Raw genomic sequence first — 72,089 nt, forward strand, 5'->3', positions numbered from 1 at the left:
GAATTTAACTAAAAGAAATGAAACCACATATTGAAACATTACCTATACCACCAGAGTTATAGTAGCTCAAATCACTATAGTTAAGAAATGGAATCAACTCAGATGACCATCGACTCATGACTAGATAATGAAATTGTGAGATTACATATATATATATATATATATAATTTAACCATAAACAAGAACAAAATCTTGTCTTTGACAACAAAATAGATAGAATTGAAGAACATTGTGTTTAGTGAAATAATCCAGTCCCCAAAAGACAAATACCATATATTTTTCCTAATTTGTGTTAACAAATATACAGAGTCCAAAAATACGTAATATATAAGAGCCAAACTGGTATTTTGAGATGGACCAAGTACCTGTGTCTCTGCTACTCATGTGGGAAAGCAGGAAGAAGCCTGGCCCAGTCCTCTCTGTTGCAGCTATTTGAGGATGTGAGTCAGCAGATAGAAGATCTCTGTGTGTGTGTGTGTCTGTGTATGTGTGTGTGTGTGTGTGTGCACATGTGTGTGTGTCTCTCTCCCTTTCTGTAACTCTTTCAAATAAACCAATATTTTTTAAAAAGAGAGAAAAAACCCTGTGGATGTCATTTGTCTAATTTTTTCATTTCATAAATGATAGAGGGTCCAGGACTGATTTGTTCCAAGATCATGTTACTACTTGGCAGCGAGGCTTAAACCTGAATTCTGCACTTCCTAGATATTAACCACACAAGTTTTCATCCTGGACAAAACGGAAATGTTGCAAGAAGGACTTTCCATTGCAATTATCAGTTCAGCAAAAGAATGATTCTGACAGTTGTTCTGTAGTTTAGATCATATCCTACTTTATTTCAATTGTCTATCCTGAATCTGGAGAGTAAATCAGAAAGTATTGAGCTAAAAGTAGAACAGAAGAGCCATAGATAATGTTGCAGAAAGGTCAAAGCAAATGAAGAGTGAGAGAAAACGTTTGAGTTTTCTGGGAGAAGTTCCCTGAGGACATTTACAAGCTCTCTGAGAGCAAACCAGGTGAACATTTTAGAAATAAAATTGGTAGCTGTGGTGGGGAAGCAGAGTAGGTATGGAATATAGACTACTCTTCAGAATATATGTCTATATAAAGCACAATGATCATGAGCAATAGAGAAAAGATAGCAAAATTTACACACCAAACTTTTCCCTGTCTCTGTGCTATAATTCAGACCTTCAAAAGTATTCATAGATTGACTCTTACATTGTAAACATCAGTAAGAAAATGGAGCTATAGAGCGATGGATATTTCTCTCAGCTTCTTCATGTTTATTCTTCCAGAATTCTGTTCCATCAACATATTTTATAGACAACAAGAAGAGTCATAAGAATTTTGTTGAAAATTTCAAGTTGCAGTGCAATCTAGTTTTCCTTTGAGCAACAAGAGGAATTTTGTATGTCATACCTTTTGGCATTCAAGTGAACTATAAGTTTTATCACCCCTGGACTTTTAAGGAATTTTAAAATGGTAATGTGTTACTCCATAAATCTCTGAGAGAGACTGATAGCATACACACTTGCCCAAACCTATTTGATCAGGTGAATGCTTTTAATTAAGACGAACTTAATGCACATTTTGTTCTTAGCACACGCTCCAGAAGCATCTCTCAGTAATATTTACTTTAACTTCACATAAACTTCACATAAACTTATTTTTCTATTTTCTCTCTGGGATTACATTTTCAATGTGATGGATAGTCCTCTTTTTTTTTTTTTTGACAGGCAGAATGGACAGTGTGAGAGAGAGAGAGACAGAGAGAAAGGTCATCCTTTTTCCGTTGTTCACCCTCCAATGGCTGCTGCAGCCGGCGCACCGCGCTGATCCGAAGCCAGAAGCCAGGTGCTTCTCCTGGTCTCCCATGTGGGTGCAGGGCCCAAGCACTTGGGCCATCCTCCACTGCACTCCCAGGCCACAGCAGAGAGCTGGCCTGGAAGAGGGGCAACTGGAACAGAATCCGGTGCCCCGACCAGGAATAGAAACTGATGTGCCGGCACCGCAGGCAGAGAATTAGCCTATTGAGCTGCGGCACCGGCCATCATTTATTTTTGATTTGAACATCTGATAAATAAATTCCACCAGACATTTAAAGATTTGAAGCCAGCATCACTTTAATTCCTAAGCTGGAAAAAGATGCAGCATTGAAAGAGAATTACAGACCAATATCCCTGATGAACATAGATGCAAAAATCCTCAATAAAATTCTCACCAATAGAATGCAACAACACATCAGAAAGATTGTCCACCCAGACAAAGTGGGATTTATCCCTGGTATGCAGGGATGGTTCAATGTGCACAAAACAATCAATGTGATACACCACATTAACAGACTGCAGAAGAAAAACCATATGATTAACTCAATAGACGCCGAGAAAGCATTTGATAAAATACAACACCCTATTATGATGAAAACTCTAAGCAAACTGGGTATGGAAGGGACATTCCTCAATACAATCAAAGCAATCTATGAAAAACTCATGGCCAACATCCTATTGAACAGGGAAAAGTTGGAAGCATTTCCACTGAGATCTGGTACCAGACAGGGATGCCCACTCTCACCACTGCTATTCAATATAGTTCTGGAGATTCTAGCCAGAGCTATTAGGCAAGAAAAAGAAATTAAAGGGATACAAATTGGGAAGGAAGAACTCAAATTATCCCTCTTTGCAGATGATATGATTCTTTATTTAGGGGACCCAAAGAACTCTATTAAGACACTATTGGAAGTCATAGAAGATTTTGGCAAAGTAGCAGGGTATAAAATCAATGCACAAAAATCAACAGCCTTTGTATACACAAGCAATGCCACGGCTGAGGAAGAACTTCTAAGATCAATCCCATTTGCAATAGCTACAAAAACAATCAAATACCTTGGAATAAACTTACCCAAGGATGTTAAAGATCTCTACGATGAAAATTACAAAACCTTAAAGAAAGAAATAGAAGAGGATACCAAAAAATGGAAAAATCTTCCATGCTCATGGATTAGAAGAATCAGCATCATCAAAATGTCCATTCTCCCAAAAGCAATTTATCGATTCAATGCAATCCCAATCAAGATACCGGAGACCTTCTTCTCAGATCTGGAAAAAATGATGCTGAAATTCACATGTAGACACAGGAGACCTAAAATAGCGAAAGCAGTCTTGTACAACAAAAACAAAGCCGGAGGCATCATAATACCAGATTTCAGGACATACTACAGGGCAGTTGATATCAAAACACACGGTACTGGCACAAAAACAGATGGATAGACCAATGGAACAGAATAGAAACACCAGAAATCAATTCAAACATCTACAGCCAACTTATATTTGATCAAGGATCCAAAACAAATCCCTGGAGTAAGGACAGTCTATTCAATAAATGGTGCTGGGAAAATTGGATCTCCACGTGCAGAATCATAAAGAAAGACCCCTACCTTTCACCTTACACAAAAATTCACTCAACATGGATTAAAGACTTAAATCTACGACCTGACACCATCAAATTATTAGAGAGCATTGGAAAAACCCTGCAAGATATAGGTACCAGCAATGACTTCGTGGAAAACACCCCAGAAGCACAGGAAGTCAAAGCCAAAATTAACATTTGGGATTGCATCAAATTGAGAAGTTTCTGTACTGCAAAAGAAACAGTCAGGAGAGTGAAGAGACAACCTACAGAATGGGAAAATAAATTTGCAAACTATGCAACTGATAAAGGGTTGATAACCAGAATCTACAAAGAAATCAAGAAACTCCACAACATCAAAACAAACAACCCACTTAAGAGATGGGCCAAGGACCTCAATAGACATTTTTCAAAAGAGGAAATCCAAATGGCCAACAGACACATGAAAAATTGTTCAAGGTCACTAGCAATCAGGGTGTCTGCAAATACTAGCTGATAGAATAAAAAAGGGAGACAGCGATCCAACATGGGAAGTGAGATACACAGCAGACCCATAGAATGGCAGATGTCCTAAACAGCACTCTGACCTCAGAATCAGCCCTTAAGGCACGCGAATCCAGCTGAAAAGCCCATGAGAGTATTTCAGGCATGGAAAGCCAAGACACTCTGGGGAAAAAATAAGACCTAAATGAAAGATCTCCGCGAGGGAGATCCCAGTGGAAAGAATGGGTCATCAAAGGAGGTACCTTTCTCTGAAGGGAGGAGAGAACTTCCATTTTGACCATGGCCTTGTCTAAACTGATCAGAGTCGGTGAACTCAAAAGGCTTCCATAGCCTTGGCAGCTCATGACAAGAGCCTAGGTTGATTACTGATGCCATAAACAAGGGTGTCAATTTGTTAAGTCAACAACAGGAGTCACTGTGCACTTACTCCTTATGTAGGATCTTTGTCCTTAGTGTGCTGTACATTGAGATTTAATGCTATAACTAGTACTCAAACAGTATTTTTCACTTTATGTTTCTATGTGGGTGCAAACTGTTGAAATCTTTACTTAATATATGCTAAACTGATCTTCTGTATATAAAGAGAATCGAAAATGGATCTTGATGTGAATGGAAGGGGAGAGGGAGCGGGAAAGGGGTGGGTTGCGGGTGGGAGGGATGGTATGGGGGGAAGCCATTGTAATCCATAAGCTGTACTTTGAAAATTTATATTCATTAAATAAGTTAAGAAAAATTTTTTGAAAGACAGAAACCTTGAGATTTGACAGTCTTTCCTGGAAATAAGTCATTCTAATGTTGCCAGTTAGGTATCAAATCAACTTGTTGACCCTAAGTAAATTCTCTGTGCCTATACAGACCATCTCAGACAGGTGTGCAGACATTTAGTTTTTCCTTAGTATACTATCCCGGTCTTCTCTATTAAGTAGAGACATGGAAACAACATATCTTATACAAATTAAGCTGAGGTCAAAGTTCTACAAAGACTGTGAGACTATGCAGGGCATTAACTGAAAGCATAGTCATCACATGTATGGCCGCAGCCTGATTACCACATTGACACAATCTATTTGGTAATGCCCCAGAGGAATGCAAAGGAAACGTTCAGTGAAAGGGGAACCTAAAGGATTGTCCTCAGAGTCTTCCAGCCACAGTAGAGAGCTGGGATAGTCCTCTTTCTAACAATTTGCCATATGTGAACATCCTTCCTGCCTCTTCACTTTTCTTGTTCAATATCCTGAACTAGAAATCATATGCTCTGGGTATTTGCAGTCCAATGATGTTTAACTTTTCTTCTGATTTTTCATCTATGCACCATGCAGACCCTTCTCCATAGTCCATGTGAAAAGCCTATCATACCCTTTCTACTGCTGATTCATGAAGCTAACACTTTCCCTTCTAGTTTCCAATGTTAAGGCAATTCCAGTTCTATTTGTCACATGTTGCACTCTCTGTTAATGATACAGTTTGACAGGTCACTCAGCAGTGGGAAATGCCCATCTTTCACCATTTTGTTGAGTTCTGGTTTATAAAAGTTCCTCTTTCTTCAATTCCCAGCAAGATTGTCAGTGTGACAACCGAATTTCAGCCTTGTTTTCACTCTTAACTTGACTCCAAGGACACACTTTAATTTTTGATTCATTTATTGAGACATTAATTCATCTGGAAATTATTTCCCATGACACAAGCTTACTTGAAAAGGTTCATGGAAAATGGAATTAAAAGATAAGTTTATTTAGGTGAAAGCATTTTTGAAATTAATGCATTTTTTCATAATAAGCATTCTCCCTGAACTTTTGAAGACTTCTAATTATGCATTAATTCAATTTATTTTTTAACTCCAAAATAAGCATACATTTTAATTCTTCTTCCAACTTTCTGAGCATGTTTTTAGGTGTTGTGGTGGATACAGAGATATATTTGGATCTTGCCACCTGAAAACTTTGTATGAGTAGGGGGGGAAATTCATGCATTTAATAAATGTAATATGGTTGATGAGAAATACTATTAATCAGGATGTATGTATCATATTGCTTGAAAGAAAGGCTTCTAGATAGGACTTTGGGGAAGGTTTCAGAAAAGTGGTGACATTTGAGCCAATCCTGAGTCTACAGAAAATTTTGAGCATCTGTGATGACCAGTTTGAGAACACACTTCTGAATAAATTTGATACAAATGAGTGACACCGAATGAGCATCACTCAGCACTTTCCCTGCATTCTCTTTCACAATAATTGTAGAGAGTATGCACTGTTTTATTCTACTTTTATAAATATAGAATCTCAAGCATTTAAGTAACTTATCAATGTCACTCATAAATGGCCATGCCAGGCTCTACATCCAGAAAGTGTACAGTTGGGCCTTATGTCCCTAGACCATGTCTGATCTCTATCCTTCAGGATCACACAGTGTTTGGAGGCTAAAACAAGAGACAGGTTAAGGGCAGAGGTGATTATCATGATAATTTATGTGATAAAGTGTGGAACATGCAACGTATGTAGGAATAAACCTGAACACTTAACCCAGTTACAAAGGATCAAGAAAGTGGGCACATCTTTTTTTTTAACTTTTATTTAATGAATATAAATTTCCAAAGTACAGCTTATGGATTACAATGGCTTCCTCCTCCCCATAACTTCCCTCCCACCCGCAACCCTCCCCTTTCCCGCTCCCTCTCCCCTTCCATTCACATCAAGATTCATTTTCAATTCTCTTTATATACAGAAGATCAGTTTAGCATATATTAAGTAAAGATTTCAACAGTTTGCACCCACATAGAAACACAAAGTGAAAAATACTGTTTGAGTACTAGTTATAGCATTAAATCACAATGTACAGCACATTAAGGACAGAGATCCTACATGAGGAGTAAGTGCACAGTGACTCCTGTTGTTGACTTAACAAATTGACACTCTTGTTTATGCCATCAGTAATCACCCTAGGCTCTAGTCATGAGTTGCCGAGGCTATGGAAGCCTTTTGAGTTTGCCGACTTCGATCTTATTCTGACAGGGTCATAGTCAAAGTGGAAGTTCTCTCCTCCCTTCAGAGAAAGGTACCTCCTTCTTTGATGACCTGTTCTTTCCACTGGGATCTCACTCACGGAGATCTTTCATTTAGGTCTTTTTTTTTTTTTTTTTTTTTTTTTTTTTTTGCCAGAGTGTCTTGGCTTTCCATGGAAAGTGGGCACATCTTGTTTTGAACCTGAATGATAAATGAAAGCGTGCCAGGAAAACAGAGACTAAACAGAAAAGTAAATAGGAAGAGTTAGGGTCAGTCTTTCATCAGAGGTACTGGCATGTAGGAGAGCCAGTGATAAAGGAGCAAGACCAGATTAGAAAGCTATTCGCTCTGTCTTCATGTAGAGCTGACACTACAACAACAACTATGCAAGTTTGAGAATTGAATAAAGAAATGTTTAGAAAATATCTGAGAACTGAAACTTTGATTGATAAAAATGTGTGTTCTTTGACTTGTTCCCTCCATTCTTATTCATCACTCTACCCCTCGTTTTTTGGTTACTATAAAATCCATGCTTAACATTGTGTGTCTTGAGGGTTCCTATGTTCTTGAGTCAGTAAGAGTCACCTGAAACAGTGCTGTCAGTTTTTCTTTAGTCTAAAAGCAAACCACAAAAATATAGAAAATCAAGAAAAAATTTAAGGAAAACATTACTTAGGGGTAATAACTGCATGGATTATTTGGGGCCATAACCTTTGAAGAAGCCAAGCAATGTTGGGGAAAAGGAAAAAAAGAAGGGAGAGGAAGAGAAAGCAGGAGGCAAGAGAGGATTTATAAAACTTGGGTGATTCAATAGGCCTACATGTGGATGTGATATTGAAAAAATTTGGAAGGTGCCATACATGTCATAATCTCTGAATTTGTATAATGCAAAACCTGTACTTCCATATACACAGGCACTATGTCACAGCTAAATATGGAATGGGGGGATGTTAGAGTTCATTTTAGTGAGAAGTGTATTACTATTAATGATGCTGAAAAATAGAACAAGTTAGAATGTAAAGGAACATGATCCCCATCACCAGAACATACCAAATAGAGGTAAAAGTAGATTGTTCTTCTGTTAGGGATAAAGGGGAGAGCTGAGCTAGATTACCTAGGGTTTGTCCTGAGCCGATCTAAAGTTCCATGTTTCTTTGACTGTTGTGAAATTTTTAGTTTTAGTTTTGTTTTGTTTTTGTATGTGTATAATTAAAACTTACAATTTTTAAAATGTTGGATATATTAAAAAGTAGAAAAATAGGAATGAACTCTTAATTAATTGTGTAGTACATTACCTGTACTGAACAAATATTAATCAAAAGACATGCCATTGCTGACTTTTTTGTACTTTTTCTTACAGTTCATCTCCGGTGCTTATTTGCTATTGTTTCCTCCTCATGGAGGAATCTTGCTTTTCCCCCATTAATGCTATTTTAATCTATTAACAATAATAGAAACTATTTTAATGATTTACTATGACTCTATATGAAATTACCTAAATGTCTGTAAAGTGAGAGCTCCTGTGTTGCTTTATAAATCTAAAATTATATAAGTAAGAACTCCAGGATTAAATCTACTTAGGTTTTGTAATTGTTGATAAACAGCATTTTACTCATAAAAGCGAATAGTTGCGGCATCCTATAGTGGATTGAATGTGGGCTTCTAAAAGATAAATCCATGTCTGAACTCCCAAACCTGATAATGTGACTCTATTTGAAAAGGGAGATTTTGCATATATAATTCAGTGGAGAATCTCAAAATGAGATCATTCTAGTTTATTCACGTGGCCCTTAATGCAATTACATGGATCCTTTAAAAGAATGGAAGAGGAGAAAGAGCCACAGAGGAGAAAGTTTTGTGCCAAAGATGACAGAGATGAACATTTTCAGTGACAGTCAAGTAATGCATGGGACCACTAGCAGGTACGATTCTAGGGATTCTTCCTGAAAGCCTCCAGAGACAGTTTGGTATTGCCAGCATCTTGAGGTCAGATTTATGACCTCCAGAATTCTGAGACAAAAAATTTCTGATAAGCCACCAGTTTCCAGGAATTTGTTTAGCAGCCCCTGCTAGCTCAAATACATCTTCATACATATTTTATTGTAATCACAATTGTCAGTTGGTTGTTACCACTTGAGTAAGTAACACAAAAGGAAATTAGAGGGTATATTGAATATGTGGAACTAGCTTTTGTTAATCATAACACTCAGTTTTAAGAAATTGCTTCTAAAATGCCATTGCTCCCAATAAAAGTTATTTTTCTTTGCTCTTGCTATTGAAACTCTTCATATATAGGATTACAAAAAATCAAATCTGAGTCTACAAAAGGGGAAATAGAAAAAGCTAAGGCACACAAAACAAAATACTTGACAAAATGTCTGGATGATTCAATAAAGTGTGGGACTGTCTCCCTCCCTCCCTCCCCAATTTTGAAATTATTACCTACAAAAAAACAACTAACATGATTATCAGCTGCACATTCTTATTATTTTCACTCTTGCAAAGCAGGGTTTCCCATAAATATTCATGGAAAAAGTTTCCTTTTGATGCATTTAAAATCCTTGCTTGGTGTTTTGGAGTTAAATTCCTAGTACTGTTCAATGTCAAGAGCACTGCAGTTTCCTGTGAACCAAAAATTCTAGCTGTCTGCAGAAATGCAGCTATAGGCGCGTGCTTTGCAGTCTCACACCTGTAAGCCCAGCATTTGTAAGAATCCTACAAGTCGATATACAGACAGACACAGATGCACATTTACATATAAAATTAAACTTTAGTACTTATAGCTATGTCATCGGTGCAGTATCAAAAAGCAGAGAAAGTCAGTTTGTGTGAACCCACACTGTTTCTGGCTGCGGAGACAAACAGATATATCTTCAAATAATGTGCAATCCTTTCAAACATAGACAAGTATTAAGTAAGTGACACTTCTATTACACTGATTGGCATTTCATTATCTAAATGCCTAGACTTCTTTTTGCTTCGGGATAATTAGTTGTCAGTTTCCCAAAGCAATTACGTTGTCTGTGTTACTCTAGTTCTTCAAAGGGTAATGGGGGACATTTAAAAAAATTATATTTATATGAAACAAAAGTCTTGAGAAAAACGCTCTGATCTCAAGTTTAGGCCACTGGAAAAAGCTGTAACTTCCAATGTTACCTGCGGGTGAGAAAGAAAATAGTTATTTGAATCAGTGTCTCACCAGTGAAATATAGGCATTAGGCAATACAACTGAGGTTTTTTTCCAAAAGTGAAAGCTGTGATTCTGAGTTAGTGACAAATGTCACTACCCAGAATATGAAGCTTTTATCAAATCAAAGTTACTTTCTCCAGCCTCACATTTTAGGAAAATAGTCTGTTTAGTTTTTGATATTTTTATGTGTAAGATTTCCTCCAAATTTCTAGAATTTTTTGCAGTTAATTTCTCTATTGGTGGGAATATCACAGCATATAAAGAAACTATTATTTTCATTTGGTGGCAGGTATATCATTGAATTTTTTGGTAAGTTCAAATTCACTTTGCAGTGATCTGTATAAAGAGAAATCGCAGGCAGAATGGAAATGAAGATATACACATACACAAATGCGAAAGATGCATGAAGGCACATAGGGTCAGGTTTAGAAGAAGATGGGTTGATATTGGAATTTATTGAATCTGGTAGTGGCCAGAGATAGTAATGAGAAATAAAAATTGGGGGAAAGAGCTGACTCAAACAGGGAAGTGCTTGCCTAAGCTGTCAATGTAGGGCAAAAATTGAGTGGCCTACAACTAGAATCCAAGTGGAAGCAAATGTGTGGCAGAATGAATATACCAATAGAATTCTGGAGCTAACTGGGCCCTGGAGATCATCAGGTTTAGACCCATTCATTAAGCCAAAAAAAGCTAGCTTAGCTTTTACTATGACCTGGATGCTGAGGTGGTGAGCACAAATAATATGGTCCTTGCCCTTGATTATGATGCTTACTCAACCATTGTCAAAACATTGGATAAGAAAGGAATGAAGTATACCTGTTATATATCTCATTTGTATCAGAGTGAATTCTTGAATCTGGTTCTTTGGGATTCTTAAAATGCTACCCTATGACTGTTAGACAATAGCACTTATGGGTCATTGGCAATGACTTGAGATTCAACTGATTTTCTTTTATATCTTAACTAATCTTATAGTCAGGGCTATCCCCTGAAGTTCATTCAGATACCTATATAGCCTCATTTCATGAAATATGTGGTCATAAAAGCCTTTGGAAAAGAGAAAGATTTGGCAGCTAATTGTGCAAGCGTAACTTTCAAAAAGCTATTATAGAATGGAGCTTGACCATTTCTAACCATTTACTATTGAAGAGTCCAACTACTAACTTTGAAATATTTGTTTCTTTCAAAAGACCTGCATCTTGTCAGGAGGTCCCATGTCACTACAATGCAGTAACTAAAATGCAGAGTGTGAGTATTTGTACAAGGGAAAAATGGTGGTTTAAGGAGTGGTGAAAAGGTGTCTTTGTTAAAAATATTTTCTAGGACATACTAATGATAGATTATTATAATCCAAACAGTTTCCCAATTTCTCTCAGTTATATAAGAGGAACATAATATATAGATTTTAGTGAAAGCAACACCAGGTAATTAAGCAGATACTTGGAGTCTGAGTCCAATGTTTGTTCCATGTTCCTTTGCTTTTGGTTATTCATAAAAAATTTCACAGTCTCACTGCCACATAGGGGACAACAGATATTAAGTGTCATTAAGAGATGACTTGGTGCTGTATGTCCTTCAGAAAAACTTGTTGGCAGCTACCAGCCATCTTTGCTTAAGCAAAATCTAGTTCTGCATAGAGAGACCCATTAAATTAAAGACTGAAATGAATAATAAACTTACAATTTTTAATCAGGCAGAAAATCTCTCAGGAGAGGATTCAACATATGTAATGAAGTTACATTACCCAGCCTTTAATAGATGATCAATGAACATTAGTTGAATAAATAGGCCAAAGGGAGACTTTAGAGATACTTGTAGGAATGAGGAGGGAGAATGATTTAATAGAATATCCAGAGAACTTAGAATTTTGTGTGTGTTTGTAACAGTCCAGAATTCATTTTTATTCCCACTTTTATTATGCCATGAATTCACGAGGAATTAGGCTCCAGTAGCTCAGATTCCTTTCCAATGATTCTGACAAAGTGGGCTTTTCTTAGTGGAGCAGGATGATGCCATAGTTGAACCCAGCTACCATTCTCTATGGCTTCTTTGTTTTTCTAATCATTTTCCTTCACACATTTCAGGAAGTTATCTCTGCTCTTACAAATGCTTAATATGCTAAATAATCATATTAATTTTCTTGTTAATAATCTTATTCTTAAACTTGTTTGCTTACAACAAGCATAAACACATGCTGAATAACATTACAGACTCTTACGGTTTTGCCACAGTGACATTTATGGTTCATTCCTTTTTTAACAGTGCCATTGTATCTTGTTTTTTGAAGATTTGCATATATTTTGCCAAAGGAATGACTCCATGTTTTCTAAAAGACTTAGAGAACACACAGAGGGCACTTCACTTCTTTTTAGAGAATTAGTGAAAAATGGCAGTTTGAGTTTGGGATCTTAGACCATTTATTTAGTATCTTTCATTGAGCAAATTCAGATAACAACATCTACCTCTCAGGACTGTTGGGAGAAATTAAATGAAATAATATTTGAAAGTCCTCACTACCAAATTAAGCACATAAAATAAGTTTAATGAGTACTAAATGTAATATTTTGCTATGTGGCTCTCAGGAGCAGTAGAATATTATTTATTTTAAGTATTGCATTCTCAAAGTCTATAATTAACTGCACTAGAGCTAACAATGGAACTGGGAAAATGTAGATTCTTGGGTTTTAGCCTAAACCTGCTGAGTTAGAATCTCCAAATGAGAGGGCCGAGAATCACAGTCTTGTTTGTAGCTCCTTGGGGCATTCTAATAGGCAGCCCCATTTCAGAAAACTGTTTTCTTAGTTAGTGCTTTCTTGAGTTAATTATATCCAGCTACTCTTTCTGGAGCCTCTGTAATTTTTTGCTGCTTTTTTTTTTTTTTACTGTAAATTGTCTTATGGCTAATCTAGTGCTTTTACTTTTTACCTATTGTAAGACCTTTGTAACTATTCCAGCCAAATAACAAGCACCTGATTTTGAAACCATTTTTGGTGAGAAATAAATTGATATTTTTATTGACTTTCTAAGAAATTTTTTAGAGGACACATACATACAGAAACACACATTTTCCCCTGAGAATGTTATTTATATGTTTGATATTGTATACTTGTACCTTAGGCTGACTATGCCACAGGCAGGCACATAAATAGATTTATAGATATACTTGCAAGTGAAAAATTCATCTACTTCCTTATTTTACAAATGATTTCTGAATTCATCTAAAAAGAGCAATGGATGCCATTTGTTGGTCAATTACCACTTAATTATATATGCCTACTTGATTCGAAAACCAATTTTTATTTTCTTCTCACTGGACTCAATTTCCAAGTGTTTGTTTCAATCTTGTCACAACAGTTTCCATAGTATGAGTATGTATGCCAAATTAACACCAAATGAAATGTCTAGCCACAACAAACATTTTTTGTCACTTAATTTAAAATGTTATTTTTTTTCTTAGACCTCTTAGTCAAACAGAATGAGATTAAAGGGCTACCTGAAGTCTGGTGCATGCAATGTCACAAGCTGTTTCTGTGGCCCAGTCATTTAAAATCTGTGGATAGGCATTTTCTCATGAAATGAAATGAGATATCACAATGGACAGATTTTAGTTTTCTTCTAGTCTGACCCAATTAATTTCTTCTATGGGTTCCTCTAACACTGGGAATAGGAGGAATCTGAAATAAGCAGACTCCATAAAAGAAAAACATGTATGTCCCATCGATGGAACAGGAAAAAAAGAATTAAACTTTATTAAAATGAGGATAGAAGAAAACCTATCAATCTCACTGCAAAAGATGTATGTGAATTATTGTCATCCAGAGGCTCAATAATAGGCTACACTGTGAGAGTTATTAACTAGGAAGCATCACAACAATAATGGGTAGTTGCCTTAGAAAACCCAGTCTGGCATATCTTGAATGTGACTGGTTCCCATTCATAATCCATCATTTACAAAAGACATAATATAGAGGATAAGCATAAAATATGACCCCTATAGTCCAATGAAATGACATTATCAAAATTGTAAATGTGTCTTAAATCTACACAAAATGGCACAGAGGGAGTGAGGAACAAATCCAAGCAAGAGAGAATTCTGCTTTGATTTGCATTCTCCTCAGTTTTCCACCTGATTCCTTCACACCCTTGGGGAAACATGGACTGGGATGAAGAGCATGATGACCAGCGTAGTGTGGATTGCCTAGTCATATCGCTTTATTACAATTAGAAACCCATTCAAACTTCCTGCTTGAGCTATCTCTTGCCACCACTTTTCCTTAGCCAATTTATGCTCAAATCAATCAACACCACTTAATGCGTACTGTTATTCTGGGTCCTCTGTCATTTTCTTAGTCTCTCAAGCACCATGCACATCAGCACATCAACACATCCACCATTGCCCACACAAGGATACCGCCTGACAAACTTTTTCTACAGCTTTTGCTCTCCTTTCATTTTTTGTGTATTCCCCACTTCCCTTTATTTTCTCTTTTTAATTTCAGAAAAGGAACATGCTCATTATTTTGAAATTAAAAAGAAGGAAATAAATAGGCTCTACCTACCCTAGGTTAAAAGATCATTTGGGTGATCACTGATGTCATCCATAAAAGTGTTAATTGTTAAATTAACAAAAGGAGTCACTGTGCACTAACTTCCCACGCAGGAACTCTGTCCTCAGCTTCCTTTACCTTCTTCCCCACTTCACTTCAAGCATCAGTAAAGACAGGTGGGAATTCAATTATTAGTCATCCTAACATTTAACTGGGTTCTGAGAGAAGCAAGTAAAAAATAGGTAAGTTTAATTTTGGTTCTGGATGCAAGACTTCCAGAATGGTTGCATAAGGAGATTCATAGATCATATTCCCCAAAAAAGAAAACAATATTTAATTGGGTTAAATTATAAATCAAAACCAAAAACATCCCCTTAGAGCCCAAAAGTTTTCAGAATAGCAAAATCGAATGGAGAAACATTCATACAGGAAAACCTATAAAATCCGGACAAGAAAAACAAGTCTGTGGCATTTGGACCAGAACTGCTACTACCCTGTAATCCTTCTATTCCTCATCTCTGAGTTACCAAAATTCCTCTCTGGTGTTTAATTTGTGTGGGTACAGTCAAGCCAGCACTGTGGCATAAGAGGGAAGGCTGCTGCCTACAGTGCCAGCATCCCATATGGGCGCCGGTTCAAGTGCTGGCTGCTCCACTTCTGATCCAGCTCTCTGCTGTAGCCTGGGAAAGCAGTAGAAGATGGCCCAAGCCCTTGGACCTCTGCACCCATGTGGGAGACCTAGAGGAAACTCCTGGCTCCTGGCTTTGGATTGGCCCAGCTCTGGCTATTGCAACTATCTGGGGAGTGAACCAGCGGATGGAAGACCTCTCTCTCTGCCTTTGCCTCTGCCTCTCTGTAACTCTAGTTTTCAAACAAATCTTTGCTTTAAAAAAAAAGAAGTCAGGGCTGTCTGCCTCTGCAGTTCCTACTCTAGAGCAACAACTTTCCCTGAGAGGTGCAGGCCACCAACATCTATTATATCTTCCCTCCAAGCTCTACATTACAAGTGTTTTATTTCAGGTAGTCATGGTCTGAGGTTTCCTTCCACCATCCAGGTTTCCACTAATCAGGCATAATACACAGTATTATGAGTATAATACACAGTATTGTTAAGAATCTTGTGGCCCAACATGTTCATGCCATGGAGGTTTATTCAGGTGGGACAAGCTGAGAAGACCAGGGTCTGACACATCCCCTAGTGCTGGTAAAGAATGAGTGTCACTCCAGGAGAAGAGAGCTATTGTCCCCTCCTCAGCTTTGAGTGCCACAGCTCTAACCAAAAGGACAGACTTTATTAAGGACAAAGCATGATGAGATTCATGCCTAGATGCACTATAGAAAATGATAAAGATTTTGTTGACAAAAAAATTGTAAACTAGTAGTTATTTCTTGATCCCAGTACAAGTGAAAATGGAAGAACCACCAGAGTTTTAATACAGGGCAAGAGACACACAAGAAGAGCCCTTCTGGGTTTACAGTCATCCCTGAGGACCTGAAAGAAACTATGAATACTCTAGGCTGCATCCACTCAGCAGCACTCAGAATGGAACCTGGGACAGACTTGGAAGAAATGCCTAGGCAGCACACAGATCAATCAGCAAAAGAGGAAAGCCTTACTGGCTCAAGGGACTTAAGCAAACATCTTCCTAAATGCTAGCTGAGCAATAGGATACTCTGACCCAGGCAGCACCTAGGAAACCAAGCTTAAAAATAATCACACTCATCCCTGGTGGACTGGAAGGCTCTGATGTGCTCAAAGCTGAGCTCTCTTGGGCAGGACTAGAAGAGAAACGATTGAGTTATTGTTCTCTGGTTGAATGTGAGGCAAAATTATATACTTTCTGAATTGTAAAGTAACCTCCAAGTGACTCACAGATCCAAAGGTAATAAGTGAAAATTTAACTGTCCAATGGGGCTCAAGCACAACGTTTAACCAATGAATGAATTATATTGACCCAGGGGAAATTAGGCTAAAAGACATAAACATGGAAAATAATTCTAAGCAGTGACATCAGAAGCACACATGACAAAGACAATTGACTTCAGAAAATTAATTCAGCCCAATTACTAAATAAATACACAAATGATAAAACAACAACAATAAGCTTCAGGCAGCAGAGGGAATCAGTATATAATTCAAACTGCCTAATGCATTGCTTAGCTCGGATCAATCACTAGTGCAGAGTCAAACTGACATCGTTCTGACGCTGATTGCTGTGTGAGCATGCAAGCTGCTTTCATTCTCTGATCCTCAGTTTCCTGAAATTCAGTAATGATATGAATACTTACTTCACAGGACTGTGGTAAGGATTAAATGAATTGTGCATGTGAAGAATTGGCACATATTCTATGCTCAATTAATGTTAGCCATTTCCATCATTGGTGTAAAATAAAAAAAAAAATGTCTATTCCAGCATTATAGAGACACAGACTCACAAATGTATGTAACAGCGGACCTGGATTTGATCCTAACTTTATTTTTTTTTATTTTTTTTTTTAACTTTTATTTAATGAATATAAATTTCCAAAGTACGGCTTATGGATTACAATGGCTTCCCCCCCATAACGTCCCTCCCATCCGCAACCCTCCCCTCTCCCACTCCCTCTCCCCTTCCATTCACATCAAGATTCATTTTCAATTCTCTTTATATACAGAAGATCAGTTTAGTATACATTAAGTAAGGATTTAAACAGTTTGCTCCCACACAGAAACATAAAGTGAAAAATAATAGATGATTTTTTAAATGATGATGAAATCAGATCAGACCTATTGTCATGTTTAATCCCAGTGAGGGTCAAGTTGGGAATTGATAATTTCTTCTTTTTTTTTTTTTACAGAAGATCAGTGTAGTATACATTAAGTAAAGCTTTCAACAGTTTGCACCCACATAGAAACACAAAGTGAAATATACTGTTTGAGTACTCGTTATAGCATTAAATCACAATGTACAGCACATTAAGGACAGAGATCCTGCATGAGGAGTAAGTGCACAGTGACTCCTGATGTTGACTTAACAAATTGACACTCTTGTTTATGGCCTCAGTAATCTCCCCATGCTCCAGTCGTGAGTTTCCAAGGCTATGGAAGCCCCTTGAGTTCTCCGACTTTTATCTTGTTTAGACAAGGTCATAGTCAAAGTGGAGGTTCTCTCCTCCCTTCAGAGAAAGGTGCCTCCTTCTTTGAAGACCTGTTCTTTCCACTGGGATCTCACTCACAGAGTTCTTTCATTTTGATCCTAACTTTAAAAACCTATCACAACTGCTGGAATCCTTAGTTGTGTACTGATGGAGTTTATGGACTCAAAAGACTTCCATAGTCTAGGCAGCTCATGTCAAGAGCCTCGGGTGGTCATTGACATCATACATAAGAGTGTTAATGGTTAAATTGACAACAGGAGTCACTGTGCGCTAACTGCCCATGCAGGATCTCTGTCGTCAATGAGTTGTATTATGAGAGTTAGCTGTAAAACTTGTTCCCAGTTTGTGTGTGTGTGTGTGTCTTTGTGTGTGCAAATTGTTGAAATCTTTGTTTAGTATGGAGTTGATCTTCTGGTACAAAGTTAACTGAAAATAAACTGAAAATAAATCTTAATGTAGAATGGGACTGGCAAGGGGAGAGAGAGAAGGAGGAGGGGTGGGTGTGTGGGTAGGTGGGCAGGTACGGTGGGAAGAATAACTATATTTCTAAAGTTGTACTTATGAAATTTGTATTCCTTAAAAAATAAATAAATGGGGCCACTGTGGAAGTCAGTCTGGAGATTCCTCAGAAACCTGAAGATAACCCTACCATTCAACCCAGCCATAGCACTCCTTGGAATTTACCAAAGGAAATGAAATTGGCAAACAAAAAAGCAGTCTGCACATTAATGTTTATTGCAGCTCAATCCACAATAGCTAAGACCTGGAACCAACCCAAATGCCCATCAACAGTAGACTGGATAAAGAAAATATGGGACATGTACTCTATCGAATACTATACAGCAGTCAAAAAAAATGAAACCCAGTCATTTGCTGTAAGATGGAAGAATTTGGAAAACATCATGCTGAGTGAATTAAGCCAGTCCCAAAGGGACAAATATCATATGCTCTCCCTGATCTGCAACAACTAACTGAGCACCAAAGGGAAACTTGTTGAAGTGAAATGGACACTATGAGAAACAGTGACTTGATCAGCTTTTGTCCTGACTGTTGATGTACAATGTAATACTTGATCCATTATAGTATTTTTTTTGTTCTAGTACTATTGGTTGAACTCTGTAATTAGCACACAATTATTCTTAGGTGTTTAAATTTTAACTGAAAAGTGATCCCTGTTAGGAATTTGGAAAACATTACGCTGAGTGAAATAAACCAGTCCGAAAGGGACAAATATCATATGTTCTCCCTGATTGGTGACAACTAACTGAACACCAAAAAGGAAACCTGTTGAAGTGAAATGAACACTATGAGAAATGGTGACTTGATCAGCCCTTGCCTGACTGTTGCTGAACAACTTAATACGTTATCCTTCTTAGTATTTTGTCTGTTTGTTCTACTTAATACTTTTGGTTGAATACTGTAATCAATACACAGTTATTCTTTAGTGTTAAAACTTAACTGAAAAGTGATTGCTGTTAAATATAAGAGTGGGAATAAGAGAGGGAAGAGATGTACAATTCGGGACATGCTTAAGCTGACTTACCCCAAACAGTAGAATTAGAAACATACCAGGGGATTCCAATTCAATCCCATCGAGGTGGCATGTACCAATGCCATCTCACTAGTCCAAGTGATCAATTTCTGTTCACAACTGATCACACTAATAGGTCTAAAAGTCAAAGGGATCACACAAACAAGACTAGTGTCTACAAATACTAGCTGATAGAATCAAAAAGGGAGAGAACGATCCAACATGGGAAGCGAGATACACAGCAGACCCATAGAATGGCAGATGTCCTAAACAGCACTCTGGCCTCAGAATCAGCCCTTAAGGCATGCAGATCTGGCTGAAAAGCCCATGAGAGTATTTCAGGCATGGAAAGCCAAGACACTCTGGGGAAAAAAAAAAAAAAAAAAACCTAAATGAAAGATCTCCGCGAGTGAGATCCCAGTGGAAAGAACAGGTCATCAAAGAAGGAGGTACCTTTCTCTGAAGGGAGGAGAGAACTTCCACTTTGACTATGACCCTGTCAGAATAAGATAGAAGTCGGTGAACTCAAAAGGCTTCCATAGCGTTGGCAACTCATGACAAGAACCTAGGGTGATTACTGATGCCATAAACAAGAGTGTCAATTTGTTGTCAACAACAGGGGTCACTGTGCACTTACTCCTCATGTAGGATCTCTGTCCTTAATGTGCTGTACATTGCGATTTAATGCTATAACTAGTACTCAAACAGTATATTTCACTTTGTGTTTCTATGTGGGTGCAAACTGTTGAAATCTTTACTTAATGTATAATAAACTGATCTTCTGTATATAAAGAGAATTGAAAATGAATCTTGATGTGAAATGGAAGGGGGGAGGGAGCGGAAAAGGGGAGGGTTGCGGGTGGGAGGGAATTTATGGGGGAGGAAGCCATTGTAATCCATAAGCTGCACTTTGGAAATTTATATTCATTAAATAAAAGTTAAAAAATAAAAATAAAAAATAAAAGAGTTACAGAGAAAAAAAATTCCCCAACACAATATTAACAGACAAAACTTGCAACATATGGAGATTAGAGACCGTGGCTAAATGGGACTTATTCCAGGAACATAAGGCTAGTTTAACATCTAAAAATCAATTAATGCAATACACCATATCAACCGAATAAAAACCACACAATGGATACATTTGAAAAAAATCAATAACTCCTCATGCTAGAAAACAATAATCTCAGAAAACTAGGGAAAGAAGGAAGCTAATAAAAGATATCCACAACCTAATAAAAGGTATCCCTTAAAAAGCACAGCTAATATCATACTTAATGGTGAAGACAAGGAATACTTTCTCCCTATAATCAGGACTACGAAAAGGACATCTATTCTTACCACTTCTATTTAACATTGTAATTGGGATTCTAGTCAGGATAAGTGGGCAAGAGAAAAAAGACATCCAGATAGTAAAGGAAAAACATAAAACTATCTGCACTTGAAGAAGACATGATCTTGTATGTGGAAAATCCAAAGGAATTCACTAGAAATCTCTTTGAACTAATAAGTAAATTCAGTAAATTTGCATAATATAGCATAAATATGCTAAATTGATTTTATTTTAAACATTAGCAATGAATAATAAAAAATGAACTTAAGAACATAATTCCAGGGGGTGGCACTGTGGCACAACAGGTTAAAGTCCTGGTCTGCAGTGCTGGCATCCCATATGGGAACCAGTTCGAGTCCCAGCTGCTCCACTTAAATAAAAAATAAATAAACAAATTAATTAATTAAAAAAAAAATCAGAGGGCTGGCACTGTGGTTCCTGGCTCCTGGCTTCGGATCAGCCCAGTTCTGCCTATTGTGTTCATCTGGGGAGTGACCTGTGAATGGAAGACTAACCTTTCTCTCTCTGTCTCTCTCACTCTCTCTCTTCCTCTCTGTAACTTTGCCTTTCAAATAAATAAATAAATAAATCTTTAAAAAGCCTATCAGTAAGAAAAAAATAGGAATTATGACTATAGGCTAGGTATTACATAGTACTAAGGATTAGTGCTAATGTTGCTAGATATGATAAAAGCAATATGATGATATAAGGAAATTCTCATATTTGTAAACTACATATTGTATATTTATTTACATATATATATATTTTTGACAGGCAGAGTGGACAGTGAAGAGAGAGACAGAGAGAAAGGTCTTCCTTTTGCTGTTGGTTCACCCTCCAATGGCCACCAAGGCTGGTGCGCTGCCGCCAGCGCACCGTGCTGATCCGATGGCAGCAGCCAGGTACTTATCCTGGTCTCCCATGGGGTGCAGGGCCCAAGTACTTGGGCCATCCTCCACTGCACTCCCTGGCCACAGCAGAGAGTTGGCCTGGAAGAGAGGCAACCGGAACAGAATCCGGTGCCCTGACCGGGACTAGAACCCGGTGTGCCGGCGCCGCAAGGCGCAGGATTAGCCTAGTGAGCCGCGGCGCCGGGTACATATATATTCTTAATTGAAATATCACCATGTCTAAGATTTGTTTTGAATGCTCTAAAAAGGAGAAATAATAGAAAGATAGGTGAAGCAAATGTACCAAAACATAAATTATTAGTTCTATCAGATATATTTGTGGGGTTTTCCTTATTTTGATATTTATGTATTTTTATTTTAATTTTTTTGACAGGAAGAGATAGAGAGAGACAGCGAGAAAGGTCTTCCTTCCGCTGGTTTACCCCCCAAATGGCTGCTGTGGCTGGCGTGCTGTGCCAATTCGAAGCCAGGAGCCATGTGCTTCTTCCTGGTCTCCCATGCTGGTACAGGGCCCAAGGACCTGGGCCATCCTTCACTGCCTTCCTGGGCCATAGCAGAGAGCCAGACTGGAAGAGGAACAACCGGGACAGAATCTGGCACCCCAACCAGGACTAGAACCCGGGGTGCTGGCACAGCAGGCAGAGGATTAGCCTAGTGAGCCATGGCACCGATCTTGTATTTTTTATTAATTTCTGAATTTTTTTAGAATAGCCCTTGCCAAAGGAAAAGAAAAATATACTTGTGCGTTTAATAAAATCTTAGAATAAGAAAATAAATAAAACTTCTATGGAAATATAACATTCCAATTAGCAGCAAAAAATGATAGCTAATTTGTTTTGAAAAACAGAACAAGTGCACAGCACATCAAATCATTTTTATGAATCGTACTCAAATTGCAATTCAAAGGCTAACTCTTGTAAATAGGATTTCTAAAAGAAAAATATGCCCTGAAGTGATTCATAGTTTATCATTATGTATATAGCTAAAACCAAGGAAACCAAATTCTAGTTAAAGCACACACACACAAAAAAAGATCACATTTTATTTCTTCTTGAATCTAACATAAGGGAGACTCATAGCTTTCCATTTCTCTGCATTTTTCCATTGCAATAAAGCATTTAAGTTTATTTGTTAGCAAGACTTGTTCTGTGGTCAGGAAAGCTCTGGGGGAGGATTTAGGATTTAATGCCAGCAAATGGAATCCTGGATTGCAAAGTTGATCTAGCATTTGCCTTGTAAGAAATGCTGAGCCAAATAATCCTGCAGTAGTCTAGAGAAACCTGGTGGTATAGTGTGTCTTTCTGTCTATTCACAATCAAAAATAATACACAGGATTAGCTTACCTAGCAACAAGCAATGGAGTGTAGGGTTTCAAAGAAATAAGAAAGAATCTATGCAATTGAATGTCGGTCACCTCCACAACTCTGTTATAACCCATCAGTATGTGCATGAAGGGTTTGTACTAACTGAATTGCAAACTCAGAGAAAGTGGTCTGTGAGTACACAATGACCTTCTTGCTTTTCATCCTTTCACCTTGATATTACTCTCTTTATTTTAGCCAAAGATACACTTCCTTTCTCTTTTTTGGTCTATGTCAATGACAAAGTGATGAACAAAATCACCACAATGTACCCATGACTTCACAGAAAAATATTTCTAGGAATATTGCAATTTAAATGAATAAATGCTTAAGCTATAAGTGATAGTAATCTATTATAAGAATTTCAGTAACTCGCATATTTTGTAAGTGGAAGAGATAGGCATGATTGATAGATGATAGATAGATAGATAGATAGATAGATAGATAGATAGATAGATAGAACTCTTCTAATCAGCGGTTCTCTCTCCCAAATGCTTGCAACAGCTGAAAGCCTGAAAGTCAACAGGCTGAAACCAGAAGGCAGGAACTCCATCTAATTATGCCACATGGGTGGCAGGAACGAAAGCGCTTGGACCACAGTTGGCTGCCTCCCAGGGGCATTAGCATGAAGCTGGATTGGACGCACAGTACAGCTGGGACTTGAACCAAGATGTGGTCATCCCAAGCAGTAGCTTAACTGAACCACCACATCTATCCCTATTATATTTATTTCTTATTTTATTAGCTTGTTTGCTAAAAATAAAAACTCAGGTCAGTTGATTTGAAGAACATCTCATATAAAGGGTACATCTCTTGACTTCCTCTATTATTTCTGAGACACTAGAAATAAGCTCAAGAGACTTTCTACTAGAATCAGGCACAATTCTTTGGTAAGAGTTTTTCACAGATGGTGCTGAATTATTTATAGCCATCACATCAAAACATAAAAAATATTGGACTATCTTCCTTCTGGTGATGTTGATATGTACACATGGCTGTGACAGCTTCATCTTTCTATTATTCTTTTTCCATCAGCATTTCTTGTGATGGCTTCTGACCCTAATGATTAATTTCTGTAAGTCAAGATTGCATTAACTCTTGCAGAACATTTTTTAGTGTTATAATTCCTTCTACATTTAATAGTTAAAATTTCTAAGACAAAGGACATAATTTCATATACTAGTATGGTTTGAATAACGTGAAATTAAAAACATATAATTGTTAAGTATTTTACAGTAGGGATTCAGATCTGTTACCTTATAATGATGTGTTTATTTCTCTCTCTCTTTCTCTCTCTCTCTCTTACACACACACACACACACACACAAAAGCATATCATAAATTATAGATTTTTATATAAGCAATAAGTTGAAATCAATTTTAATTATCCATTTTGCTGCTCACAATGTGTCCCTATTGTTTCTTGGGCCAGAAGTCTCTTGATGTTGACAGTGTCTTTTAGACACTACCCATAATTCTTAGAGCAACTCTTTTCTGATTAACACAAAAGACATCCCACTTGCCCTATGTCTACTTTTTCCCATACATGAATTCATAATTGCCTATGGAGCTCTGAAATCCACAATCTGTACTATAAATGAGCTCGTTGTCCCTAAAATTTCTTTACTTTAAAATATTTCCTGCTTTGACAGGTAGAGAATATATATTTTGGAAAAAAAACAATAAAGAATTTATGTTAATATATCTAATTCAAAATCTGCCTTTTATTTTCATTGTTAGTTATCATATTTGGTTTGTAAATTTTTCTTGGTAAATTTCATTCTCTTCTGTCACTAAGCTAGTTTGTTTTGGCAATTACTGCATGCCTTAAAGCTACTTGCTCTTTTCCCAAAGCACACTTCATGCAATAAACTTTCCATAGCATGTTAATCTCTCTCTTCTCATCAAAGTTGAATTGAACTTTATCTCAGTTATCCGGGACATAGTATTCATCTTACTTATTGTAATAATTGAAGGATAGAAAATGGATTTCATTTTTGTGCAAATTTGAATGTTGTGTGACTGAGAAAACTGTACCGTAAACGCTTCTAAGACCTCGGATGGTATCAGTAGAACTATTGTGATTAATCAGGAATTTTGGCCAAAGGATAAAGAAATGTCAGGTGGAAGCTGTTATTTGTCACCCTTACACTAACTCATGTTGATGTTCTGCTGTTTGATAGAATCTTTTCCATCTGTATTACAATATGCTTTAAGATAGAGGACCAGTAAGTACCTGAATTAAGTACCTGTACAAGAAAGTACAAAACTAATTGCAATGTATACAAAACTAACTGCAAATGCACTCTCATTTGGGATTTTTAGAGAGTAGACACTTTTGCTTTGGTTAAAGCACATGACTCTTCAGAATACTATAAATATCATTTACTCACTTAATGACAGGTAAATATCTTGAGTTAAGTTCTGGATTTTCAGAAATAAGATGCATGTTTACTTTACAGCTTGATTTTTATTATGGATACAACAGGTAAATAAACACATTTCATCACTATAATAATTATTCATAAGAGATTTGTACAGTTGTTTGGGAATGTTAAGGAGCATGAGTTCAGAAAGCAGAGTCAGAGAAATCTTCCAGGAATGAATATTTTTTCAACTGAGTCCCAAAGGGTGGATTGAAACACAAAAACACTGTGCTTATGAGAAGGAATTTTTTTCAAGAACAGAAACAGAGAACATATGTGGTAAGGCAATCAACGCAGGAAACAGTTCAATGCCCTTATAGAACATGATGTTCCCTGTAGTGTGAGCACAGGTTGCAAGGAACTATGTAGAGAACAGACTAGAGGGATCAGTCACCACGTGCCCTTGTGACAAGTTAAGGGTTATTTTTAGTTTGCTAAGTAGAGTATGGGAGCCCCAAATTAATAAAAACATATTTTAAACAAGAACTGTGATAGATTTACAGATTATGTGACAAAGTATACTGGTAAAAACAATTGAACATAGTAGCGATCATTGGCTCCTATTATGTCTGGAACATTCTGCTAGGCTCAGAGGATGTAGTGGTTAGCAATGCAGACATGATTTCTGCTTCCATGAATCTAAAGCCAACTTGCAACATATAATTTTTTATTTTAAAAAAGATTGATAAGATTGATTTTATATATAACAGAGAGAGAGAAGGACAGAGAGAGAGAGAGGAAGAGAGATAGAGAGATTGATTTCCTATCCTCCTATCCAATGGCTCACTCCCCAGATGGCCACAACATCTGGGACTGAACCAGGCTGAAGCCAGGAACCTGGAACTCCATCCTGGTCTCCCATGTGGGAGGCAGGGGCAGCGGCAAATATACTTGGACCTTCTTCTGCTGCTTTCCCAGACACCTTAGCAGGGAGCTGGATCAGAAGCATAGCAACAACAACAACAACAACAACAACAACAAAAAACCCTAAATGAAAGATCTCTGTGAGTGAGATCCCAGTGGAAAGAATGGGTCATCAAAGAAGGAGGTACCTTTCTCTGAAGGGAGGAGAGAACTTCCACTTTGACTATGACCTTGTCTAAATATGATCACAGTTGGTGAATTCAAAAGGCTTCCATAGCCTTGGAAACTCATGACTGGAGCATAGGGAGATTACTGATGCCATAAACAGGAGTGTCAATTTGTAAAGTCAACAACAGGAGTCACTGTGCACTTACTCCTCATGTAGGATCTCTGTCCTTAATGTGCTATACATTGCGATTTAATGCTATAACGAGTACTCAAACAGTATTTTTCACTGTATGTTTCTGTGTGGGAGCAAACTGTTGAAATCTTTACTTAATGTATACTAAACTGATCTTCTGTATATATAGAAAATTGAAAATGAATCTTGATATGAATGGAGGGGGAGAGAGAGCGGGAAAGGGGAGGGTTGCGGGTGGGAAGGAAGTCATTGTGGGGGGGAAGCCAATGTAATCCATAAGATGTACTTTGGAAATCTATATTCATTAAATAAAAGTTAAAAAAAAAAAGAAAGATGGGATGCTAGCATCACAGGCAGTGGCTTAACCCACTGCACCACAATGAAGGCCCCTGATACACTTTTTTTTTAATTTTTATTTTTTACAGGCAGAGTTAGACAGTGAGACAGAGAGTGACAGAGAGAAAGGTCTTCCTTTTTCCATTGGTTCACCCCCAAAGTAGCTGCTACAGCCAGCGTGTTACGGCCAGCGCTCTGTGCTGATCCGAAACCAGAAGCCAGGTGCTTCTTCCTGGTCTCCCATGTAGGTGCAGGGCCCAAGGACCTGGGCCATCCTTCACTGCCCTCCTGGGCCACAGCAGAGAGCTGGACTGGAAGAGGAGCAGCCGGGACAGAATCTGGCACCCTGACCAGGACTAGAACCCGGGGTGCCAGCGCCACAGGCAGAGGATTAGCCTAGTGAGCCACGGCGCTGGCCCCCTGAATAGACTTTTAGAGCCGACCCCCCCAACATAGTTTAGCCTGACTGCTCACATTATTAAAATCTCTTTCCTGAATGGGTCACTCCAATTGGCCTACTTACATTTTAAAATATCTATAATAAAAAAAAAGATAAGCAAAAATCAATCAAGTAAACAGAAAGAGAAGTCTTCACTGGAAGACTTTCTTCCCAAGTTCTGCGATTCAAGTCTTGGTTTTCCTTCACATACCTCCTAGATTTCTCCTCAGACTTTGCTAGCCTCTCCCAATCTGCATGGACTCTGTAAGCTGCAGTGCCACACAGTCTATTATCCTCTGTCCTCCAGCTATGCTCTTGCTTTAATTGATTTAATTTGAACTTAGCATCTTAATGCAACTGGAGATTTTTTTGCTTAGTGAAATAAGCCAGATCCCAAAAGACCAATATCACACATTTTCTCTGATTTGTGGTAGTTAATATACAGAGAGAATATTTTAAAAATTTAATAAATGTGCGGCTGGTGCCGCGGCTCACTAGGCTAATTCTCCACCTGTGGCACCAACACACCAGGTTCTACTCCCGGTTGGGGCGCCAGATTCTGTCCCGGTTGCCCCTCTTCCAGGCCAGCTCTCTGCTGTGGCCAGGGAGTGCAGTGGAGGATGGCCCAAGTACTTGGGCCCTGCACCCCATGGGAGACCAGGAGAAGCACCTGGCTCCTGCCATCAGATCAGCACGGTGCGCCAGCTGCAGCACGCCAGCCGTGGTGGCCATTGGAGGGTGACCCAACGGCAAAGGAAGACCTTTCTCTCTTTCTCTCTCTCTCTCTGCCCTCTGCCTGTCAAAATAATAAAATAAAATAAAATAAAAATAAAATAAAATAAAATAATTTAATATATGTGAGTGAAATTGACACCTTTGGATTTGATTATTGTTTATAGTCCTTGTCTACATTCATGCTGAACAGTAGTCTTCATACTATTTACTCATTGGACTCTTTATTTTGTGGAGCATTAAGTCTTTGCCAATAAAGTAAATTTAAAATGTTATTGCAAGAATTTAAAAAAGAAAGGACAGAAAGGGGAGCAAGGAATATAGGGAACGTCATTAATATAAATGTTATATATTAATATAATGCAATATATATTAATATAGGGAAGGACTGAGGCAGGAAGAGAAGTATAATATTCTTAAAATTGTATCTCTGGGGGCCAGTGTTGTGGTATAGTGGGTTATGCCACCATTTGTAATGTTGGCATCCTATATGGTTGCTGGCTTGAGTCCCACCTGCTCCATTTCTGATCCAGCTTCCTGCTTATGTATCTAGGAAAGCAGTGGAAGATGGCTCAAGTGCTTACGACCTTGCACCCACTTGGTAGATGCCGATGAAGCTCCCATCTCCTGACTTGGACCTGTCTCAGTAAACCGATGAATGGAAGATCTCCCTCTTTCTCTTTCTCTCTCTCTCTCTCTGTAACTCTTCCAAATAAGTAAGTAATTCTTTTACAAAAATGTATCTATGAACTATATTAAATCTGGTCTTTTTATATTAATTAAAACATGAATAAAAGTTGTAAAAAAGAATAGAAAATTATGCAATATAATTTTCATGAGTTGTAAATAAAAATTACCTTGAGTCGTACAAAGCAGATGTTGCTATCCTTATCTTACAAATGAAGAAATTACAACTTACAGAGCTTAATGGCATTCCCAAACACAAAACGAAGTCAGAAGAAACAACAAAACAGTAATCTAAATCTCCTGAATATTTGTCTAATGTACCAAAAGAGAAATATAGGAGCCATTTGCTGTCCTCAATTAGCTTGGTTTGATTAGCTTCATTTGAGTAACTTAACAATGAAGGTAAATTTGAGTTTCATCATCTTCCCATAAATTTCAAGTGAAAATACATTGATACTTTTGTTGTTGTTGTTTTTTGGAAATAAGCCATGTTGCCTTTTACTCAAGCCATTTACACTAATGAAACGGTAACTCCAGGTCAAGCAGTATCCTGAATTTCTCAGATGTAATAGGAGGAAGAATAAATCCATTAAAAGAATAGCATTTTGTTTTGAAGAATGATACCTTGCAAGTAAAATTAATATTTTTCTATTGTGATATGAATATCAACTTCAGGGAGCATGCTATGTGGAAAAACATGAACTTTGAAACACAAAAATTAGAGATGGGTCCTGGCTGCCTCTAAGAATTTGGCTTGCCATTCACAATATAGGAATGACAATGGTTTCTTTGTGGTTTAATTGGGAGCACTAGGGATAAATTGGCACCTGAAAATGACACACTTCTCCTCACATTATAGTAGTTTGAAAGTCATGTAACCATGCCTAATTTAAAGTACATTAGAAAGCAAAATCTGCATATGGGTTTAAGAACAGAATAAGAAATATTGTCAAGCAGCCCTTATGCATACACTTATTTCAATTAGTGAGATAGACAAATAATAAACAATATAATAGCATATTTAAACTTATTTTGCAGAAATCTATTCAGAAAGACATTGGTAGTTATCCTCAGATTTCTAGTCAAATGAATTTGAATTTCCCTAGCTAAATGAATTTCAAAAATATTAAGATACTCAAAATTTATGGTTTTCTACTGTAGAATTTCATAGAACTATGAAATGCTAAAAAGAATTATGGATTTCCAAAGTGGGAAGTGACACCTGTAGAACACAACGTTTTCAATCTTACTGGATAACGGAGTCGTTTTTTTTTTTTTTTTTTTGTCTGTTTCATTTCTAGTAACTATTGTGTGAAATTACAGTCTGAACATAATCGCATACTTTGAGAATTTCTGGCTGAAATTGGAGGCTAATGAGAAGGGAGATTTTTGATCTTGGGTGAAAGAACATCAAAGTTTTCCCAGTGATTGACATAGAGGCCAAGTATGCAGACGTCTCAAGCCTTTAGGTGCTCTAGATTGAGGCACTCTGTTGGTGAGTAGAAGGGTTAAAAATAAAGCAGTTTATTAGAAAGATGCCCATTTGATACTCACTAAGAAAGAACTGAGGATACCCAATGCAGCTTAATCTTTAGAGCACAAAAAAATTCTTTAGTGGAGGGTTAAGCTTGAGATAATAAAGTAAATTGAAAGTATCTTCTTGTGAAAATTTAAAACAAAAATAAGAAAATATGAAACAGATGAAATGTGTTCCCTTTGTATGTATATATGTTATATATAACATAAGTAATATTTAACATATTTTATATATGTATATATACTCATATATAATCTGGTTAAAAAAAAGTCGGAGTTAGATAAGCTATCATGAATTTATCCTCGAGACCAAGGCTTCACCTTTACTACGACTAAGGCCAGGTTAGTTATTTTTCTCTACTTGGAATGATTACTATTAATATGGCCTTGTTGGTACCTTGATAAAGATTTCACTATAAATTCTATGTGAGAGGTCCAATCTCATAACAGTTAGAAAATAGTTTCGCAGACAGGGTGTCTCCCAAGGGACCCGTACACTGTAGGAAAATGACAAGGTGGTCAATGTGATACATCCTGATAGGTTGGTAGTGTGCTGATTGCTTTCAAGGGTTATTCAAAGGTCTTTGTATCCAAGTTTTATGATACACACACACTCACACACACACACACAATTGGAGAGAGTTTAATTCCTGGTTTAATCTTAATGAGGTAGATGAACGGGTTAGCGCAGAATCCTGACCAATCTTAGAGGATGCCTAAATCTGAAAATAAGAGGTCATATGAGATCAGCTTTTTCATATATTTAGATGATGTCTATATTTTTAATTTTTTTAAATTTTTAATTTTTTTTTAAATTTATTTGACAGAGTTAGAGAGTGAGAAAGAGAGAGACAGAGTGAAAGGTCTTCCTTCTGTTGGTTCACTCTACAAATGGCCACTATGGCTGCAGCTACGCCAATCAGAAGCCAGCAGTCAGGTGCCTCCTCCTGGTTTCCCATGCTGGTGCAGGGGCCCAAGCACTTGGGCCATCCTCCACTGTCCTCTTAGGCCACAGCAGAGAGCTGGACTGGAAGAGGAGCAAAAGGGACTAGAACCCGGCGCCCATATGGGATGCCAGTGCCGCAGGCAGAGGATTAACCAAGTGAGCCATGGCGCAGGCCACTATAGTTTTTAATTTTTAAAAAGCAAATCTGAGGGAAATATTATCTCAAAATGTATTAGAAGTAAAATTCAAACTGTGTCAAGTTTCAATACTAACTTTGGATTTTAACAATTTCTTCCCAAATTACTTGGACTCCTGCTTATCAAGTCTATGCTTTTAAAATTAGAAGATCATATTTATCCTCATAATTTGGACAAATAATTTTGGTAACTATGATTTTCTAACTGTATTCTGAAGTGGCTATCCCTATCATCAGTTAATATTTTATCTTGGTCATCTAACTTGATATTATTCAAAGCATCATGGCCTAGTTCTTTTAATATTTGTTTTCTCATATTTATATGAAAATAGTTTCCTAAAACTACTTCTCAAAATTTCCATAGACTTCTCTGTGGTGAGCTTTTCACCCAAATATTGACAATACTTGCTCCTAAACTGAAAACATGATTCCATGTACATTTCTTGTTAGAAATTAGATATTTTTTCAACTTTACATTTTAAAGCCATTGGTTAGATTTTTTAGATATTGTTGTCCTATGGTGAGCAATACTTTTCAATATTTCTTAATTTATTTCACAATATATAACCAGTTATGCTCATTATTTCTGCACTATTACATTCTTAAGAATTTGGAAAAGAGATTTCTTCTCTCTTTTAAGAGGCTGGTATCACTTATTCTGAGAACATGGATATGAAAAATATATAAATCTAAGAGATAATCACAAATTTATGAAGTACAAAGCTTTAAAATTATTAAGGTTTTTAAAATTCAAAATTTGAACTTTTATGAAATGATTAACACAGTAGTTCCAATATCAGCATTAAGCCTACAGCAGAGACTAACTTCAAAAAGCTGCAAGTACACTCTGAATGTGATCTTCAAAAATCATTTTGCTGAAATCTTTCTTCACAGCCACTCTCAGAGTTTCTATTAATAGCATCACAAAAACATTGCTAATTCTTAAGTAGCACAAGGCTCATCACTTCTGCATTTTCTTCTGTCCACAGCATTTAATGACTTTGGTTAAACACCACTATCTTGTTCTAATTGTGTTTAGTCAGCCTATTCATTTTCTCTATACAGACAGTACATTTGATATTATGATACATTTCACAAAGGCAAGAAAATAATTTGAATATCCTTTTATATATTTTTAAGATTTATTTAATTTATACAAATTCCATGTTTTTCATATAAGCAGATTTAGGAACATAGTGATATTTGCCACCCTACACCTCCTTCTGATAATTTGAATATTCTAACTTCACTTTTTTTTAAAGGATAGAAGACAGGATTTTGAGTGTTTTCAGCATAAAGTAATGATAAACATTTGAGTAGTTAGATATGTTTACCTTAATGTGAGAATTACACAGTGTATACACATATAAAGCCATCATGTGATGAGCCATAAATATATACATTTTTATGTATCAATTAAAAGTTTCAAAAGATCAAACAAAAGAACAATTTCATCATCTTTCCCTCCAAAATTAAATCCCCTGTTGTAATACTTTACCCTTAATTTTTGGCAATCATTGAGCTATTTTTATCCTTACAGTTTTGCCTTTTCCAGAATATTATATAAATGTAATCATAAAGCACGCAATTTTTTGAGAGTTCCTTAATATCATGCATTGGAGATTTATCCATAAGATGGTGTGCATCAGTAGTTCACTGTATTTTATTTCTGAGTAATGTTTCATACATAGATAAACAATTTCCTTATTTATTTCCAAGTTGAGGGACATTTGGATTGTGCCCTCTTTTTGACAACGAAAAATAAAGCTGCAATATATATTCATGTACAGGTTTTATATGCGCATTGCTTTTCATTTCAGTTGAGTTAAAAACCCTGGAGTAGGACTGCTTTGTCATATGGTATGGGCATACTTTATTAAAAGCAAAAACAAAACAAAACAAAACCTTGACAAACTCTTTCCCATAGAGAGTGCCAGTTTTCTTTCGACAAATAATTTAAATTTGCACCAGCAATAAATGAGAAGTCCAGTTACTCTGATTCTGCCGGTAGTTAGTATGATCAATATTTGCAGTGTTTTAAACAGCATTCTTGGAGTTTATGTTAATTTGTCATCAATGTTCTCAGTGTGTACCTGATATCTGTTTTCTGGACCTGCAAAACATCTTGATCTTTTTTTCTTCTCTCCTTAAATCGATCCATTGTCTGTAGATTTTATTACTAAAATATGTAAAATATTTTCACTTGTTTCCAACAATATTGCTATTGCTATTTAAAGTCACATATTAACCCTACAATAATACATTACCATATTTATTGGACTACAATCACCTAACTGATCCTCCTAATTTCACTATTATCCCTATGCCCACTGATCTATCTTTGTAGTTGTAGGAGTAGTGAATATTATAATTCAATAATGACTAATTTCCAGTTTCATCTAAAATCCAATTTAAAGTCATATGTAATCTGGCCCTTACCTACCTGTTTCCCTATTGTTGACTTCTCTCCAGCCTTTCCTGTTAATACTAAATAGTCTGAACAGACCAAAACGTTATTTTACTCAGAGTCTGTGAAAATGGTGTTCTCTCTTCTTGGAATACTCCTTTCTTGATCTTAAGAAAGCTAGTGCCTTCTCATTTTTAAAAAGTTTTAGTTCAGGATTCCAAGATGGCTGAATAAGGAAGACATACTGCTTTAGATGAAGAGAAAATAGCAGAAGAAAAACAAAGCAAATGCATTCCCAGGAGAGAGTTGAAGAGAAATTTGCAGTGGAAATTCTACAGAAGAAAGAGGGAAGCTGTGGAGCAGCATGGAAGGTACAGATGTGCAGCAATAAGTAGAGAAATCACACATGACCCTGGCAGCTGGGAACTGGAAAAGATACTAGCTTTGGAGAGCAACGTAAGAGCAGACAGTGGCAGCCTGTGCTGCTGGTGATAGTGCATGAGAGAGAGCAGAGTGGACCACACTCTTTGACTGCAGCCTGGAGCTTAATCAGTGATAGTGTATCCACCAAATGCAGGAAATGAAAGCACATTTTTGTTCTCAACTGCCCCACCAGGGCACCAGGAAAATGGCAGGGAGAAGGTGTCATTACGACACAAGTAAGGGCTGCAGTGGCTCTTGTGAGCAAGTGTGATAAAGAGGTTTTACCAGAGGGAAAAATTTACATTCTCCACTGACCTAAATTCTGACTGAGAGGTCAGGGGCTGGAAACCCATGTATGATTGTGAGGTGCTCCCAGCCTCTCAACGTATCACAGGCTTTGGGTTTCAAACCACCAAGGTGGAGCACCCACAGGCCTTTGGTTCTGGGAATATCTCTGCTCTCTCCATAGACCAGCCAGGCTAGAAGAGCAGAGCAGGTGCTCTGACCCCATGACTGTGGGAACTTTGTGTTCTGTGACTGTGTGGACTCTGTAACTTTATGTCGGGCTCAGGGTGCAGCTAGGTCTTTAGGCAATTACTCTAATGCCAGAGGCTCAGAGCTCCTAGACTGCCTGAGGTGGGTCATTGCAGAGGGACCCAAGCTCACACTTAGGACTCCATAGACTTTGTGTGGTTCGTGGAACAGTGTAGTTCCATGTGTTGCACTCACTGTGGGCTAACCCCAGGTATCAATCATTTGGAAGAGAGGAGCTGAGGGTGCAATTAAACCAAAGAGGTGATCCTACCCACCTCGCTGCTGACAATAAAGAAGATCTACCACAACCAACTGGAATGATTCCCTGAATTCTCAACACACCGTGGAACACTGGCCAGAGTTCCCTGACCACACCCAGCACACACCTCTGGGTAGTCACTGAAAGAGCATATAGTCCACTAAGCCACATGAAGAGGCATAGTTCAAAGACAAAATCCACCAGAGGAGAAAGTCAATAAGTATTTCTAAAAATGTCTAAAATAAACAAAGAAATTCAAGAAACAAGAATAATGAAGACAACATGACACCATCAGAGGAACACAAACACTTCAATTTTAGACTATAAAGATGAAGAGACTGATGAAATGCCTTAAAAGGATTTCAAAAGAATGATCAAAGGATTACTTAGAAGCAAATTCATGAAGTAAACAAATCCATACATGACATGAAAGAAAAATTTTTCCATGAGATTGAGATTAAAATGAGAAATCAAGACCAGATCTCATCATTGCATGCCACATTGAACTTAATTTTCTAGCCATCAGATTGACTAAAGAAACATCGATTTTGTATCCTATTGAGCAGAGAGCTCCTGTCTACTGGTTCACTCACCAAATCCCCAGGAGTCAGAAATTCAGTCAAGGTTTCCCATGTGAGTGGCAGAAGCATAATCACTTGAGCTACCACTGCTGATTAGCAGGATATGCAGCAGAAGACTGGAGTCAGGATCCGGATCCAGGAATGGAACCCAATTTTCAACTTACAGTTTATTTTATTTAAAAAATCTTTGGAAAGTAGAGTTTAATCTCAAGAAACAGTGAGAAAACTGCAATAGAAACTTCACAGAAGTTAGTGGCATGCTGTGGATCTACTTGGATGGTGTGGATATAGCAGAAACTTCACAGAAGTTAGTGGTATACTGTGGATCTACTTGGAGAGTGTGAATGAGTAGTACCAGCATGGACACAACACAGGACCCTAGTAGCCAAAACTCTCAGCAACAGCTTTGGAGAATAAGGTGAGACCAGACTGAAAGACAATGGCAATAACGCTGTGGGGAGAACTTGGTGTGAGTCAGCCTGGAGCCCTAAAGGGAAAAAAAATGGGTACGTTTCTGTCTTCCTACCCTGCCCAACAACAGCGTCCTACTTGCTGAGAGAGGGCGGGCACCATTTTGAGCATACTTAACAGCTGCACCAGGTTGTATCTGTGCTTCCAGCAACCATAAGAGATAAGATAGAAGAAATGCCTGAGTCTTGCTGGGAGGATTGATGGGGGCTGGGTGCCCATCTAGGACTGTGAGTGCCCCAGCCTCCCAGCACATCACAGGCTCTGGGGCTTAAGCTGTGCAGGAGGAGTACACACAGATGGCTGGCTCTGGGAATGTCTCCACTTCTCTGTGGACAGGATGACTAACAGAGAAGAGTGGTTCCTCGGCACCCTATGAATGTGGGAACACTGTGGGCTGGGACTGTGGAAACATTTTGGCTGCATGGGAGGCCACAGGGTGTGTCTGAGTCCCTGGGCAGTGCTGTGGGTGGCTCCACATGTTCAGGGATCCATGATTTGGGTGGGTCATTTCTGTGGGATATGTGCTCACACTCAGGACTGAAGAGATCCTTTGTGTGGTTCTTGTGGCAACCCGGGTAAACATTGCACCCACTGGAGTTAGTGCTGTGGCATTGGTCACTTTGGAGGAGAAGAGGTGATGGTGAGACCACACCAACAGAAATGATCAAACCTCCCCCTATGATAAAAAAAAAAAAAGAAATATGCCACACCCAAATTGGGTGTCAGTTTGGATACTCCTCTGCACTGGAGCATTGAACAGAGCTCCTGGCCACATCCATCACACACTTCTTGGTATTCACTGAAAGAGCAGGCATTCCACTAAGCAACTGAGGCATAGTCCAAGGATAAAAGCCATCAGAGGAAAAAAGAAATGAACAAGAAACTCCACAAATGCCTAAAAATAAATGCAGAAATTCAAGAAACAAGAACAAGGAAGAAAAGATGATACCCCCAAAAGAATACAACAACACTTCAGCACTAGAATGTGAAGATGAAGAGACTGATGAAATGCCAGAAATGGAATTCAAAAGATTAATCATAGGATTAGTCAGAAGTAATCAGAGGCAAATCTGTGAATTAAAGAAACCCATACATGATATGAATGAAAACTTTTTCCATAAGCTGAGATTTTAAAGAGAAATCAAATTGAAATATTAGAAACAAAGAATTAAATAAATCAATTAAAAATCTGTTGGAAAACATTAACAACAGACCTGGTGAGGCATAGGAAAGAATATCCAAGTTAGAAGACAAACCTCTGGAAATTCTATAATCATATCAGACAAAAAAAGTAGAAGGAGAAGGAGGAGGAGGAGGAGAAAAAGGGGAAGAGGAGAGGAAGAGGAAGAAGAAGAATGGGAGGAGGAGGAGAAGGGCAATGGTTGAAAGCATTCCCATTAAGATCCAGAACCAGACAAAAATGTTCACTTTCACCATTACTATTCAATATAGTCCTGGAAAATTTAGCCAGAGCCACTAAGCAAGAAAAAGAAGCTAAAGGGATCCACATTGGAAAGAAAGAAGTCAAATTATACCAAAGGCACTACTAAGAGATTATTGACATTTATAAAAGAGTTTGGTAAAGTTGTGGGGTATAACGTTAACATACAAAAATCATAGCCTTTTTTTAAAAAAAGTTTTATGCATTCATTTCAAAGTCATAGTTACACACAGAGAGAAGGGGAGGCAGAGAGAAAGAGCTCTTCCATCTCTGGTTCACTCCCCAATTGGCTGCAATGGCCAGAGCTGTGCCAATCTGAAGCCAGGAGCTGGGAACTTCTTCTGAGTCTGCCACTTAGGTGCAGGGGCCCAAGGACTTGGGTCATTTTCCAGTGCTTTTCCAGGCCACAGCCCAGGCCACATTAGAAATCTGATCAGAGGTGGATCATCCAGTACATGAACTGGCACCAATTTGGTATGCTGGCACTGCAGGGAGCGGTTTTACCTGCTATGCTACAGTGCCAGCCCCATCAATAGCCTTTACATACACAGGCAATGTCATGACTGAGAAAAAACTCCTAAGATCAATCCCAATCACAGCAGCTTCAAAAAAATTTTAAACATTTTGGAATAAATTAAATAAGCAAATGAAATATCTTTACAATCAAAATTATGAAACATTAAAGAAGGAATAGAAGAATACACTAAAAATGGGAAAATCATCATGTTTATGGATTGGAAGAGTTAATATTGAAGAGTTAATATCATCAAAGTGTTAATATCATCAAAATATCCATATCACCCAAAGCAATTTATAGGTTCAATGTGATTACAATCAAAATGCTGACACTTATCTCAGATATAGAAAAAACGCTAAAATTCACATGGAAACACAAAAGACACCAAATAGCTAAAGCAATCTTAAACAACAAAAACAAACTAGAGGCATCACAATACCAGATATCAAGACAAACTACAGGGTACTTATAATCAAAACAGTTCAGTACTGGCACAGAGATAGACATGTAGACTCATATAACGCAACAGAAACTCCAAAAATCAGCTCACGCAGGTACAACCAACTAATCTTTGACAAAAGAGCTAAAATGGGGCTGGTGCCATGGCTCACTTGGTTAATCCTCTGCCTGCGGTGCCGGCATCCTATATGGGCACCAGGTTTTAGTCCTAGTTGCTCCTCTTCCAGTCCAGCTCTCTGCTGTGGCCCAGGAGGGCAGTGGAAGATGGCCCAAGTGCTTGGGACCCTGCACCCCCATGGGAGACCAGTAAGAAGCACCTGGATCCTGGTTTCGGATCAGCGCAGCACCGGCCATAGCGGCCATTTGGGGAGTAAGCCAACAGGCGGAAGAACTTTCTCTTTGTCCTCCACTCTCACTGTCTATAATTCTACCTGAAAAATAAAAAAAAAAGAGCTAAAATCTATCCCTTGAGAAAGGGCAATCTCTTCAACAGATGATGCTGGGGAAACTGGAACTGCAGGCGGAAGCATGTAACATGACCCCTACCTTAAACCTCATATAAAACCAACTCAAAATGGAACAAGGATCTGTATCTACAATCCGATATCAGATTACTTGAGGAAAACATGAGGAAATTCTGAAAGACATTGGCATTGGCAAAGACTTCTTGGAAAAGACCCCAGAAGCTCAGGAAATCAAAGCCAAAATAGACAAAGGGGATTATGTCAAACAGAAATTTCTGTACTGCAAAGGAAAAACTAAGCAAAGGGAAGAGGCAACCTACAGAAGCTGCAAGCTATGCAACTGATAAAGATTAATATCAAGAATCTATAAAGAGCTCAAGAAATTCAACAACAAAACAAACCATTTTAGGCCAGCACTACGGCTCACTAGGCTAATCCTCCGCCTTGCGGCGCCGGCATACCAGGTTCTAGTCCCGGTCGGGGTGCCGAATTCTGTCCTGGTTGCCCCTCTTCCAGGCCAGCCCTCTACTGTGGCCCGGGAGTGCTGTGGAGGATGGCCCAAGTCCTTGGGCCCTGCACCCAATGGGAGACCAGGGTAAGTACCTGGCTCCTGCCATCGGATCAGCACAGTGCGCCGGCCTTGGCGGCCATTGGAGGGTGAACCAACCGGCAAAGGAAGACCTTTCTCTCTCTCTCTCTCTCACTGTCCACTCTGCCTGTCAAAAAATAAAAAAAAAAAACATTTTAGAAATGGGCAAAGGAGTTGAAAGGTGTTTTTTAATAATGGAAATTCAAATGTCTGACAGGCACATGAAGATTTGTTCAGGATCACATGCTATCAGGGAAATGCACACAAAAAACACAATGATGTTTCACCTCACTCCATTTAGAATGCTTCTTGTATTGAAATCAACAAACAATGCTCTCAAGGATGTATGGGAAAGGGTACCCTAATCTACTGTTTTGGGGAATGAAAACTAGTATAGTCATTGTGGAAGACATTTTAGAGATACCTGCAAAATCTGACAATAGATATACCATATGACCCAGCAATCCCACTTCTGAGAATTTACTCAAGGGACATTAAATTAGCATATGAAATTGTTATATGTACCCCCATGTTTATTGCAGCTCAACTCACAATAGCTAAGATATGGAATCAACACAGATATCAATCAACTGATGACTGGATTAAGATATTGAGATGGAACACTACTCAACTTTAAACAGAATGAAATCCTGTCTTTTACAACAAAATGGATGCAATTGGAAACCATTATACTTAGTGAAATAAGCCTGTCCAAAAATGACAAATACCATATGTTTTCCCTTATATTTGGTAACTAATGGAGTATAAAAAAAATGTAATATATAGGAGTGATACTGACATTTTGAGATTCAATGATTGTTTACAGCCTATGTTTTTACTGCTGAGGAACAGTGGGTTTTTATGCTTCTTATTACTTATTGAATTCTTTTTTTTAAAACTTTTATTTAATGAATATAAATTTCCAAAGTACAGCTCATGGAGTACAATGGCTCCCCCCTCCTTCACTTCCATCCTACCCGCAACCCTCCCCTTTCCCGTTCCCTCTCCCCTTCCATTCACATCAAAATTCATTTTCCATTCTCTTTATATACAGAAAATCAGTTTAGCATGTATTAAGTAAAGATTTCAATAGTTTGCACCCACATAGCAACACAAAGTGAAAAATACTGTTTGAGTACTAGTTATAGCATTAAATCTCAATGTACAGCACATTAAGGACAGAGATCCTACATGAGGAGTAAGTGCACAGTGACTCCTGTTGTTGACTTAACAAATTGACACTCTTGTTTATGGCATCAGTAATCACCCTAGGCTCTTGTCATGAGTTTCCAAGGCTATGGAAGCCTTTTGAGTTCACAGACTCTGATCATATTTAGGCAAGGTCATAGTCAAAGTGGAAGTTCTCTCCTCCCTTCAGAGAAAGGTACCTCCTTCTTTGATGACCTGTTCTTTCCACTGGGATCTCACTCGTGGAGATCTTTCATTTAGGTCATTTTTTTTTTTTTTGCCAGAGTGTCTTGGCTTTCCATGCCTGAACTACTCTCATGGGCTTTTCAGCCAGACCGAATGCCTTTAGGGCTGATTCTGAGGCCAGAGTGCTGTTTAGGACATCTGCCATTCTATGGGTCGGCTGTGTATCTCACTTCCCATGTTGGATCGTTCTCTCCCTTTTTTATTCTATCAGCTAGTATTTGTAGACACTAGTCTTGTTTGTGTGATCCCTTTGCTCTTAGTCCTATCGTTATGATCAATTGTGAACAGAAATTGATCACTTGGACTAGTGAGATGGCATTGGTACATGCCACTTTGATGGGATTGAATTGGAATCCCCTGGTATGTTTCTAACTCTACCGTTTGGGGAAAGTCAGCTTGAGCATGTCCCAAATTGCACATCTCTTCCCTCTCTTATTCCCACTCTTATATTTATCAGCAATCACTTTTCAGCCATCCCACTCCTTGGAATTTACCCAAAGGAATTTAAATTGGCAAACAAACAAACTGTATGCACATTAATGTTTATTGCAGCTCAATTCACAATAGCTAAGACCTGGAACCAACCCAAATGCCCATCAACAGTAGACTGGATAAAGAAATTATGGGACATGTACTCTATAGAATACTATACAACAGTCAAAAATAATGAAACCCAGTCATTTGCAACAAGATGGAGGAGTCTGGAAAACATCATGCTGAGTGAACTAAGCTAGTCCCAAAGGGACAAATGTCATATGTTCTCCCTGATCGGCAACAACTAACTGAGCACCAAAGGGGAAACCTGTTGAAGTGAAATGGAAACTATGAGAAACAGTGACTTGATCAGCCCTTGTCCTGACTTGTCGCTCCCCCTCTTCGTGGAGGAACGACACAGGACCCTGCGCTGTTCTTTCTTCTGCTCGGCCCTCCCCGGGTTTGCTGCTGGTTCTTCCCGGGTTGGCTGCTGTCCCTTCCACCTCCGTGGAAGGGCGGTTCCCCCTGCCACATTCCCCACTTCCGCAGGGGAGCAGCATACCACCGTCCGGCTCTCTCGGGGGCTGCACAGGTGTTCCCCTTAGATGTTCCCCTTAGATGTTCCTGGTGCATGCCGTCTCTCTCCTCCTTTATAGTCCTCCTCCGCCAATCCTAACTCGGCTGCCCACACGCCGAGTACGCTGCTCTCCTCCAATCAGGAGCAGGTCCTACAGTTTATTGGTTGAACTGGAGGCAGCTGTGTAGAAGCTGTTTTCTCCTCTCCCAGCGCCATATTGTGGGAGAGCAGATGCATAGAATAAGTCTTAATTCCAGTAACTCAGTCCAGTCCGGGTTGCTCACCACACTGACTGTTGATGTACAATGTAATACTTTATCCATGTTAGTATTTTTTTTTGTTCTAGTACTATTTGTTGAATTTTGTAATTAACACACAATTATTCTTAGGTGTTTAAATTTTAACTGAAAAGTGATCCCTGTTAGGAATTTGGAAAGCATTATGCTGAGTGAAATAAGCCAGTCCCAAAGGGACAAATACCACTTGTTATCCCTGATAGGTGACAACTAACTGAGCACCAAAAAGGAAACCTGTTAAAGTGAAATGAACACTATGAGAAATGGTGACTTGATCAGCCTTTGCCCTGACTGTTGATGAACAACTTAGTACGTTATCCCTCTTAGTATTTTTTATGTTGTTCTACTTAATACTTTTGGTTGAATACTGTAATCAATACACAGTTATTCTTAAGTGTTGAAACTTGTTGAATTCTTTACTTAGTGTAGGCTTAATTTTATGATTATAAAACAAACTGAAAGTAAATCATTGTAAAAATTAATACAAAGGATAAGAAAGGAGGGAGGAGAACGTGTGGGTGTGTGGTTGGGAATTAGAGAAGGTGTGGGAAGTATCACTATTTTCCTAAATATATGTGTATGAAATTTGTTCACTTTAAATTTTTCTAAAAGAATTTTAAACAACTTTTAGCTCAAATACCATGCCTTGAGAAAAATCCTTTCTCTACTACCATTTATGAAACTGGTTATGCTTCTTACTTCCACTATTTTTATTTTCTTTGTGATGTTTACATAATTTAATTTTTTTAAGTGTACTTATTTCACTATTAATCTGTCATTGATGTCATTTATCTCCCTCACTAGAATACAAATAAATACCCATGAAGGTAAAGCTTTTTATGTTACTAAACCCAAGCACCTAACTGGAATAGTAAGTGTATTTCAAAGGAGTAAGTGGAAGGAATAAGGAAAGCCAGGAGGAAGTGAAGTAAATTTGTCAGAAAAATCTAGGCAGTTTTGGGTGCTGCCACTCAAGAAGCTAGATGCATATCACTCATTTAACGGATTTAAAAATTTCACTTCATTTTCCACAATTATTTCACTTACAAATTCTTCAGTGTAATCATAGCATATTACCTGAAGTTTCCATTCATCTTTATATTTTCTTGCTTTTTGTCATGAACCAAATAATATTTTTGAAATTAATATTCTGTTTATATGCCATCTTTCCTATGAAAACAAATAAGTCCTGACTGTAAACCACCAAAACATTTTATTTCTACCTCTCAAAAAAATCACATTCTGGTCATTTTTTTGTTGTTCTTCAGGTTTACATCTTAGACCTTGTCTCCTTCCACAGAGCAAGAACAATCTATAGTTAATTTTTTTTCATATTGGACACATTTATTTATCCATAGCATGTTATCAACCTTTGTTTTAATGTAATTCTCCATCCATATAGTAAAAAAAAAAAAAAAAAAAAAAAAAAAACTGCTAAATGTAAAATATAACCAATTTTATCAGGACTTCTAGATTTGTCTTTAAAAATTCTCTTCATTTATTTCAGATGAAAAATTAATTGTTTTATGATTTCAGAAGTATCACTCTATACTGATAATATAAATGATTACAATAGGCAATTCTAATCCACTTATTTGCAGAACATCAGGTATCAGGTATTTAGTGTCTACTTCACACTTAAATGCTCAACACTAGGGAAATAAATTGCTTTTTCACTCCTTACTGTTTTTCTTCTCTTTCTAAGTGACAGCATTATAACAATTCTGTCAAAACAAGATGCTTAATTATGGCACCTCTGCACTGGGAGGTTATCAATGTAGACAAAAATGTTGACACATTATAGCTAAAATACAGCAAAGTGAAAAGTTTAATCATCTGTAAAAACACCAATGAATCAAATCTCAAACACGAATGGCCATCACAGGAAAATGATTATTGATGTAATTCTGAAAATAAGGTCTTGGATGAGGAATCTTGCTGAATAATCAAATGTAAGTTTACGGTATTCTATCCTACAGGGAGAGATTGGCTATAAAATGAAGAGCTTGATGTTCATCTCTCTAAAAGAAATTTGGTACTATGCCACGAGTGGTGAGTTTGCAAAATGCACAGTGTGAACCAACACACAATATTCCCTTACCAGCAGCATGTTTATAGCCAGAACTCAAGGTTTTATGAAAAATTTCCAAATGCTTTATGTCCACAGAATAAAATAAGTCATCATCTTTGATTTGTTCTTGTCAATGTATCCCTGTGCCAACAATGTGAATTTAACACTTTTTCTTGCCTCAGTGAGTTTGTGCTGGTTCTTCCATCTGTACCACTCTTTCTTTAGATTTCTTATTCTTGTATCCTTCTTATTGACAATGTCACCTTCCCAGGAAGGGGTCCTATGACCACTATATCAGGACTACTCCCCTCTCTTTATTCCTAGTGGGGCACATTGCCAAATTTCTCTTTTTCATTGCTTTTATCAGTATTTTCAGTAACATTGAAATGTTATTCTTCTGATTATTATTTGCTGTCTCTCCTACTAAAATATACACTCAATACACACAGCTGTTTGTTTGCCTTATCTACTACTATGCTTCTAACATTGAATGATATCTGGTGTAGAGGAGTTATCCCATCAACATTGTAGAACAAATGGATGGGCTTTATTTGGAGCATCGCTTTCCCAGCTTTGTGTCAATATCAGTTTAGGCTTGTGAAAAGAGGTTAACACACATTATTCATTTTCTTGCTGAGAAAATGATATGGGAAGAATCACTGGAAGTTCACTGACAATATTGAATATGAAAACTTGCTGGAGTTTTCAAATTTTAGAAGGAAGTGGAAAATCTAAGGAAGAAAACAGAAGGTAGGAAATTTCCATTTACTGGGAATCTGCCATATATGGAGTAGTACGTTAGAGGCTTTAGTCACATTGTAGACTTATTGATCATCATAATAATGATAATAACTAGCATATTAAGCACCCCCATGTGCCCAGAACAACTATTAAATGTTTAATTTAATGCCATTTTTCATCATTAAATTTTCAGAAGTAAACTTATGAAGTAGGCACTATAATTGTCTTTGTTCACAGATAACTTTCTGGTAGCCATAATCTCTTAAGATTGTAAAACTAATGTTAATACTAATTTATTTATAGCTAATAATTTATCAAATGACACCTGCATTTGGTGCTCTACAATCTACACTTTGCTTATACCTATAGGGACTGCCTAAAGATGACATTTGTTATTCTTTCTTCAGAGTTGAGGCATGGAATATCCTTCAATTGGTGAAAAGTTGATCTGTTTCTGAGCACCTACTCATGTGCTTAAATTGAATTTACTTTAAGAGAGTATAAAAATAGTTTAAAATAAACACAGTTAGCCGGCGCCGAGGCTCACTAGGCTAATCCTCCGCCTTGCGGCGCCAGCACACTGGGTTCTAGTCCCGGTCGGGGTGCCGAATTCTGTCCCGGTTGCCCCTGTTCCAGGCCAGCTCTCTGCTGTGGCCAGGGAGTGCAGTGGAGGATGGCCCAAGTGCTTGGGCCCTGCACCCCATGGGAGACTAGGAGAAGCACCTGGCTCCTGCCATCGGATCAGCACGGTGCGCTGGCCACAGCACGCCGGCCTTGGCGGCCATTGGAGGGTGAACCAACCGGCAAAGGAAGACCTTTCTCTCTGTCTCTCTCTCACTGTCCACTCTACCTGTCAAAAAAAATGTTGCAGACTATGATAGAGGGGGTGATATAGTCAAAGTGCTGAAAAGTAAGTTGCCAATAAAGCAAGCTTTAAAAAAAATAAACACAGTGTTCAATATATAATATAGGGTTTCAGAAAGAATTATTCGGAGTATGATGTGGATGGTTTGGTGTGCTTGTAAACTTGAGCAGAGGTTAGGGAGAATGGGTTCATGCATAGATCCTGGGATCAGTCTTGAGAAATGAGGAGAATGGAGAATATCAGAAAAAGAGGTGAGGAGGGAGAGGTTGGGAGGAAGGCAGTGGTAGGTAGTTTTGTGTTAACAAGAGCACAGAGGAAAGGAGCAGGAAGTTCAGCATACGGCATGAAGATGTTAAGGAGAAAGAACAGGCTAACTATTTTGAGCTGGGACTTGTTTCCATAAGAGGCGGTTCCCATTGTCAGGTGGGACCAAATGATGGCTATTAAATATGTACCTCCTTTTCCGGCAGCCTTTTGTCCTGACGTCTTGACCTGGGTTCTGGAGGCAGTGTGTGAAAAGAGGGTAAAGCCAAGCTGTCTTCTATTGACCCCTGAAGTCTTGAAGAAATTTACATTGAGTGATTTGATGAAAATGAGACCCTCCTGGAGACGCACATTACAGTTAAGGACAAAATGAGTGTTTATAGTGTAGAAAGGGAAATCTTCTGATCAGTTTTCTATTGCTATGTTCAGTTATTTAAACACGTTTCTGCTTTACTTAGGAGTTTAGAGATGTTTTTTATGTAGAAAATGCTGTTTTGTGAACAAAAGAGATTAAAAAAAGCAAGTTTCACCCCTAAAATGAATTCTGGCAGAAAAAGTCAGTGTATGAAATAAGATTGTTCCATCCACTCATCAGCTAAAACAAAATGTTACAAAAACCAGTGACAGTCACACATGAATTTTATTGGAAATGAGAAGCAAATGAGAGACAAGGTAACCGATTGGGATGGGCCACCCATCAGGACCGACACTCCTTACCAGAGTGCGGCCCCCAGCAGCGAGTTACACAGCTTTTTATAGTATTCTGTCCACTAGGGTTCACAATTTCGAACCAGACCCCTGGTATGCAGTGAACAATAAAGAGAAAAACCAGAATATGGTTGTAAGATAATAGTTAACAACAACAAACCCAGTAACAGATCCAAGACATGGTGCTAAGATAACAATGAAAGACACACTGCAGTCAACCTAGTTCCTGGGAATTTGGCCCACATAGTTTCACAAGATACACCCTTAGCCACTAGCAAGCAAAGCTAATATGTGCAGAAGCAAGAGATCCGCAATTAGCTTTTAGCTACACTTACTCCATTTTGATTCTGATTCTACAAGATATTTGGGAGGCATTTTATCAATTAGAAAATTTGCTGCTGCTGTTGCTTTTGCAATACAAAAATAAATTGATATTTATAAGAAAATTGTCTTGATACACAGAAATTTTAATGTCAGAGCTTTGCCAAATGTGCTTTATTTTGTTCAGAATTTTAAAAGATAATTAGTTTGTAGCTTATTCAACCAATATTCAATAATTAAATCTTAGAGAAATTATCATGTTTTCTGTGCATTCATAAATGCCATTCCATTTAAATTTAGTATACTTGTATATTTTAAAAAAGAAGAGGCTTAGCTTTTTTCATAAAGTCACAGATAGTGAGTACAAAAACTGACATTTCAATCTGTATTCTCTAACTCTAGGTCCTATGTTCTTTTATCTTCCAAGTAGCATTTTTATTCTCCTAGATCACAAAATTTCTCCTACTTTTTGAATGATGATGTTTCTTTTCCATATCCCTCATGCCCTCTCTCCCTCCCTTCCTTCCTTTCATAGACATTTAATGAAATCTAAATTCCAGAAATTATTTTAAGAACTGCAAATACACATACACACACACACAAAGTAAAATATTGTTCCATAGGAGTGAAGGATTATCAATCTACCAAATAATTAAATAATAAGTGTAACAGAGAATTAACAATGCCAGGAATGTGTATAATAGTAGCATTAATGTATTGGTCTGTTTTGCAGACAAAGGTCATAAAAAGCTTCTTAGCAAAAGCAGTAATTGAGCTGACTCTTAAAAGATATATAGGCATTTTCAAGAAAAAACTGGGAACAATGGCAAGAGACATCCCCAGCCCACGGAACAGAGCAAGTATGAAGGCACAGAGGTTTAAGAAAAACTCTGAGCAAAAATCTCACCTTGCCAAAGCATGTAAAGAACATCAATCTCGGCAGTCTTTCATAAATCTTCTCTTGGGTAATTAGCTTTCTGGAATACTGCCAAGCAACAGCTCATTCTCCTTTCTCAGCACTCCTGGTAATATCTGAAATACAGGTGAAATATTCATGATGCCAAACAATGCTAGCAGCCTCAATTTACACAAAACTCTATGTAATAAACCTACATTAAATACTAAGTGTGTTGATGGTTTTAAGACATGGACTTTCTGAGCAGCTTTGTTCTGAAAGCCCTGTTAACCTCTGCACAAATGCAAAGTTGTACCCTTTACTGAAGGAGTAGTTCTGCCTTGGGAATGTATTCACAGCATTTGCCCGAAGTATGGACAGAACCAAGAAATCTCTCTATACTCTCTTTTCTTTTCCTCTCTAGCATGGGAAGGGGATGGCCTCACACTTAATACATCCATTGTCTTGTCAAAGCTCTTCAATGAAAAAGTTCAGATTTACAATCACAGTAGTCTTAATAACCTGACATTGTGGGAAGAAGACTTCACCTTCAATCTCTTGATCACCATGTTTTTTTGGTTATTTTTGGTCATTGACATTTCTTCTCTTAGCTACGGTGGCAGTGAGTGATCCAGCGATTTCTCTGTTCATTCCTGCATTACAACATTTGTGTAGACACTTCATACAGGAATCCTCCACTGGTGGCACAGGTGTGTTCAGTAGGTGCTTCAGCTGTGTCACGCCTACTGTCAGAAATAGCCTTTATAGAACAGTAGTGTGGTAGTGTGGCTCTCACCACAGTGGGAGGAATAAGGTAGAATTTGTAGGTTGGAGGAATCTCCTCTACTTGCCTCATTATATTTAATCCCAGCAATAAACAGACTGGTCTAAAGTTAGGTGAGATTAAAATTTTCAAAACATTTCTATTGAGATGCTTTATTTGCACCCACTTTGAGAATATTTTGTTACAGTGTGTTTGGCTCCTTAGTTTGAAAAATATTTTCATTGAATAAGACAAACTGCTTGTAATTTCAGGGGATATTTGCTGAATTGGGATTGTGAGCTTCTCTGACTCTCCTTGTGAATGGTTTGTATGCCCACTAACCCTTGTTGGAAATAAAGTCTCATTCTCACTAACTTACCATTTTAACAAACCACCAAAATTCATGGAGAAAAGAATTTTAAACAGCAGACTCAAGCTGCACAGTTGAACTACAGATTTGGATAGTTCTAGACTCAAGTTCTAGTTCCAAATACTTATTAACTGTATAACTTAAGACAAATTACAATTGGGTTTATAGCAATAGGAAAATTAGTATCTGACTTATGCAAGTTGTTTTCTTTGTTAAATTTTTGAGAAAGAAGTAACTATAAAAGAGAAGTTTATGACCATCATCTCCTGAGAACCCATTTTGATAGCCAATTATTTTAGTGATAATCATTGATAAGTAGGTAGGACTTACCATGTCCCAACCATTGTTTCATGTACTTGCACAAATTAACCCACTTGATTGTCATAACATACCAGTCAGGAAGACATGATGATTCTTCCTACTTAAAATCTGAGGAAACTGATTCACAGGAAGATTAAATGATGAAACTGATATTTGTTGCCATAAGTTGAAATCACTTTTTTTTTTTCCTTTCCTGGATCAAATACAGAACTTAGCTCTCCATCCTACCATCTCCTCCATTCTACCTCTGGCAGCCGAAATTATCTCCTGCATTTTTTAAGGTCCTGATTAGAGGATCTCTTTGGATAACTGGGCTTGTGGGGCAGTAGAATTTCTGAATGTGGAATAGTACTTCTGTGCACACTGATTAAGCTCCACTGCCATCCAAACTTTTAGTTTGAATAGAGACAACCTGGTTCAATAAGTGTGCATATTGCATATGAAGACACTTATTTAAACATGGAGAGACGTGGAGTTTCATAATAAGCATCAGTATAGGGCAGTGATATCAATGTTCTCTTCTTTATTGAGATTCTCAAAGATCATGCATGGAAAATCTCATGTGAAAGACAAAGTGTATATTTCCAATACCCTGCACATTTTATGATAGATGGATACTTTCTATAAGCTAAGGTGTTAATCCTATTTAATGTGCCTTTGAAAGAACATAAGATCTCTGATTTTGTGAGACCTAAAGCCTGGATCAAGGTGCAACTATTTTAAGTTAGGCCTCCATCTTGAACCCTGAGCCAGAAGCTCCTAAAGTAAATAATGAACTCCCCTTGTGATAAACTCTCCTAGCAACAGCCGATTAGCAGATAACAGAGAAATACCTACACTTGCCACAAATGGTGGAGTTAGAAATGTGCCAGGGGATTCCAATACAATCCTATCAAGATTGCATGTACCGGCCAGCGCTACAGCTCAATAGGCTAATCCTCCGCCTGTAGCGCCGGCACCCCGGGTTCTAGTCCCGGTCGGGGCGCCAGATTCTGACCCAGTTGCACCTCTTCCAGGCCAGCTCTCTGCTGTGGCCCGGGAATGCAGTGCAGGATGGCCCAAGTGCTTGGACCCTGCACCCGCATGGGAGACCAGGAGAAGCACCTGGCTCCTGCCTTTGGATCTGCAAGGTACGCCGGCCACGGCAGCCTTTGGAGGGTGAACCAATGCCAAAGGAATACCTTTCTCTCTGTTTCTCTCTCACTGTCCACTCTGCCTGTCAAAAAAAAAAAAAAAAAAGATTGCATGTACCAATGCCATCTCACTAGTCCAAGTGATCAATTTCAATTCACAATTGATCACACTAATAGGTCTAAGAATCAAAGGGATCACACAAACAAGACTAGTGTCTGCGAATACTAACTGATAGAATAAAAAAGGGAGAGAACGATCCAACATGGGAAGTAGGATACTCAACAGACTCATAGAATGGCAGATGTCCTAGACAGCACTCTGGCCTCAGAATCAGCCCTTAAGGCATGCGGATCTGGCTGAAGAGCCATGAGAGTATTTTAGGCATGGAAAGCCAAGACACTACGGAAAAAAAAAAAAAAAAAAACCTAAATGAAAGGTCTCTGCAAGTTAGATCCCAGTAGAAAGAACGGGCCATCAAAGAAGGAGGTACCTTTCTCTGAAGGGAGGAGAGAACTTCCACTTTGACCATAGCCTTGTCTAAATATGATCAAAGTCAGTGAACTCAAAAGGCTTCCATAGCCTTGGAAACTCATGACTAGAGCCTAGGGTGATTACTGATGCCATAAACAAGAGTGTCAAATTGCTAAGTCAACAAAGGAGTCACTGTGCACTTACTCCTTATGTGGGATCTCTGTCCTTAATGTGTTGTTCAATGTGAATTAATGCTATAACTAGTACTCAAACAGTATTTTACACTTTATGTTCTGTGTGGGTGCAAACTGATGAAATCTTTACTTAATATATACTAAATAGATCTTCTGTATATAAAGAGAATTGAAAATGAATCTTGATGTGAATGGAATGGGAGAGGGAGCGGGAGATAGGAGGGTTGCGGGTGTGAGGGAAGTTATGGGGGGGGGAAGCCATTGTAATCCATAAACTGTACTTTGGAAAATTATATTTACTAAATAAAAGTTTAAAAAATATAAGAGTGGGAATAAGAGACAGAAGTACAATTTGGCATATGCTCAATCAGACTTGCCCCAAACGGTAGAGTTAGAAATGTGCCTGGGGATTCGAATTCAATCCCATCAAGGTGACATGTACCAATGCCATCTCACTAGTCAAGGTGATCAGTTGCAGTTCATAATTGATCATAATGATAGGTCTAAGAGTCAAAAGGAACACAAAAACAAGACTAGTGTCTGCTAATACTAACTGAAAGCGTTAAAAAGGAGAGAATGATCCAACATGGGAAGCAGGATACATAGCAGACTCATAGAATGCAGACATCTTAAACAGCACTCTGGCCTCAGAATCAGCCCTTAAGGCATTCGGATCTGGCTGAAGAGCCCATGAGAGTATTTTAGACATGGAAAACCAAGACACTCTGGAAAACGAACAAACAAACAAACAAATCTAAATGATAGATCTCTGTGAATGAGATCCCAGTAGAAAGAACGGGCCATCAAAGCAGGAGGTACCTTTCTCTGAAGGGAGAAGAGAACTTCCACTTTGACTATGACCTTGTCTAAATAAGATCAAAGTCAGTGAACTCAAAAGGCTTCCATAGCCTTGGCAACTCATGACAAGAGCCTAGGGTGATTACTGATGCCATAAACAAGTTAAATCAACAACAGGAGTCACTGTGCACTTTCTCCCCATGTAGGATCTCTGTCCTTAATGTGTTGTACTATGTGAATCAATGGTATAACTAGTAATCAAGCAGTACTTTATACTTTGTGTTTCTGTTTCAGTGCAATCTGTTGAAATATTTACTTAATATATACTAAATTGATCTTCTGTATATAAAGATAATTGAAAATGAATCTTGATGTGAATGGGATGGGAGAGGGAGCGGGAGATGGGAGGGGTGCGGGTGTGAGGGAAGTTATGGGGGGAAGCCACTGTAATCCAAAAGCTGTACTTTGGAAATTTATATTTATTAAATAAAACTTAAAAAAAGTGAAATACCTTGAGTTCCTAGTGTGTTCTCAGGGCAGATGAGGTCATTGATAACTTCCCGAGACCCTGCAGTTCAGCACGTACACCCCAGCAGCTTGGACCCTATGCTTCGGCCAATCAATTTAAAAGGCATCAACCCCAAAGCCATCCAACCACCTTTAGTAGGTCCGTTCCCGCCACTGGATGCACTAATCAATTCTAAGAGATGTCCTTTGAATTTCCTGCAGGATGAGATGATTTGCTGGGCCGGCGCCGCGGCTCACTAGGCTAATCCTCCGCCTAGCGGCGCCGGCACACCGGGTTCTAGTCCCGGTCGGGGCGCCGGATTCTGTCCCGGTTGCCCCTCTTCCAGGCCAGCCCTCTGCTGTGGCCAGGGAGTGCAGTGGAGGATGGCCCAGGTGCTTGGGCCCTGCACCCCATGGGAGACCAGGAAAAGCACCTGGCCCCTGGCTCCTGCCATCAGATCAGCGCGGTGCGCCGGCCGCAGCGCGCCAGCCGCGGCAGCCATTGGAGGGTGAACCAACGGCAAAAGGAAGACCTTTCTCTCTGTCTCTCTCTCTCTCACTGTCCACTCTGCCTGTCAAAAACAAAAAAAAAAAAAAAAAAAAAAAAGAGATGATTTGCTAAACAGTACCATGATGTATAGAATGTCTCTGAAAACCCTATAAAAACCCTATTAACTGAAGGGTTGGGGCTCTCAATTCAGACCCGCTGCGTCGGTGTTGGTTGAGAGTCCAGGCCTGGACCTGCAATAAAACTCTTGTGTGCTTTACAGCAGTATCGGCTCCTTGGTGGTCTTTGGGGACAACTGAACTGGGCATTACAATTTCATGGTGTATTAAAGGAAAATCTTATTTTGGGACACAAATACAAGAGTACTCACTTGCCTTATATAAGCACACACATACTTACCTGCAAAAATGATCAATGAGTTCTTCCCAACTACGAAGCTATATTTAGGGACTACAAAAATTTGGTTTTGATAAATATTGATTATGAGGATTAAAAGCATGAAACAGAAACAGTAATAACAGAAAACCCTAATTTTCCTAAATCCGTCCTGTTTTTCACTTTCCTAAATCATAATGTTAGTTCTCTAATCCCAACTATCTTAGTTTTTGATTGATTCACAGTTTTTCTTTATTTTTCTCCTTTTGAACTAGTAAGGCATGTATCTTACTTGTGTGGTCAATAGACCCATTCTGAAGCATGTGAACAGTTCAAGATTACTTTGGAAAAACCTTGCTGGAAGAAGTGGTCTATTTACAGAGAGTATCCTTAACTCAGTGGACATAGTTTTATTTGTATCTAATCAGGACAAAGGACAATCTCTGACCCTGGATAATTTTTGTTGGGTTTGGAGTTTCAACCCAGTTTGTGGCTTATGTAACAACAGATAATACAGAATGGTGCTCAAGGCAATAAAGTATTTGCTGACCATAAATTAGGAGTTAGTTTTGGAGTCCTGGGCCACGGAACCATTTGCTTCATGGAAACATTGATTGAATCTCTGCAATGGTTACTGTGGCAGCTGACAGTGCTTGGATCACACATAGCCCTGAGGCTTGTAGTGCAAACAAATTGTATTTTTTTGTACGGCAACTTTACTTCTATATTTGTTCATTTTTTCCCCAAAGAAACTGTTTATTTAGTGAGTACACATTTCTTTTTTGTGTGTGTGTGGTATATTCTTTTTTTTAACTTTTATTTAATGAATATAAATTTCCAAAGTACAGAATATGGATTATAATGGCTTCCCCCCCATAACGTCCCTCCCACCCACAACCCTCCCCTTTCCCACTCCCTCTCCCCTTCCATTCACATCAAGATTCATTTTCAATTCTCTTTATATACAGAAGATCAGTTTAGCATATATTAAGTAAAGATTTCAACAGTTTGCTCCCACACAGAAACATAAAGTGAAAAATACTGTTTGAGTACTAGTTATAGCATTAAATCTCAATGTACAGCACACTAAGGACAAAGATCCTACATGAGGAGTAAGTGCACAGTGACTCCTGTTGTTGACTTAACAAATTGACACTCTTGTTTATGGCATCAGTAATCACCCTAGGCTCTTGTCATGAGCTGCCAAGGCTATAGAATCCCCCTGAGTTCACTGACTCTGATCATATTTAGACAAGGCCATGGTCAAAGTGGAAGTTCTCTCCTCCCTTCAGAGAAAGGTACCTCCTTCTTTGATGACCCGTTCTTTCCACTGGGATCTCACTCGCGGAGATCTTTCATTTAGGTGTTTTCTTTTTTTTTTTTTTTCCCCAAAGTGTCTTGGGTTTCCATGCCTGAAATACCCTCATGGGCTTTTCAGCCGGATCTGCATGCCTTAAGGGCTGATTCTGAGGCCAGAGTACACATTTCTTAAGTACAACTTCAGGAATATAGTGATTCTACCCATATACCTGCCCTCCCACCCCTACTCCCACCCAACCTCCTCCTCCCTCTCCCATTCCCAGTCCCATTCTCCATTAATAAAACAAACAAAAAAAACTGTTTCTCAACAGTAAAGACCAGGGCTCATCACGTCATTGCTTCTTAAAGTGTCAATTTTACTTCCACAGATTTCCTTTTAGGTGCTGTATTAGTTATCATTGATCAGGAATAACATATAGTATGTGTCCCTTTGGGACTGGCTTATTTTACTATGTATGATGTTGTCCAGATTCATCCATTCTGTTGCAAATGACTGGATTTCATTTTTTTTTACTGCTGTGTAGTATTCCATAGCACATATATCCCAAAATTTCTTTTTCCAATCTTCAGTTGATGGGCATTTAGGTTGATTCCATGTCTTAGCTATTGTGAATTGAGTTTCAATGAACATGGGGGTACAGATAACTCTTTTATTTGCTGATCTCATTTCCCTTGTGTTAATTTTGAGGAGTGGGATGGCTGGGTCATGTGGTAGGTCAATATTCAGATTTCTGAGATATCTCCAAACTGATTTCCATTGTGCAATCCCATCTATTGCTTTTGGCTTTGAATGCCACTGCTCTGGGGTATTTTCCAAGAACTCTTTGCCTGTGTCAATGTTTGAAAGTAATCTGATGGTATCAGATCATAGATAACACACAATTATTCTTAGGTGTTTAAATTTTAACTGAAAAGTGATCCCTATTAGAAATCTGGAAAGCATTATGCTGAGTGAAATAAGCCAGTCCCAAAGGGACAAATACCATATGTTCTCCCTGATCCGTGACAACTAACTGAGCACCAAAAAGGAAACCTGTTAAAGTGAAATGAACACTATGAGAAACGGTGACTTGATCAGCCCTTGCCCTGACAACTTAATACATCATCCCTCTTAGTATTTTTTTGTTTCTTTATTCTACTTAATACTTTTGGTTGAATACTGTAATCAATACACAATTCTTCTCAAGTGTTGAAACTTAACTGAAAAGTGATTGCTGTTAAATATAAGAGTGGGAATAAGAGAGGGAAGAGATGTGCAATTCGGGACATGCTCAAGCTGACTTACCTCAAATGGTAGAGTTAGAAACATACCAGGGGATTCCAATTCAATCCCATCAAGGTGGCATGTACCAATGCTATCTCACTAGTCCAAGTGATCAATTTCTGTTCACAATTGATCACACTAATAGGTCTAAAAGTCAAAGGGATCACATAAACAAGACTAGTGTCTGCAAATACTAGCTGATAGAATAAGAAAGGGAGAGAACGATCCAACATGGGAAGTGAGATACACAGCAGACCCATAGAATGGCAGATATCCTAAACAGCACTCTGGCCTCAGAATCAGCCCTTAAGGCATGCAGATCTGGCTGAAAAGCCCATGAGAGTATTACAGGCATGGAAAGCCAAAACACTCTGGCAAAAAAAAAAAAAAAAAAAAAAAAAAAAAAAAAAAAACACTTACATGAAAGATCTCCGCAAGTGAGATCCCAGTGAAAAGAAGAGGTCATCAAAGAAGGATGTACCTTTCTCTGAAGGGAGGAGAGAACTTCCACTTTGACCATGGCCTTGTCTAAATATGATCAGAGCTGATGAACTCAAAAGGCTTCCATAGCCTTGGAAAGTCATGACAAGAACCTAGGGTGATTACTGATGCCATAAACAAGAGCGTCAATTTGTTAAGTCAACAACAGGAGTCACTGTGCACTTACTCCTCATGTAGGATCTCTGTCCTTAATGTGCTGTACATTGTGATTTAATGCTATAATTAGTACTCAAACCGCATTTTTCACTTTGTATTTCTATGTGGGTGCAAACTGTTGAAATCTTTACTTAATATATGCTATACTGATCTTCTGTATATAAAGAGAATTGAAAATGAATCTTGATGTGAATGGAAGTGGGGAGGGAGAGGGAAAGGGGAGGGTTGTGGGTGGGAGGGAAGTTATGGGGGGGGAGCCATTGTACTCCATAAGCTGTGCTTTGAAAATTTATATTCATTAAATAAAGTTAAAAAAATTAAAAAAAAAGATTTAGGTCTTTAATCCACTTTGAATGCATTTTCATGTAAGGTATTAGGTATGGATCCTGCTTTTTACTTCTGCATGTGGAAATCCAGTTTTCCCAGCATCATTTGTTGAAGAGATTGACTTTGCACCAGGGATTGATTTTAGCTCCTTGGTCAAATATAAGTTGTTTGTAGATGTTTGGATTGATTTCTGGCATTTCTATTCTGTCCCATTCGTCTGTCCATCTGTTTCTGTACCAGTGCCAGGATGTTTTGATTATAACTGCCTTGTAGTATACCTTGAAATTTTATATTTTGATGCCTCCAGATTTGTTTTTGTTGTATAAGATTGCTTTAGCTATTCAAGTTATCTTGTGTTTCCAAATGAATTTCAGCATCATTTTTTCTACATTTGAGAAAAATGTCTTTGGCATTTTGATTGGTATAACATTAAATCTGTAAATTGCTTTTGGAAGAATGGATGTTTTGATTTTATTGATTTTTCCAATCCATGGACATGGAAGATTTTTCCACTTTTTTGTATCTTCTTTTATTTCTTTCTCTAGTGTTAGTAATTCTCATCATAGAGATATTTGACATCCTTGGTTAAATTTATTCCAAAGTACTTGATTTTTTGTAGCTATTGTGAATGGGATCAATCATAGAAGTTCCTTTTCAGCTGTGGCATTGTCTGTGTATATAAAGGCTGAGGACTTTTGTGTATTGGTTTTATATCCTGCTACTTTACAAAACTCTTCTCTGAGTTCCAATAGTTTTGCTAGAGTCTTTTGGATACCCTATAAATATAGAATCATGTCATTTGCAAATAGGGATAGTTTGACTTCCTCATTCCCAATTTGAATCTCTTGGTTTTTTTTTTTTTTTTTTTTTTTTTTTTTTTTTTTTTTTTTTTTTTTTTTACTTGTCTAATGGTTCTGGCTATACCTTCCAGGACTATATTGAATAGCAACGGCTAGAATGTGCATCTGTGTCTGGTTCCAGATCTCAGTGAGAATGCTTCCAAATTTTCCCATTCACTAGGATGCTGGCTATGGGTTCATCATAAATTGCCTTGATTGTGTTGAGGAATGTTCTTTCTATACCCAGTTTGCTTAGTTTTCTTCATGAAAGGGTATTGTATATTATCAAATTCTTTATCAGCATCTATTGAGATAATCATATGTTTTTTTTTTCTTCAGTTTATCAATGTGATGTATCTCATTGGTTAATTTGCGAATGCTTAATCATCTGTTCACTTTCCTTCTGCATGCATGTTTGTTGGTGAGATGTGTTTCTTGTAGGCAGCAAATAGATTGGTTTTGTTTTTAATCCACTCAGTCAGTCTTTTATCTGGAGAGTTAAGGCCATTTATATTCAAGGTGACTATTGATAAGTAGCAACTTTGCCCTGTCATTTTTTCATAAATATTCCTATTTTTTACTATGGATTTCCTTTGTACTTTTACTGGAATCTTTTCTTCCTTTACCTTTTTCCACAGTGATGAACATGGATCTGTGTTTCTGTGTGCAGCACATCCTTAGGCATCTTCTACAGGCCTGGATGGGTTGTGACAAATTATTTCAGTTTCTGTTTGCCATGGAAAGTCTTTATTTCACCTTAACTCATAAATGAAAACTTTGCAAGGTATAGTATTCTGGGTTGACATTTTTTTTTTTCTCTTAAAACTTAGACTATACCTCACCATTCTTTCTCTCCTAGCCTGTAGGGTTTCTGATGAGAAGTTCTCCATGAGTCTAATTGGATATTCTCTGAAAGTAATTTGGCATTTCTCATGTGTGCATTTTAGAATCTTTTCTTTTTTTTTTTTTACTTTGGAGAGTTTGACTACATTGTGTCGTGGTGAAGATCTTTTCTGGTCATTTCTATTAGGAGTTTTATGTGCTTCCCGTATGTGGTATGTGGATGCCCTTTCTTTCCCCAAATTGAAGAAATTTGCTAATATAATTTTACTAAAAAGGCCTTCTAATCTTTTAATCCTTTCTCTCTATTTCTTCAGGAACTCTTAGTACCCATATGTTGGGTCGTTTGATTCTATCTTGTATATTTCCAACAATGTTTTTTTGATTTTCTTACTTCCTCTACTTGTGTTTGTTTGGTCTGACTGTATAATTTCCTCTGCTTTGTCCTCTAAGTTGGTTACTCTTTCTTCTGCATCACTAATTCTGTTATTAAGGCTCTCCACTGTATTTTTATTTGTTCTATTGAATTCATCATTTCCAATATTTCATTTTGATTTCTCTTTAAGATCTCAATTTCATGGGAGAAATTTTCTTTGATGTCATGTATGGATTTCATTAGTTTTCACATTTGCTTCTGATTACTTCTAAGTAACCCTATGGTCAATTTTTAAATTCCACTTCTGGCATCTCTTCAATCTCATCATCTTCACAATCTAGTATTGAGGTGTTGTGTTCTTTTGGGAGTGTCATACTGTCTTCCTTGTTCTTGTTTCTTGGATTGGTGCATTTGTTATTCAGCATTTGTGGGGATACTCCATCTCTGATTTTTCACTGTGATGGCTTATACCTTTGGACCATGTCTGATTGGATTAGGGGAGTGACTGCTTTCATGGAATAACAAAAGGTGTTTGATGGGACTGGCAAGGGATCTCTGTTCAGTGCTCCAGGGTGAAGGGTGTGTCTGAGTTTATACACCCAAGTTTGGTTTGGTAAATCTCTCTCTCTCTCTTTTTTTTTTTTTTTTATCAGAGGGGAAGTTTCTTCTTGTCTCTTGACATAGGTGTATATTCAGCTGAGCTCCTCTCCTTTAAAGAGACCACTGCCTGGACGCTAGCCCCAGTAAGTATATTATTCATTTGCTCTACCAATAGGCTCACACAAAGGATCTATGTAGTCCTCATTATAAGCTCAGATTCCCAGCAATGTCTCTCACCAGGTAACCAGGGAGCTCTGATTGTGTCTAGCCTCCCACGGTGACTGCCCAATGTCCTAGCCACAACCTAAGTACTATGACACAGCTTCAATGTTTTCCCAGTCTCAGCACAATGCCTCCCACAGTCACAAGCACCCAGCTTTCTATTATCCCCACCAGACTCAGAAGTCTCCAGTAGGTTGATTCCTGGTGTGCGGACACAAGCTGGCATAGCTGTTAAGTATGTCCAAAATGGCACCTGCTCTCTGTCATCTTGTTACAGGAAGCCTTTGCAGGATGATCAGTGAGAGAGAAAAACATGCCCCCTCTTTGTTTTTTCTCCTCTAGTTTGGTAAGTACACTATCCCCCACAGGGCTCCAAGCCAGATTCCCTCTAGGCTCTTCCTACAGCTTTTCATCAGTGGCTTTGGATGCTGCAGGCTGATCTCACCTTGCTCTCCAGCACTGCTGTGGAGCCTCTCATGGCTGGTGGGGTCCTAAGTTGTGCATGTTTTCACCTCCACATAGGTTCAATGTGTTCCTCCAATTTATGTAGAGTTTCCTCTGATGTTTTCTCCCTAATTTTTCCATTTTTTAAAAACTATCTTCTAGAATTAAGTAGCAAGCTCCCTCTCTACTCTGCCATCTTAATCCACTTTGCATATTGTACTTTCTTATTACTGATACTCCCACACCTTCCTTATACTTCACAAGGGTCACTGTTATTATGGCACTTCTTTCTAGTCACGGCAGTGAAATGTTAGAAATGTTGCAGCTCTGTTTGCCTTAACTTTGTCACTATCTTAATTTCTTCAGGATGGTGACATTATGTTTTATATTAGCCTTAACTTCATTAGTCAAATGGTCAAAAAAGTAAGTAACTAAAATTGCAGAATCCCAGAATGATTCTACTTCTATAAAACTGCCAGCAGCCCTGAAGACCTTATCCAAGTCATGTGAAGTTATGAATGCAAGTTATATTTGAAAAAGTTTTGAAAGTATATAAATGTGTAGTGTATCAGGGATGATCTTATTGCTTATCTTTTGGGTATTAAATCATAAGGCAGATTTGTATTCTAACTGTCAATATTTGTATATGTTCTGTTCAATACCAGAGGGATAGTGATTGATCCTTCATTTCATATTCTTCAATGCTAATTTTATTGTTTTGTTTTTTTTTTCGTCATAATGTCATGGCTATAGGAGAGGGAGAGTGAAAGGGCAAGATAGAAGTGGAAATGGAAAGTGTTTTTAGAGACTTCTTTTGTGGCATATTTTCTTAAAATTTTTTTCTAGCTTTGCACTTAAAGATTTCTTCATTCCATATTTTCTTTCTTTCTTTCTTTTTTTTTTTTTTTTTCTGTACAGGTAGAGTGGACAGTGAGAGAGAGAGAGAGACAGAGATAAAGGTCTTCCTTTTTCCATTGGTTCACCCACAATGGCCGCTGTGGCCGGTGCACTGCGGCTGGCACACTGCACTGATCCAAAGCCAGGAACCAGGTGCTTCTCCCGGTCTCCCATGCAGGCGCAGGGCCAAAGGACTCGGGCCATCCTCCACTGCACTCCTGGGCCACAGCAGAGAGCTGGACTGGAAGAGGAGCAACTGGGACAGAATCTGGTGCCCAACTGGGACTAGAACCCGGTGTGCTGGCGACACAGGTGGAGGATTAGCCTAGTGAGCCGTGGCGCCGGCCTTCATTCCATATTTTCAATCTGAGGTCAGGGCCATCAGTTAAAAACAACAGAGAGGTTAATAGCTCTTTAATGCAGTTGAACCAGAAGTCAAGTTCCATGGAGTCTGATAATGCAAAGAACACATAGGTACCATAGGTCCAGGATAACAAGTGGAAAAATCTAGAAAAGGGAGCTAAAAAAGAATTTTTAAAAAAATCAATACAATAAAATGTGAAGAATCAAGGCTGTTAAAAATAAGTAATAGATAAGGAGTCATAAAAGTTCTGTTTCAGCCGGCGCCGTGGCTCAATAGGCTAATCCTCCACCTTGCGGCGCCGGCACACTGGCTTCTAGTCCCGGTTGGGGCGCCGGATTCTGTCCCGGTTGCCCCTCTTCCAGGCCAGCTCTCTGCTATGGCCAGGGAGTGCAGTGGAGGATGGCCCAGGTGCTTGGGCCCTGCACCCCATGGGAGACCAGGAAAAGCACCTGGATCCTGGCTCCTGCCATCGGATCAGCGCGGTGCGCCGGCTGCAGCGGCGGCCATTGGAGGGTGAACCAACGGCAAAGGAAGACCTTTCCCTCTCTGTCTCTCTCTCACTGTCCACTCTGCCTGTCAAAAAAAAAAAAAAAAAAAAAAAAAAAAAAAAAAAAGTTCTGTTTCATAAAAATTTAGGAAATAAGGGAAGAGAGTTGTGGCATAGCTTGTTTAACTGCCGTCTGCAATACCAACATCACATTTGGTCTACAGTTTGAGTCCCGGCTACTCCACCTCTGACCCAGTTCCCTGCTAATGAGTCTGGGAAAGCAGGGCAATATAACCAAAGTTCTTGGGTCACCGCACTCATGTGGATGACCCAGATGAAGATCCTAGCTCCTTTTGGCTTTGGCCTGGCCCCACCCTGGGCTTTGCATTCATCTGGGGAGTGAACCAGCACATGGAGGATCTCTTCTCTCTCTGCCTCTCCCTGTCTCCCTGTCTCTCTGCTCTTTAAATTAATAAAATAAATCTTATAAAAATTAGGAACTAAACAGCTGCATATTATGCACAGACCATTGATAGATTTCTGTATTTTAACTACCAGTCCTTTAATTCCTTCTAGAAGAACTCACCTGTTTTTGAATCACATTCTATCGAGACTTGATTCTATTTTCAAAGATGACAGATGTTTGGACAAATCTTGTTTAGACTCTCCAAAGTAAGTCATTTGTTCTCAGCCCTGGCTATGCTTTTAAATCAGCTGATGAGCTTTACCAACACCAGAAAAACCCAGACTCGGCTATGTATCAATTACATCTCAATATCCAGGCTAGCTGTTCAACATGAGCAAGTGGTATGAGAATCATTGGTCCCTGAGCAGGTAGCATCAGCAATACCCACTAGCTTGTTAAAGATGTAAAATCTCAGGCCTGATCTCAGGTCTACTGATTAAGAATCTGCATTTTAACAGCATATCCAGATCATTTGCATGCATATTAAAATGTAGGAGATGCCTCTGTAGAGCAGAGATCAGCAAATTTTTTCTTTAAAAGGTCGTTCATATTTTAGGCTTCACAGGACATATGTAGTCTGTTTTTTCAAATTCATTAAGCATATAAAAGCCATGCTTAGGTTGGGACATACAAAATCAGACCCTCTCTGGAGAGGGCTCATCCTTTAGTTTATGAGACCAATTTACTGTGGTGGAAACTAACATTCAGGACCTCAAATTTCTTACTCAGAAGGGAGAGTAGCAGGATGGAAATGAGAACACAGAATGAGCCTCTGCCTATATTATTTACAGCATTATCTGTTTCTTTCAACATTGTGAATCCTCAGGGAGAATTTTTATTTTTGACTGTGCCTCAAAGAGAATGAAGACCTAATACTATTACAGCAATTGGTATCTTACTCAGTGCTTGCTACATGCCACACTGGACTAAACTTGCACAACATATGAGCACCTTTCATAATCTCTATATCAAAGTCACTGAGTTACTGTAACCATCCCTAATTTCATCTGAGTAAGCTGGGAATTAAATAGTTAGCTTGCTCAAGTCCCAAACTAACACATGTGAAAGCTAACCCTGTTGGACTGCAAGGTTCGTGTATCATCCCCTAATTTTTTTTATAATATTTTATAAGGGAATTAAAAACCAAGTAACATCATATTCCTTAACTTTAGATAAATATCAATGTCTCCTGTGGCACTCTTTTTTCAAGATTTATTTATTTATTTTAAAGGCAGAGTTTACAGACAGAGAGAGGGAAAGACAGGGGGAGAGACCTTCTGCCTACTACTCCTCCCCAAAAGTCTGCAACAACCAGAGCTGGTCCATCTGACGCCAGAAGTCAGGTTTTCCTCCCCCATGTGTGTACAGGGGCCCAAGAACTTGGGTCACCCTCCAGTGCTTTCACAGGCACATCAGCAGGAAACTAGATTGGAAGTGGAGAAGCTGGGAGTCACCGGTGCCCATATGGGATGCTCATGTCACAGGGGGCAGCCTTACCTGCAACACGACAATGCCAACGCCACCTGTGGCACTTCTTCTGTTTTTTTGTTCAAAAGATTTTTTTATTTATTTGAAATTCATAGTTACACAGAGGAGAGGAGAGGCAGAGAGAGAGAGGTCTTCCATTTGCTGGTTTACTCCCCAATTGGCTGCAATGGCTGGAGCTGCAGTGATCCGAAGCCAGGAGCCAGGAGCTTCTTCCAGGTCTTCCACATGGGTTCAGAGGCCAAAGAATTTGGGTCATCTTCTACTGTTTTCCCAGGCCATAACAGATAGCTGGATCAGAAGTGGAGTAGCCGGGACTCAAATTGGTGCTCATATGGGATGCCAGCACTGCAGCCGGTGGCTTTAACCGTTATGCCACAGCGCAGGCCCTGGCACTTCCTTCTTTCTGTTTTTTAGAAAATTTTTATTTAATAAATATAAATTTTGAAAGTACAACTTTTGGATTATAGCGGTTTTTCCCCCCATAACTACCCTCTCACCTGAAAACCATCAAATCTCCTATTCCCTCTCTCATCCCATTCTTCATTAAGATTCATTTTTAATTATCTTTATACAAAGAAGATCAACTTAGTATATGCTAAGTAAAGATTTCAACATATTGCACCCACACAGACACACAAAATATAAAGTATTATTTGAATACTAGTTTTACTGTTAATTCTCATAGTACAACACATTAAGGACAGAGATCCTACATGGGGAGTAAGTGCACAGTGAATCCTCTTGTTGATTTAACAATTGACACTCTTATATATGACATCAGTGATCACCCGAGGCTCTTGTCATGAGCTGCCAAGGCTATGGAATCCTCTTGAGTTCACAAACTCCCACCTTGTTTAGACAGGGCCATAATCAAAGTGGAAGTTCTCTCCTCCCTTCAGAGAAAAGTACCTCCTTCTTTGATGGCCCATTCTTTCCACTGGGATCTCACTCACAGAAATCTTTCATTCATGTAATTTTCTGTCACCTGGCACTTCTTAAAAATATAAACTTTTGACTTCTATCGCTGGGGATTCTTATTCACTAGATCTATATTGAGGCCTGGGTATCACTACTTTAACTGACTTTCATATGTGCTTCTGGTGCCCAGTAAAGCCTGATAAATATTATTTTAGCATAAAACTTTATATCTTCATCTCCAGTGTTGAAAAATTTGTAATTTTTGTAATTCTAAAGCACAAAGGAACATGTTTTGGTATATTCAAGGTTAGGTCACATTCTAATCCAGCTCTGCTGGGACCCTGAACTTACCCATTGGGAGTCTGAGGAAAAAGATATTGGATTCTGTTCCCTTGTCAGCAACTCGCTGGATGTGGTCCTGTGATAGATGGATTATTTGGAACCACAGAGTCACCATCTGTTTCCCTCAGGCTTTGCTCATGGTAGGGACTCTCACCATGGTCTACCATCTGGACCACAGGGTACTACATGGACTAGCCAGTTGCTCTTGTGCTTTCTGAGTGGGTTATTTTCCCCAGCTCCAGAGCCACACAGTCTCATCTTCTATTCCTTTTCCAATAGTTCACAAATCTGGCTTCTGTAAATAAACACCCTCACTGACAGGCAGTGCCTTCATTTGTACATCTCCAGCAACTGATCTGAGCCATAGAAACTTCATAATCCATTGCTACCACTGAAGGACTTTCCAAAGTTTCCTCTGACTATTGCAAGTTACAGATGTTGACCTGTCTCCCTCTAACTCTGAGGTAGTACTCTCCATTTCTCTTTGTGGTCCAGTATCTTCTCCTGTGCAACATCATTGCCCAGAGGATGTTAACCTTCATTCTCATTCTCCTTCTCATGGCCCTTTCAAATGCCAGGGAGCCTGCAAACCACTGAGCTTTCAACCTTCATTCTCTGTTCCACAGCACCAAGCTGTTGGCTGTGAAATTTATAGAGCAGTTGGTTAAAACCCTTAAATCAATCTGGCTGTTTATAACTGGAGACTGCCTTGGCAGCAACATTCTTAAGCATCTTGCTTGGCTGGTATTTTTAATTAACACAGCTAAATGCCTTGTAGTATTAGTCCAGGGCAGCAGGACAAAATTAACAGAGAGACAAAGGCAAAGTGTTGACAAGGCTGAACACCAACTTGGGAGAGCTTGGTCTTAATCTTATTGCCAGGTTAAATGAAGTTGCCCTAAATCCTTTAAAATATTGCCCCTTTCAGACCCTGAACCTGAAGTTTCTAGTCTTCAGCAGCAAGGTTCTTTATACTGGTGTTCCAGTCTCTGAGGCTTTTGAAAGTGAGGAATTGGAGTTAATTAGTGGCCAATGCTTCACAATCAAAGATAGTCAATATTCAACACCTATTCACTCAACTGTAAATGACATCATTTTAGACCGACAAAGTATTATTATTACCTAACTTTTTCCATTCTCCAATCATCTCTGGAGGTAAATATTAACCCAGTTATTGTATGGGGAAACTGAATCTCAAAAGCTTTGGGTGGATTTTTCTACTGCCAAGCATATGTTAGATGAAGTAAGTATGAAATAAATACTAAAGGTGTAGTGAGCAAACAGTAAGATAAACATTTAACTACGATCTCCTCATTTCAAATGATCTGTAATGATATCATAATCACATTACATATGATTTAATGAAAAGCCTAACCAAAGAGTAAGTTAGTATTTGATGCTTGGAGATATTTCCAAGTCAAGGAAAGAAGACAATATTGACAGGACGCATACTATCAATCTATTGAAGATAGAACGTATATTTGCTTTGGGTGAATTTAAGTGTATACTAAAAGGACCATTGGGAATTGTAGCTTTTTGTTCTCTATTCATCAAGATTATCTTGGGTCATGATTCAAATGGCTTGAGAACATATATCAGTATTCTTTGTAAGCAATAAGAAAAAAAGAAACAAACAAGAGGCAAAATGCAGGCTGGGTGTGGGGCAGCTCCCTGTTTTAGCCAGTGCCTGAGTTACAAATGCAGTGAAAACTCCTACTGGTTTACCAGTTCCTACCAGCATCTTCTTACAGTTAATGTTTATTAAATGTTCTAGCATGAAGGTATAATTAGAAGGTAAAATTTTAGTTAATATACTTCAACTAGCTAAGTCACTTATGTAGTTATTTTTTTTTTCTTCCTGAACTGTTCTTATCAAGAGAAAGAGACAAATACCAAGATAATAAGCTGACAATTAGGATGGTTAAAGATAAAATAAGATGTTCTCAAGAAATTGGCTGTGTGCTGGATTTGGAACGCATATAGTCATCCTGCAGTTAAATGCACTGGGTGACTAAAGACAACCCTTTACAGTATGGTGTAGTTGCTCCCTCTTCTGGGTTAGATGGTGGCAGCTGTGGAGTGGGCAGGTACCTAGACGTTGCCACCTGGATACTGTCACTTAAACTGTCAGTGTTTCAGTTTGTCTGTAAAATTAAGACATAATCACTAATTTAAAAACATTGTTTTTTTTTTAAATTGACAGACAGAAGGTATGTATTTATTGTGCATAACATGATGTTTTGATGTATATATGCATTGTGAAATTGTTGAATCTAGCTAATTAGGCATGTGTTATTTCACATAGTTACCTTTTTTGTAGTGAGGACAGTGAACATCTACTCTCTTTGCATTTGACAAGAATGTAGTATATTATCATTAACTATAGTTATCATGCTGTACAATAGATTTCCTGAATTTGACATAGAGAATATTATTATTTTAAATAGGTAGAACTAAAACACAGAGTTTATATGTGTCTAATAATAATTTTTCATTCAAAAATATTTGCTAAGCACATACACCAGGAATTTCTCTCCTTTTATCTTCTATTTTTTATCTCCTCCTCTACCACTCTCCTTCATCATCTTCCTCCTCTCTTCTGATTCTCCTTTCTCTCCTTTCTTTCCTTCTATTCCTCTTTCTCCTCTTGCTTCAGACAAGAAAGAAGGCAAGACTTGGTCAAAGATCTGTGTGCCAAGTCCTAGTGTCATGTGACCTTGAGAAAAGTGGCATCTCCTTTTGTCTATCTCTGGCCTATCCTCTGTGAAACTCAGACTGTTACTGGAGATCAAATAATATGAGAAGATACTTCATAAGTTCAAAAGATTATATGAAGGCAAAGTGATGAGTATTAGCAATGATACTGCAACAACTAGTAGACAATTTCTAAGATCCTGTCATTCCTGACATCTTCAAAGTCAAGGTCAGCACATCTTCAGACAAAGGATGATGACTCAGGGAACCCAACAGTCTTAAAGAAATCAGGTAAACTGTCTGGTTTTGCCTTTAGTTACCCAGAAAATGAAAGCAGCCAGGCCATGATTCCAAAAATAAGACTTACAGATATTTTTAGTCTATATGGAGTATGACTATGAATTGATCTACCTGTGAATGAGGTACAGTATGAGAGGAGACAAACTGCTGAATATGAAAAGGTACATAAGCATTGCAATAGCAATTTGTCACATTCTATTAACTGAATTAGGTTATGTACTCTATCAGAAAAAGAAATTTAAACTGTCTGCTTTGAAAGGGCAAAGAATAAGTCAATTTAACTTGCCCTGTGAAACACTCAACTGTTCACTTGGCTACTGAATGAATCCTTACTGATGATGAACAGGAAGCAATTTGAAATTGCAAGAATAGAGATAGACCTACAAAACAGTGGTCAGAAAATCTTTGGTCATGATTCTAGCAGACAACATATATGTGAAAGCTATGGTGTTTTTATTTAAGTTAACAGCAATTAGTAAGTCTTGACTTTGTCACAGGCACATGACAAGACACTGGTGATATGCAGTGGTGATTGCAACTCTCAGAAATTTTTGAATGTTTTCATATCAGTTGTTTTTGTTGTAATGATGTATGAGGGCCCTTATGGGAGGATTGTGGAAGATAATTGAATTCTAAAAGATTTATTGGGCACAAAAAGAGAAATCCAAAAGACCCAGAAGAGTCCAGCAAACTCTAGTCTTTGTTAGGCTGGGGGTTCAGTGGAAAAATGCTTGCAGAAGCATTCCTGGGTGACAACAATTCATCCTTCAACTTCAACATCTGATTTTCATCATTTGTAATGATGTAGGAAATAGGTCCATTTTTACTGAATCACAAAAATCCTCTATTTGTGCTTGTTTACATGAAGGTAAAGGGGGTTTAAGACCATTTTCAAACTAGTACTTACAAAATGCTGCTATGGAAAATGTTAATTATTAGTAAGTCAAAAAGAAAATGTTAAATGCAGAAATTACTTTGAAAATGCATCCAGGAATTGCAGAGTCCTATGACACTTAAATATGCCAATGCACATTGAGAATTTCTAAGAAAAATTAAAAATCTGCTATAATCATGAGAACAGGACTAGCTAGCCATGAGCCAATGCATTTAAGCCTGGAAACAGTGACTAGTGGCACAATCATCATGGGAAATAAAAGGACCAAAACAATCACAAACATTTTAGTGAGTTTTTGTGCATATTCTTAAAATTGGAAGCACAATACGATTGCCAAGGCTACCTTAAGCCTTTTAATACCCAGACAATGCTTTGTATCATAATTTCTCTCCATGCATCATGAATCAGACTTTGATAAGCTATGCTTATAAAATTCTGTGATGTATCTGGTGACCAACAGGAGAATACTTGGGTTCAGTATGTGTATGCATATGTGTATTTATATGTGTAAGTGTATGTGTATGAGTATATGAATTCTGTTTTCAGAAGACAGGTCAGCTATACAGTCCCTGCTATTGTGCGAGTGGCAAAGGCCACAAGAAACAGAATTTATTGAATCACAAATTGTTATTGGCATTAATAACTCTAACTATGGCTGCATTTGTTGTGTGAGTCAGGGATATTTCTGCTATTAACTTTTAGATAACAACAGCAGCTTTCCTAATGAAAAACAATGACTTAAAAACAAACAAACAAAAAAAACAAATAATTTGATTCTACTGGGAAGTGAATAGTAGAAAGGCAAGGGATTCTCTCCAAGTTCCCACATTTCCTGCAGCATTATTTCTGAATGACTTTATTAGTTATGCTTCCGTAGCTGTGTGGGAAACACAAAAATTAGCATGAGTATCTTTTCCTCCTTTAGTCTTAAGGGCTATAGGGATTTGAACAATGCATTTGAAATGGTTGATTATAACATGGTGCTGGGTAAATTAACCTCCTAGTGTGTGATGCTTCAACTCAGAAATGGATCATATGCAAATCTAATAAACTGAAGAGTCTGGGCACTTTTTTTTTTATACAGGAGGAAGGATTTGCCATTTCTCTTAGTAAGTTAGGAGAAATAGAAAATGCTCACACTCCCAGCCCAATAGGAGATTTTGCATACTGCAATGTTGGTTCTAAATGTGCACTTGCAAAATGGCATGTTGGCTTTTCAGACACACCAGTGTGATTGTGTGGATTATAAAGCCATTTATTTATGCACCCATTTGTATACAGTCTTCATCACTACAGCATCTGGGAGTCTGACATTACTTAAAAAACACAATTAAATTTGAATACCTCATATGGGAACCTTATTATAAACTTGTTATTTCCCTTTCCTTAATTTCATCCCATTACTCCTAATTATAGTTTTCTATCATAAACAGTTCTTCAATTATTTTTTCTCTGGGGGAATTTACAACCATAAATGAAAGCATTTTTTTTTTTCTTCTTTCCATCCCTATTTATTTCCTGAACAATGGCAATGGGGTCCAAGCAGTTCATATTGCTTTCTATTTCTAGAACATTCCCATTAGAGAGACTCCTTAAAAAAAACCAAAGGTCTTGTCCAGATGGATATAATTTATATATACTGAAATGCAGGGGAGAAAATGAATAAGTGTTGCAATTAGCTTGGATTTTAATTTTTACTACAGTCCAGGTAGAATTGCTCATTGTCTCTAAGACCTTGCTTCATCATCTGTAAAATATGTATTAAAAATATATTCTATTCATTTAACACAGATGCTTTGAGGTAATAACCTGGAAACCTATCTATAAGCCCCAGAGTCTTATTTATATGTTAGGAAAGAGTACTGCACAGCAGATGTTTGTGGAACTCTTTCTATGTGCCAGGCACTCTCCTCTCAACCACTTTGAGCTATCATTTTAATTCCCATTTACAAATGAGGAAAATACCACCTACAACGGTAACATTATCTGTCCAAGGTAACAACAGACACTAGGAAGTTGCAGAGTTGGAAATCCACTTTCAGAAATAGATCAACCGGACAGAGATCAAGAAAACATCAGATTTAATCGACACTATAGCCCAAATGGATCTAACAGATATCTACAGAACTTTTCATTCTACACTTAAAGAATACACATTCTTCCCAGCAGTGGATGGAACCTACTCTAGGATTCACCACATACTAGGCCATAAAGCAAGTCTCAGCAAATTCAAAAGAATTGGAATCATACCATGCAGCTTCTCAGACCACAGTGGAAGGAAGCTGGAAATTCGCAACTCAGGAATCCCTAAAGCATATGCAAACACATGGAGATTGAAGAACATGCTCCTGAATGAACACTGGGTCATAGAAGAAATCAAAAGAGAAATCAAAAACTTTCTGGAAGTAAATGAGGATAACAACACAACATATCAAAACTTATGGGATACAGCAAAAGCAGTGTTAAGAGGAAAGTTTATAGCAATAGGTGCCTACATCAAGAAATTGGAAAGGCACCAAATAAATGAGCTTTCAATGCATCTCAAGGATCTAGAAAAACTGCAGCAAACCAGACCCAAAACTAGTAGGAGAAGAGAAATAATTACAATTAGAGAAGAAATAAACAGAATTGAATCCAAAAATTATATTACAAAAGATTAACCAAATGAAGAGC

The sequence above is a fragment of the Oryctolagus cuniculus genome, chromosome 1 (assembly GCF_051225735.1).
Source record: "Oryctolagus cuniculus isolate XC-2025 breed Fujian yellow rabbit chromosome 1, ASM5122573v1, whole genome shotgun sequence".
Classification (NCBI taxonomy): domain Eukaryota; kingdom Metazoa; phylum Chordata; class Mammalia; order Lagomorpha; family Leporidae; genus Oryctolagus; species Oryctolagus cuniculus.